We start from the raw sequence: 72,089 nt of genomic DNA, 5'->3' as shown, positions 1-72,089 counted from the left end.
AGCAGGAGATGCTTTCTCAAGCCGGTGCAATGCAGAAGGACCCCTGTCTCTCATGACTAATTGAGCTCTAATGATTTTCCTTTATCATCCAAAATGAAAACAAAGCATTTAATGGATGTTTTATTGCGGCGCTGTGGGTCTTTCTATTCATTTATTATTCCCCATGTTAAAAGCTGTGCTTTGCTTGTCCTTCTGAACCTGCTTCTCCCTGGTGTTGCTGCTGCTCTTGAAGTTCTATCCTTTTCCCTCTGAGGACTGAAAAACAAACACAGTGTGTCTGCTGCTCTTGCAGCCTCTGCCAGGAACAAAGGTGCCCAAACTGTCCCCATCAGCCACACCGTCGTTCAAAAACTTGTGGATTTGGGTATTTCAAACAGGGTGTGAATTCTGAGGGCCACACATGCACCAGGAGGGAGGTGTGGGAGCATGGCTGGTCCAAACACATGGGGAGAGCTCCCCACCAGCTTTCATGAGGTTGATGGAAACAGCAGAAAGGACCAAGGCAAATCTGGCAGAAATGATGCTTCATTCCTTACAGCCAGGGGCAAATATTTGGGATGAGCTGCTAGCTTGCCCTGCTTCCCTGGACGAAAAGCCCACTGACCCCGTCCCTCACACACTCATGCACCACCTGCAGGGTGCATATCTGACAGGGAGAAGAAAGGGAAGGCTTGTTTTTGCCAGGAAAACACCCAGAGTGTGCATCACATACACCTGCCCTTGTGCTGAGCCCAGAGTTTAAGCACAGGCGCTGATGTAAAGGAAAGACATCAGGAAAAGCACAGGACTGAAGAATCATTCTGCAAATGGCAATAGCTCAAACCACTGCACAGCTCTTTCTGGCCATTTGATGTAATTAAGGCTGGGCTCTAAAGTGCCATCTCCGCCCCACGACACATTTTCAAATTGCTGCTCCTCTGCAAAGCTGCCTCCAGAGTTGTCCTTGAGATGTCAGCACTGGGGTTAATTGGAATCGACAGGAAAATTGGCCTCTGAAGGAGAAACATGGATGCTGGCTGTGTGTGAGTAGTGGGAGCAGAGCCATGCTGCTGCCAGGGTCTCAGTGTCCCCCTGCAGGGTAGCAGTGGGTGCTGCCCTCCCGTGAGATGGGTGGCTCTATGCCCAGCCCAACCTTCACTCCAGATGCCTTTGCCCCAGATCCAGATGCAGCCAGACACCAGCATGGAAACCCCACAGGCATCAGTGCCACTGAGCCCACACAGTTCCCCCGTGCCCGTGGGCAAGGCTGAAGGTGGATTTGGACCTTCCAGCTGCCAGCTGTCCAGCTCTGGCACTGACACTGAGCTCAGTGCCAGGATGCTGGCAGGATCTCAATGGGAATAAAAGCCACCTCCCTCATCCTCAAGTAATGCATCAGCTCCATTGCAGGGTTGCAGACTCCTGTCATTTTTCTAAGTATTCCTCATCCCCTCCAATGCCATTAATCACACTATTTCAATTAACAGACCTGAACCATTGAACAGACCTGTCCTGCACTAATGTGTTATTAATTGGGTCAGGTTGGATGGCAGCAATATTGAGTGCCAGGAGGCTCTGAGCTTTCATCTTCTGGTCTGGGCTAGTTTCATTTATCTAATCGCCTTCCCAGTGCCACAGGGGCCCTTTCACTTTTCCCCTCACCTTAAAGGTACTCAGACACACTCCCTGCATTGTTTGGTATCAACAACACACTGAAGAGAGTCATACCTAATTCACAGTACTCTCCCGAGAAAAATCAATGATTGTTTACATTACTATCCTACAATCTCTATTTTAAAGTAATTCATGGCAGAGCCAGCACTATTAATTTTATTAAGCTGTTAATAGTGGGCAGATATTATTCTGCTCCATTGATCCTAAGTTGATGCAATTACCACTTACAAAACTTGCACTGTGTGGCTGAAAATTTCTATTCTCTGTGCAATCTGAAGCTGTACATTAAAAAGGTGCCAAAGCCAGAGGCTAGTAGTGGAAAATGGGGAAAGCTGATTCAAAACAAATAAGGAACTGCCCAAATTTTATAACTTCCACTCTTTTAAAGCTGAGATACATAAAACAGCCTGGAACTCAGTCATTCCCATATGCCCAATGTTAAAGGCAGAGACAGACACTCTTCAAACCTCCTGGGACCTAAGGTTCACAGAAAACTCATCATCGTGGATTATGAGTTAACTAAAACATCCTCTCATGTGAATGGGAAATTTTATAGGTGAAACTAAGCTTAGCTCTATCTGCACAGAAAACATGTCAAAAGCCAGGAAAAGCCCATGTCCATCTGAGTGTGCATTGCACTCTGTTTGCAGAGGATGAGTATCACTCAGAGTCCTCAGATCTTCTTTCTTCTTCTCTGTGTAAATAAAGAAATTAACAGCAGAGCAGTGTGGGGTAATGGAGAGAGAAAAAAATGGTGCAAATCACCCAGGTCTCGAACAGCTCCAGGAAACCCAACAGCACAGTGCAACCATCTGATCATGAGACATGTAAGGGATCCTGCATGTAAGCTGCATGTAGGAAGATGAAGAGATTCCCCAGTGGTGATGGCCACCCTGTTGTGGAGATGCCATGTGGGTGCCCAGTGTGGCTCACAAGGCACAAATCTCTCATTTTTGCCATCAGAAATTTAAAACTGTAGTTTAAATCAGAAGTGAGGGCTCACCCTTAAGCAGCTTGAAAAAAGATTAACTTAACCTCATCCTTTTGATCATGGGCACAAATTCCGTTTGTGTGTATTTGTGAGTCAGTAAAAACCTGCCACTCAAGGAACAGGATAAAAGAGAAAGAGGAAAGACACTCCCTGTCCCAGGATCTTGCACTCTAAATAGAAGAGGATGGATGGATGGATAGATGGATGGATGGATGGATGGATGGATGGATGGATGGATGGATGGATGGATGGTAATAGTGGAGAAGAGTGAACCAAGGAGGAGGCAGGAGCTATCCTATCAGCCTGCAGTGCCAGCAGCCTCATTGATGATAGTCAAAGGGTTTGGAGGAAAGCCATCAAATCTGCTAAGAGTCTCAGCAATGCAAAGAGGAAGGAATTGAGCCTCCAGGAGGCCTGGCTAACTGGGACCAGTAGCCTTTGGAGTACATACTACTGAACAAGGACCTCCTTTCTTCCACTGCTTCAGCCTGGACAAATTATGAAGTGACAAACACATTTGTTTGGGATATACAGTTTGACCTATGTGCTTTCTCTCAGTCAAATGTATTTTAAAACACCTTGAAACAACATACGAATTCTTCAGTGAAAACTAGGGCACCTGAGATTGTCAAACTTGTAAAAGCTCATCAGACAATGTAAATCACCTGGATTTGGAGAGTGATGCCAAGTTACACCAGCTGAGATTCTGGCCCAGAATCCACAGAGAGTAACATGGAAACATATCATAGAACTGCTGATTCCTGGGTCTGGTTAATGCTCTGGAGGGGGCAGTTGATTTATAGGACTGACTTCAGTCAGTTAGAATGATTGTTCCACATTATAAACCAGCAGCCTTGTCACCCATGCAAAGCAAGTAAATGAAGAAATAAATTCTCTCCACAGCTTAAACACGTTCTGCAGCTAGGAGGCTCCTCTATGGTCCTGCAGGAGGATGTGTGCCAGGGGCTCAGTGGGCTGGGATGCAGAAGCAGGATCCATGCCAAGGAGCTGGGACGCTCCTTGCTGCCCTTCTCCTGGTGCCAGCTGCAGCCAGGCCCAGACAGTGAGATTCTCTGTGGAGCATCCCTGAGCCTGTCTGGACCCTTCAGCCAGGGTTAAGTGGGGCACAAGCTGTGGGGACTGAGGAGCAGGCACACCAACCTCCCAAACCCAGTATTTCTTGCCTGGGTCATGAACAAAGCTGTTTCCAAGATGGTGCTGAAAGAAGAGTTCAGTTTCATGGGCATTTTTTGCTATTGAAAGAGTGATTTTTTGCTATTGAAAGGAGTAATTTTTCCCTTGTACTCTTTAAACCAGTTAAACCAGATGTTTTTGTGGGTTTTTTAACCCTTTTGGAGAGTAGAAGATCGGGCTTAAAGCTTCCCCTTCCTTCAGGGACTGGGCTGTGAGCAGCAGGAGCAGCACGACCTGTTTACCACAGAGGTGTTGGAAGCACAGAGCACAGGCCAAGCCTCCAAACAGCTCCCTCCAGGCAGACCAGATGCACATTAGCCTGAATGCCTTTCCCGGTGCTTAACACCCTTCACCAGGGGGTAAGTTCAAAGCAAATCCGTCCCCTGCTTCTCCATCCAGACAGCTCAGAGTCCCTTGGAAATTTGATAGAGCTTGGCTCATCAGCGTATCAGGATCTGTTTTATCTGTCTGCACAAGCCTGCATGCAGGGATAGATCAGATTAACATGACTGATGAAAAACATCCTCCTCTTTATCCCCTCTGACAGCAGCAACCCTTTATCAACAGTCTGAAGACAAAGTTTTCTCAGCCAGAAGTTTTCTGCCCTGAAGGTTTGTTGTTGTTGTTGTTTTTGTGGGTTTTTTTTGTTTGTTTGTTTGGGGGTTTTTTTGTTTTGTGTTTTTTTTTTTTTTTCCAGCAGAAGTTTATTTTTGCTTCAAGAAAAATCAAAACATTTTGATGGAAGATTTTTTTAGCCGTCCTTGTGCATTAGACGTGGTGGCAGACAGGCTTGGCACACCAACATCTGCTCCTTCTCACTGGATTGAATTTAATATCTCATGTATGAGCACTTACCCTCCCTCAGAGCTCAACATGACAGTTGGAGAGAAGAAAACAGCCTCTCTTCTGAGGGTTTCCAAACACTTTTCCACAGTGACCCTCTCATAATTTTATCCCCCTTTATTTAGCTAACTTCATAATGCCCTCCAGTGGGGTTTTGGGGAGGACAACGTTATAAATTGCAGCCCAGTGAATCTGCCACTCACTGCTGCTAATACACTGCATTTATCCTCACTGCCACAGAGGCCGTGGCAGCAAAAGCAGGAGAGAAGAGGAAAAGTAATTACTTCTTGCTCAGCTTGTCACCAAATCCTCTCATCAGGCCTCTCATGTATTTCTTGGCTGCCTCAGTGATTTGCCATGCTCTGCAGTGCCTGGCTGGATTCAGTGGTGCTGGTGTAATGGAGTGTGAGGATGGGGATTGAGTTGGGTACTGGGAGCCCCTCAGTGCCCAGCACACCCTGGGCTGTCCTGTTTGTGGGCACCAAGCCCCAAACAACTGATGTTTGAATGCTATTAGGAACTCCTAATCAAGATGTGGGTTTATTTCAGCCTGGAAGTCTTATCCCAAAAGCATCCCCAGTGAAGAGTGAGGGAGAAGAGGAGGGGTTTTCTCCAGGGGTGGTGTTTTAAAACACCTTTCAGAGGTTACAGATGTTGAAGAGCCCAATCTCCTGGAGAGGACTCAAACTCCATATCCCCATTCAGCAGTGGATCAGCCAGATGTTGTGTTAAAAGCAAAGATACTGAGTCACAAAACTAACTTAAAACTAGGCCAATTTGTTAGTTGATGCTGAGGTTCCCCAGGAGCAGCAGCATCTGCCTGAGACCTGAAATTAGGTAGGATATCAAAAGCCCTTATCTGGTGCATGTATTAAATTGAGCACAAATATTTTGATCAGCACCTAATGGGCCTGTTTTGTTTTGTTTTGTTTTGTTCAAGTCCTGCAAGATCAAATGAAAGACAAACAGCAAGAGCCATTTCCTTCTGAGGAGGTGGATGTGGGGGAACCACTGGTGATGCAGTCAAAACATCCCACTCAACTGTCCTGGTACGGCCACTCCTGGGGTGTCATGCACTGAAACCAATGTGCCATGTGATAAATTTGATGCACTTCACACTGAAATTGATGCATCACCCTTGGAACCAAATTTATCATCTCTTCCGTCACACTCCATATACTGGATCAGAGTCACCACCTACTGAATTAAAAACTTCATGTGCAGTTCACATCACACCATAAATCAGCCCAAAATGGAATTAAGTGCATTGTATGCTAAGAACTCATCCATCATGCCATAAATTAAACATGGAACAAGCTTCTTAGGCTGGATGTGTCCAGATATAGACTGCAGACTCCATGGGGAAAAACATGACACCACCGAAGTCACTGAGGGCTTGGTCATTAATTTCAGTTAACTTTTTAATCTACTGTGTACCAGATCTGTCTCTGTCCTGCACCAATCTGAACCTTGGGTACACAGAAAGTTTTCCTGTCAGTGGCTCTCCTATTGAGCCATGCACATACCCCACTTGGAGGTTTAGGCAGGAGCCTGGAGGAGAGATGCAAATCAGCCCCCTAGCTGGCTGCTCCTGCATGGGGAAAAGGCAGCAAAGGGCTGAGAGGGCTGTGCAGCCCTTGCTGGCAGCCAGCACACCCTGTGGGACACACACAGCACCTCTTTATTCAAAGGACCTGAATGAATGGCCAGGCTCAAAGTCCTTGGTGCTGGAGAGGAGCATCCTTCTCCTAAGCTCTCAGCAGAACTGCACAGGGCTGGGCCTGGCTATGGTGGCTGATGGATGCCTGACACACCTGTTGCGGTCTTTGGACTTCAAAGAAACAGGAGGGAAAAAATAAGAGAAAAAGAGTCCCAGGAATACATATTGTGTCAGAGCATCCCAGGGAGTTCAGCCCTCAGCAGGCGTTGTCAGTCCCATGTGACAAATGGGAACAGGAGCTCAGAGTGGATGGGTACCAGCTGCTCAAGGCCAAAGCTGGAGACTGGGGTAAATATAAGACTTCAGAAATTCTTATCTAAAACCAGGATACTATTTTCTCTTTTTTGTTATCTATGTTAGTTTTTGCTTTTCTGACAACACTTACAGCACAGGAGCCCCCTGTCCTTTTCCAGTTCCTCAGGGAAAGGTGGAACAAACTTCCAGATGAAGCACAATGCAGTCAGAGACATCCTTGGATCCAATCCATAGTCTTTCCTCTTATTTTCGTATTCATCTGGTCCTCTCAAAATCTGCTCAGGAGCAATTAAAGCCTGTCAGCTAGAAGCTGATGCAACTTCTATTTAATTAGCCCAGCAGCCAATAAAGATCTCATTTATCAAAATCTCATGGAAGGTATGGCTGTTGGGTGTGGGGAGGATAGATTTGTCACTTCTTCCCTAGATCCAGATGGCTGTGGAGCATCGATCAGTGATCTGATCACACACACGGACTCATGTGCACATCTGAGGAGACTGAGCAGCTGGGGCACATCTGTCCAGAAAGCAGCAATGGGTGAAAACAGTGCAGGACTGTCCCAGGTGCTGTGGTGGCAAATCCTTCTGGAAGCTCAGTCTTCAGATCATGACTAACCTGGGGCAGCAAGTGGCCCTGGTGGGATGAGAAGCTTTGAAGGGCTTTTCCTCTTCTGACCCACTGGCTGCCCTACCCAGCAGCAGGAAATGGCAGAGGTGTGTAAGGAAGGCTGAACACCAGCAGGATGAATTGGGAGTGGGCTGAAAAAACATGGGTTCTTCCCAGAACTGTTGCCTTTGCCCTGGGATTAAGAGTCCCTCTCACTGTGCTGCCACTCAGAACCTAAACACATTAGGGATGGCAAAGCAGAAAATAAATCAGTACCCATAGTGATGGATCCCAGCAAAGTTTTGGAGTACTCAGCATGCCAGAGAAAGTCTTTAGGGTTACATTCTTTTGGCCTGAAAGCTCTTTAAATTGGCTGTCAGGGTATCAAATAACCTGACCTTCTCCCACAGGGCTGAGCTTTTCCCAGAGAGTCTGCAGGGTGGCCAGGAGGATGGGCAAAGTGTAAATCTGTACCTGTGAGGTCACTGTGCTGGCTTTGTGTCACGAACAGGGTGAGGAGGTCACCAGCTCAGACCTGCAGGAGCAGATCCCTGTGGGAATCACTTGCCAACAATGTTTGCACCCTCATCATTAAAATTCACTGAACTGAAAGAAGTAAATCAGCTATCATAGGACAGTTCATACTTCACAAACATGAGTGATGGTATTTTTATAATTAATGGTTATGAGAAAGCACCTTAATAGTTTGGTTCCTTGTGAGTGGCTTGATTTGTAATACATGGCAGTTGACGTAAGCAAAGCAGGTAATAGGAGCCAGTTTACCCTTGGTGTGTCCAGCTGGTAGGTGCACTTCATAAACTTTCCTCAAAGCCTTAATAACCCCTGGGAAGAAAAAGGCTGCAGATGGAACCCCAGTGACAGGCATATTCCCAAACTGGGATGTGCCTGGGGCAGAATTATGGGCAGTTTCTTGTTGCTGTCCCACATATTTTGCAAGCTGCTGTTGTCAGTGAATCTTCCTTGGCATTTACAAGGAAAATGCTTGTGCTCAGCTCAGGGCCTTGAGCCACCCATCTCCTCAGGAGTTATTAACAGGAACATCATAGCTGGCATATTACTGTGATTGATGCTGTATCAATCAACTAGAAAAGTGTTAAGCAAGCCTTAAAAAGAAGTGAGGTGAAGGCTTAAATACCAGGCCAAGATGTCCATATTATGGGATTATTCCAGGGTTGAAAACACATGTGCAGAGATGCTGATATCCCCAGCTGTGCCCCTGTCCCTGTCCCTGCTGCTCCGTGCTGGCCACACTGGTTCCATGGGAAGTCAGTAATGACTGCTTTTAATGCAAACAACTGTATGCATTGTGAGTCTGTACTTTTATTGCTTATCAAATAAAATATAATAATAAGTACTCTCTATTAACACATTATTTCAAGCCAAGCATGTTTTTATTCCATTTCATCAAGTCTGATTTGATTTGGCCTATCTTTGTTTAAGATTGATGTGATAAACTACACTTGGGCCTGCCAACTTAAGTAATTTTTGCTAGCATGACATTTGGTATCTCAGAAGTCAGGTGGGAGGCCCCCTCTTTTAAGGAGAGTATCAGATTTTCTTGCATTAAAACAAAAAAAAAAAATTGTGGCCAGGTCAGTTGTGGAGAAATTTATGTGTGGCATTCAGTTTGTCATACCCAAAAGGCAAACAAACACCTTCCACAAGAACAAATCAAAACAAACAAACACAACAACAACAAAAGCTAAGCAAAAAAAACCCCAAAAAACAAAAAAGCAACACAAAACAAAACTAACCCTCAAATGTGTATCTTTAATCATCTGTGATTTTCAAACACTATGCCCTTGGGGAACCCAACTCACAGATTTTCTGCCCACAAAGAGTGATTTTCCTTGAGAACAAATTCACTTCTCATCTCCAAAGCCAGGCCCACACAGCAGTGAATTCCTGTATTGTGCATGCAAAGTCCAAGATGAGAAACCACAGGGCAGGGATGGCCCAGTGCCCAGGACGTGCTCTGAAGGGGGTGCTTCACACATTCTTTAGTCTCTATTCTGGTGCTGTGTTTTCTCCCAGAAGATGCCCCTGATTCCCCCGAGGATGCACCAGGCTTTTCCAGGAGGGTGTAGTACCTTCCTTGCTTCACTTGCAGCCATCTACAGCAGAAACAACCTTCCCAGGCAGATGTTGGCCATCAGCCCTTTCTGTGCCCTTCACCTCATGCTCAGACCTGCAGCAGGTGGGGAAGAAGCTGCTGCAAAGCGTGGATGTGTTTTACCACTCCCAGGACCTGGGTTGAATGTTTCTCAGTGCTGCCTCCAGCGCTTTACCAAATCCAGCTTGTCCTTCTGGGTCTCTCTTTTCCATGGCGTATCAAGGTGGTCTCTTTGCTCCCCTGGTTGTGCTCAGAAAGGACTTCAAAGCATTTACAGCCTGAATAGACCCAGCAAGCTCAGGGCTGGCAGAGAAAAAATATTCCTTTTGCCAGCCCTTCATGTTAAGTGTCTATATGTAAAATGACTACATAAACTAAAAAATTATTAAAAGGTCTAAGCACTTTACCAGGCAAATCCAATTTCTTTTTAGGAGAACTGGATGGAATAAAGCTAAAAAATTTGCTTTGAGGATGAGATTTAATTCAAAGTGTCAGTATTAGTTCTCCTACTGCACTTGTAGGTTTAGAGAATAAACCTGTTTGCTAGCAAACAATCGTCTTAAACAAGATCATCATTAATCCTGAATTCAGCTGTCAAAAGGACTGAGACTGCAAACTAAGAGGGAACAAGGAAAACCTGGTAATTTGTTTGTTAAATATTTGTAAACTGTCATGTCAGTAATGGATAATAAGAAAATTTTGAGCCTCCAGAGCTGATGCATAACACAAAGCTTTGCTGTATTGCACCTAAACTATTATCAATAGCACATTTATTATAATAATAGATGAAAAACAAGCTTCCTGGCTGAAAAACAAGATCAATTTGAGCTCAAGCTATTTGGACATGTTCTAAATGTTGTAATTAAAATGCAGCATGAATGTTCTTTTAAAACAAAACAAAACAAAAAACAAAACAAGACAAAAAAAAAAAAAAACCCAAAACACCACACCAACAAAACAAAAAAAGAGAGAGAAAAATAGCCTTGCTACGATTACATATGCCATCCAGCCATGGGTCAATATCCTGACCCTGAGAAAATAAAAGAACAGGCAAAATTATATTTGTGTCCAGTCAGACATTTCTCATCTCCAGGGCTTGCTGCAGAGCCTAAGCTGACATGACTTTTGCTGTTGGGTCAGGATCCAGCCCAGCCTTGAAGATCTGATGCAGGGAGTGAGCCCTGGTTGCACTGAGCTGTGCCCGTCAGGATTTGATCACAGTCCAGAAAAGAGCCCCAGCTGAGCTCTATCTTGCTGCAAAAGCAACTGCTGTCTGTGGTGAAAAAAAAAAAAAAAAAAAAAAAAAAAAAAAAAAAAAAAAAAAAAAAAAACCCCAAGCAACTGTAGAAAGAGATAAAGAAGCCACCTGCGTGGAAGGTTTCACTCCTGGACCAAGTGCTTTGGGGACAGAAATGGTTGGAGCGGCTTTCTCCCCAGCAGCCTCCCGCAGTGTCAGAGCACACATCAAAGCAGGCGCCCCGCCTCCCGCAGCAATTAGAGACTCACGGACACTTCCCAGGAGCTGCCTGTCGCTCTGGAGAATTGGACTCTTCTTTTGTTCTGATAAAGAAGTGGCTAGTGAGCTAAAGCAATCTCTCGGTAGCTCTCTAAATAATTGTGTTCTCTCATGTCTTTTAATCATAAGTCCCACGAGGCTCGTAATACCACGTGTGCACTCCAAATTGGCCCATCAGCTCAGTTTATCAAAGGGACTTAATTTAATCCTAGTCTTTGATGGAGACAGGAGCGGTCAAAGTCCGCCCTAATGATTTTCTAAGTTTACTTATCTTGCAGATTTGGGGCATGAAGGGCACTTGGACTCCAAGTACAGCATTGATAACAGGAAACCATAAGGAGGAAGACAAAATTGGCAAGAACTTGGCAGTCTAAATCAAGAGAAACCTCAGCAAAAACCTGGAAAAACAGTGGAGACTGAAAAGGCAAAATAGGTCCCATGATTGGTGTCACCACAAGTAACAACATGCGACTGGTAAAACAAATTGCTGGAGGAAATATCTACCTCTGATAAATATCACAGCTGTGAGAGACCTGCCAAAGAGAGGCCAGGAGCAGAAAAATCCAAGCCAGGAAATGCAGAGACAGAGGAAAGCAGGCACAAAATGCTGTGGATGGTGGAGCTGCTCTGACTTAGCAGCATCCCCTCCCAGAGCAGGATGCAGTAGGCATGAAGAACACACCTCTGCATGGAAAAGTGCCTGCTCTTCTCTAAAAAGCTGAAAAGAAGCTCAAAACTTTTAGAGTTGAGCAGGTTCCATCTAGGTACATCTTTTAAAACCACTGGAATGACTTCTCTGCTCATTTTCAGCCCAACAGGTCAGAAGACCCAGGAGGTATAATATAGTGACACCAGCTAAAAAATGCTGAGCAGACTGAAGCAAAAACTCTAAGAAAGGAATCAAAATCCCTGGCTTCAAGGGATACTGAACAATGAACATTAGGACCAAAGGCATCACACGTAAGGGTTTAATGAAAAAGATAAAAGCCCAGTCTTCTCCTGAGAGAGTTGACAGGAGAAGACTGGAGCAGTGTTTCACTCCTGAGCTGTAAGTGATGGATGTGAACACAGTGGGGAAAAAAAAAAAAAAAAAAAAAAAAAAAAAAAAAAAAAAAAAAAAAAAAAAAAGAACTTTACTAGACAAAACCCAGCTGGTTCTGAAGCTCTCAATGGCCTTTAATAGTTTTCAGCTCAAATGGGAGAGGGAACTCAGAGCCTGCATTACAGAAGCTTGAGAAGTGCTGCGGGCTGTGGGAAATGGAGCACAAGCCCTTTGGTTACAAGCAGCACATACAAAAGAAAGGTGCAAAGGAGGAACAAAGAACTCCTCCAGCAGGGATGTAAAGGACTGTGCTGGCACCATTAGTGCAGAGGGATTCTTCATGGCACTATCAAAGTTTTGGTGGAAGATTGATAAAAACATCTGCCTGCAAACAGTCAAGGCCATTTATTTATTTTACATAGAGAGTGCATGTGGTTCAGGACAATCTTTAGGGAGAAAATGTAAAGAAAAACAGTGGTATTAGCTCCAAAAATTAAATCCACAACCAGTAGACAGCAAAGGGTAAAGTGCAAACATCACCCAGGCTGGCTAATCCCCACAAAAGGACTGGTTAAAAACATGTCAAATCCTTGGTGTCATGAGGGAGATGCTCTCTGGAGAGGTGGAGGACTTGGATTTGAGGAGAGCTTCCAGGAAGGTGTTTGTGGGTGGGCAGAGTGAGAAAATCCAAACCTCCCCTTGCTCCAAGTGGAGAGATGGGGGATTGCACAGCTCCTTGGCCACCCCTGAAATAACAGGGCTGATGACACTGGCTGTGGTGAGAAAGGAGCAGGAGCACAGAAATTAAATACACTCTGTGGAAAGAGAGAACTGTCTTCTCATTGCTCTGCAGATTTTGGGCTCTGTAAAGTGTCAGGAAGCAAAGCTGGCACTGACAGCCCATGACTGGCACACAGATGGGCTGGCCAGTGCTGGACCTGGGAGCTGTCCCAGAGAGCCACTGGAGCATCCTCTGGCCCCTGCTGAACTCAGGACACAGCTGGAGCTGGACTGCATGGCCTCGCATGTGGAGAGCCACTGTGACTGGCAGCAGTTTTTCTTTTTGAAAGACGGCAGCTCCTGCTGCCTGGTGGATTCCTGCTGGCCTGTTTCACCTCTAACTTGGGCAGGAAAAATCCATATTAGTACAGTACTTCGCAGAAGTGCCTTTCTTTGGTGAGGACAGCATGAAGGCTGCTTGGAAAGTGTTTTGATGCACAGGTTAAACTGCGAAAGTGCCTCTCAAAGGCACTTTCTGAACAAAGGCTCCCAGCAGCTCCAAGCAGACTTGGGTAGAGTCAGAGCTCCGAGCAAATTCACTTCCATTTGAAGAAGCTTCATTTGTGAGTGGTACATAAACACAGCAAGGTCTGAGAGATGCCAGTTATTACCGAAGACCTGGTCATTGGGGATGGACAAGTAGACAAGAAGGAGCAGAAAGTGCCAGGATGCAGCTTGCTGCTCCTCGACCACAAGATTCAGAAGCTGAGCCTGGCAGCACATGGTAATACACAGTGATAACACTGGGTTCTCAGCAGAACACTGACACTGACTTTTAAAAGGCCAAGCCTGGAATGGCCACAGAGCCAGCCCCACTGACACCAGCTGGAACTGGTGACAGAGGAGCTGCCCCTTTCCACCAGCTGCTGTTTCCATGCTGATGGGAGGTCTGTGGTTGCAAAGGCAGGCACTGACCACACACCACTGCTGAGATGGACACAGTCTGTGTGGCTTTCTCTCACTTCTGTGCAAGAGAGAGACTCTCAAACTGGCTGGCATGGCAGGGCCATAAATAATGTGTTAAATAGGCTGGGGCCACAGGCAGCACCAATGGATGCTCCAGGGCTGGTGACAGCAGTGTGTCAGTCCAGAAGTCCCTGTGGCTTGACTTGGTACAACACAAGGGCTGACTATGGGCAGCTAACCAGGCACAGGATAGGGGGAAGGGAGATGCTGGATAACCCCTGTGCACTGAACTGATTTGCCTACAGAAGATGTGTCAGGGCATATGAGCTGTGACAAAAAGTCAGAGCCAAAGCAGCCAGGGTAGATGCTGTTACCACCCAGACATTTGGCTCTTCAGTGGGTCAGTAGCTTTTCTGGATGCAGGAAAGTGGGCAGCATTATCCAGGACAGTTCCCAAGCAAACACACTGTTGCTGCCAGCAAAGAGGCTGCATGAGTGGAGGAATAAGCAAGGTGCTGAGGTTTGGCAAAGTCATCAGTGAAAAGTGACTTGTGGGGAGGGAAGATCAGGATTTGGGGCTGAAGGGACTGACTGCCAGCAAAGGGAGTCATTTGGAGGTAACTTGGGAGTCTGCAACAAAAGGAAAACCAAGCTGCAGCTTGGAAAGGGTAGATGGCAAGTCAATTCAGCTTCTTTTCCTTACACACATGGGTAGGTCGAAGAGGACAGGCCAAGCAGACTGAACAATGTATGCGATGACAAAAAATAATCTAAAGAGGGATGTTTGCTTGATTTGTGGATCTTCATCTTGGTTGCCACTTGTCACATTGGTGGGTTCCAGCTACAGCTCCTCATTGCTCTGACTGAATCACTAAATTCAGGTTTACATTTTTACTTTCTGTAAGCATATCAAAATTTTAATTAAGCACTAAGTCAGTGGTTTAGCAGGTTTTTGAGACTTTAGCTATTTATCTTGTTGATTACAGTTCTCTCAGGTCCTTAGTTGTGGCCTAAATTTAGAGCAATTCTGACTGACTGAGCCCTGCAGGATAACTGCTACAACTATTCATTAAAAATGAAGAGATCAGAGTTGATCAGCTGACTGTGGGAGCCTGCTGTGTGGCTGCTCTTCATCCTGACAGTCTTCTGATCTACAGGTGCTAAAGCCAGGTTAATGCTGATCTGCTGGCAAAACACAGCATGAAAAGACTTCGAGAAGATGCAGCAGCTGCTTGATACAAAGCTCAGTAAGAGTTTCCTTCCTTGTTGTCCACCTGAGGTGGAGAGGAAGGAGGGATTTTAAGCAAAACAGTTATTTTCTTTCATGCAATTTGTATCAGGCAACATGAGCCCTTCTCAAGGCAAAATGTTTGTGTCCCCTATTTTTGTCTCTCTCGGGGGCACTTTGCAGGAGATGAATGAGGATCCCTGCTTTACAAAGCACATGGGAAGCTCCCTCGAGGAAGCAATGCCACAGTTCATATTTAGCCAGCTTCATGCAGAGCTTCAGGGCTTTTTTTCTAAGTTGCTGGAGAATTCTAAAGGCCCCACATCTACATGTACATGAGAAGTTTATCACAGACATTAACATGAAAGACTAGCTATCAACAGCTAGTGAATCCAGCTATCGACTTGCAAAACCCTGGCCAGATCTGTCAACATCTGGGACCAGACACATCTCTTAAATGCTGTTTTAAAATTCTATCACAATAACAAATGTATTGATAATGAGATGCAGAGTCTGGTACCATCCCAAATTCAGCAGCTGTGGTATCTGCCATGGCGCTGATCTCTGAAGCCTAAGCAGTTTGCATTAGAGAGTGGTTCTTGTAGCTCAGCAAAGAAGTTCAATGCAGAGAAAAAAGATGATTATTCTTCTGTGTATGACCCTGGCTAAAACTTGTTAACCACCCCTAACTGTAGCTCTCCCTCCTGTACTAATCACATCTGTAATACCATTCAGTTGTTTGTTCTCTCCCAACAGTTAAGCCAAGGTTGTGGCTCCCATGGATGGTGGGGACATTGCCAGGGTACAGCCACCTCCTCCTCCTCTGGTCAGTGCACACCCACCAGTGCTGGTTTTCATGCTGGTCTTTGCAGTACTCTGGAATGCCAAACCCATTTTCAAACTGTGGGTGACCATCTCCCCCAGTGACCCTTCAACACAAGTAGGAGAGTGCTCTTCTGAAAGACTTGAAGTCATCCACTGATTAATCATCTGAGCTTTCCTCTTCCCTCATCTTATATTCTCTGCAATTACTTCAATATAACTTCAAGTGTTCATGGATGAATTGGGAAGACCTTGACCAAACAGCCCTTTGTTTCTTCCTTGCCCAATCAGTCTGCAGTTCCCTTGCCTGAGGGCTCAGGCCAAAGTCAAGTACAGTGAAAACTTTACCTTTCACTCGCTTACATTTCACTTCCACAATAAAACTCACATCCACATCACTGCTCAGTAAGCCACAACTTCCACCAGGGCCAGCCCTGCCTCAGTCTACTTTGCCAGGCCCCATTTGGGTATCCAGAGAGGAACCAGCTCCTGACCTGGCCAGGCTCCTGTTTCTCAGCCAGTGGTGACAGCACACACCAGCTGCATCCAAGCCAGTCCCCTGCAGCCCTCCCGCAGCTCATCTTCTGGAATTCTGGGATTGTGGTCAAAGGAAGTTGGAAGAAAAGAGAGATGCAAGTCCCTTGAGCTGCACAGAGCAGCTTGCTACCTAAAGGCATCTGACTGCCTCAGAAAGAAGAGGTAAGTTTAAGGAACCAGAACCAACAGCCAAGGTGTTGTTTTGCTGAGTTTAAAATCTCATTTTTATGCTTATGCCATGCAAAACTGGAAATAACTCTGGTCACACAACCTGCTCAGGGGAAAAATAGCAACAGCCAGTGCAAATGAAGGGAAATTTTCTGCACACAAAAAAAAAAAAAATCTTTCACAGAAAGCACCCTTCAGAGAAACACAAACACACATCCTTGCAGAGCAAAGCCAAACCCCTGCAATCTCCATGGGGGTTTGTGCAGCAACACATCTACAATTCCCCACCACCTCTTCCCTGTCCATCTGCTGGAGAGGATAGTTCCTGTAGGTCAGTTGGTGTGAGCTTTTCCTAATCTGTTCCAGGGAAAGCTTCACCAACAGATGAGAGTCTTCAGTGACAGGTGAAGCTGGACAGGCAGCAGACTGCTATTTCTCTATAGAGGTCCATACAGCTTTACATGTACTATCACTACTGTGGATTCTCCCTGTGATCCTAAAGCAAAGAATTGTGAGGAATAAATAATATTTTTCTAAAATTGGGTATTAAGAGCTGAGCATGGCCCCATCTCTGAGGTGACCATATGGAAGAAAAACCCAGAGACCTCATTTCTCCATGGAATTAAGTCCCAAAGCTTTGATCCAATCTTGAGTCCATTTGAAAGTGATGTAAGGCCTCCAAGGATGGAGTTATGGCTCTAAAACTGGAGATGTGCTATGGTGAAAGTGCTATTTTTCCACCTTCTCCAGCTACAGAAAGGGCAGCTCATTGCTACAGCCCACAGCCCACTCCTGGCTGGTTGTGAGCATGCCAGTGGAAATCCCTCCAAACTGCTGGTGCATTCCAAATAAATGGGTCCAATTTAGCAAAGCTACAACAGCAGCTGAAGCAGTGGAAAAGGATCATACCAGCAACCAAGCAGGCAGATCAGAGAAGGGAAAAGCTTTCAATAAATGATGATGAGCAGGTGGGAAGAAGTAACTGGTTCATCTCTGAGAGAAATGTGAACAGAGCCTTACAGTCCCCTGAGCAATTCCTGGGAGGTGCTGCAGGAGCAGCCCCCAGCCTCATGTTAGCACTTTATTTATATATAGCATTGTCTTTCTGTTCATAATCTTCCCAACTGTGAATTGCAATTTTTCCTTCCCCTAGCATTATGGTGATGGTTTGGAACGTGGAGATACTTGGAACACGGAGATGTTTGGAAAGGGGCAATTTGGCATCAGGAGTCCAAGAAGCAGAGACAAATGACATCTTAAATGTATCTTTTATGAGTTTGGAACTATTCCTTTAAATTAAACTCAGAGTCTGTGACAGCTTCTGGTAGTGTCGCCAATGAGGAAATAAAACAAAACGAAAAAAAATAATCAAGAGGTTCTCAAGCAGACGTAGTCTTAGAGATCTGGATACCTTGTTTTCCTTCATGCAGCTATGAACTGCTTACCAAGTGCTTCCCAAGGAAAGTGTTTCAATAATTTTCATTTGTCTCTTCACCACATATGCCCTCGAAGCCAAACATACTTCCAAATTCAAGGCTTATAAAAAATTAAATGCTCCAATAATTCTAAATTGTGTTTGTTCAGTGTTACTGGAGCCTGGCCATTCCTTTAGTTTGGGGATTTTTGTTTTGTTTGCAGTGGGTGGAGGAAGAAATGCTTTCTATTAGTGCTTCAAGCTGGAAGCTGGTCAAACAGCATCACAGCAGAGTGATTCAGCAGCCTCTGAGCCGATTCACGGTGTGTCATAAAATGGGATTAGGAAAACAACAATGCTTGGAGGAGAAAGAACCCACACAAAGAATCACAGCAGGAGAACAATACCAGAAAGAACAGAGGGGAATAATCCTCACTTGGCTTCTGAGAAGCAGGTTGGATGACCTAATAGGTGGCTTTCAATGCCCTTCATTCCCCACTGAGTTGCAGGGTTCAGCTGCCCGGATCCAGCCACCACACAGCTTAATAAATGTCTCTGCAGGGACTGAACCACCCTGAGTGTTCCTGCGTGCACATCTGCAGCCTCTTCTTATTTATCTGATGAGACCATGGTCCCCCTCTGGCATAACCCCAGATGCTACTTCACAGCAGGCAGGAGCTTATGCAGAACTAGTGGTGAAAGTCCATGCCCATTTAGGACAGGGAGCAGAGGGAGCAATCTTAGGCTGTGAGTTAGAAACCAAAAAGCTGTGTTTTCTTAGTGTTACTCACAAAGATACAGACACACACTTGCAGCACATCAAAGGAACTGAGGCATCAAACTAAGCGTATTTCCTAGCACTGTCCTGAACAGGAATTAAATTAAACGTGTATTTTCTGATCTCCAAGTATCAGCAACCACCTATGGCCAATGCCAAGATGGAAGAGGGAAGCATAATTTAAAATCTATTCTCTGTGAACCTGAAGATCCTGTTGACAGCTGTGCTTTAAATTAGACCATACCTGTTACAACTGTGGCCTTGAAGTGACAGAGAAAGGCAGGGTCTCTCTCAGGAGTTTTACTAGACCAGCAGTGGTTGAATTACTCCTATGCAGAACATGAAATCACAGCTTCACGCAGTTGAGGAAAATCAGACAATTATATCACAATTCCAATAAAATTGCTATATCCAAAGTTTGGTAAAACAGAAAAACAAGGAGGAAAATCTCATATGCCATGGTCTCCTCTTGTAGACTGAAAAAATGATAAAGTGCATCCTTGTAAATAACTCACTGCAGGATGCCTGGAATTTTATAGAAACTACTGCAACTTGTCTCCCAGTGGGGAATAACTGAGGCATGAGATAAGAAATCAGCCATATCCTAACTTGCAGTGACAGGTGCTGTAAAAGAAAATGCCCAATAAAGGCTTAATGTATAGGAAGATGGCAAATAACTGTCTGGAATTCTGAAATAAGAAATCATAAACCAATTCTCTAATCATATCTAATCAAAGAACACCATCAGTTCCTAAAAACTTCTAGGGGAAAAAAATGGGTATTGGAGAGGTGGTAGCATGCCTGTCTTTGTCAGCAGTGTTTTGGGAATATTTTAGCCTGCAGAATTTAATTCCCTGTTATTACTTCTGAGCCTGAAGGTGAAAATCATAAATCAGACCCATTCATAACATGCAATAATGGGATGAAATACTCATAAGGAGAGTTACATGATGAAATCCTTTGGGACTGTGTGTAACCCTTACAGTCCTTGATGATAGCATTAAAAATCCTTCTGTCACTAATATCTATTCTTCCCTAATTCCTATACTAGCTTTTCCTCTTTCTTCTCTCATAACATCTCCAGATTTTTGTGTCATATAGCAGACCTTCCATCCTTCCTCCCTGCTGCCCTAAATATATGTTTAAGGCAAAATCATAGGAAAGCATTCCATGCTTAAAAAGATGGGCAGGTTGTAAACTACACTGTAATTACTAATAAGGGCTTTTAATACCTGAGGAGCTTTCCTAGGGAGTTTTGCTCTGATTTCAGGACCCCCATTGTTTTTATAGAGGGCTATTTGGTCCCATTTATAAGGTGGCTACATTTTGAGTAATAAAGACTGCAATGCTCTAAAAAAACCCACAAACACTGTCCCCACCCTTCTTTTACCTTCTCATAACTAAGTTTAAAAACAAAAAATTCCAACCCATGATGTGTTAGAGCTTTGTTTTCTGAGTAACAAGACCAATCATGTTTCCTCTGCTTGAGGTCTCTCTCTTCTCTTCCTTTTCTTCTAGGTCCTCTGGATCCACACTGACATAGAAATATCCCATGATGGAGAAAATAATGCACACAGCAAAGAGGAGAACAGTGAACAAGACAAATTCAGCCCACTAGGAAAAAAAAAAGAACAGCAGGTCAGGAGACCCCAGACTCTCAGTCCAGAGGATATCTCTGCACTTTCAAGTGCTTTTTTAAAGAGCTGGGTGAGAATTATTTTTCAGTTTCCAAACTGGCTCACAAGATAGAAACTTTCTCATCCTGTTTTCTGGTAAATGCTTGTAACACATAATGCAGTTACAAATATGTGATACCTCTTCAAACAAAACAGTTAGATTGAGTTGATTTCATTAAATCTTTTCTAAAAAATCTGACTGGAACATATCTACCTGGGCATTTTGCCTACAAGATCCTTTCAGGAGAGGCAGATTCATTCTGGCCAGAAATAAGCCCCAATTCACACCTTCATGGCATCATCCCTTAAATTTCACAGCCTGAATTAAACTACCTCTGCACCATGACCTCCCCCTTTAGCCTGACATCTCAGGGATGCCACAGGCAGCTGGCCTGGCAGGATTCCCCAAGCAAGACCCTTGAGGAAGAGCTGAGTGCCCACTGGTCTTGTTTCTGGTGAGCAACTCAACGTGTGGCTGCCACTGAGCCCAGGTCCAGACACAGCCAGCTTGCCTAGAGCTGAGCTCCAGCAGCATTACCAGTGCAGGGCAGGTATTTGCTGCCACTGGGAGGGTCAGGGAGGGCCAGTGCTCCCCAGGGGAGCACCACTGAGGGCCCCACAGAGCAGGGGCTGGGGGACAGCTCAGAGTGGGCTGCAGGAGCCTGGGGCTGGGCAGAGATGCTGTGCACCAGGACACGGCCATCCAGAAGCACCAGAAGCCTGTTGTAAAGCATGACCTCTGTTTTAAGAGCCAAACCATACCTGTGCCATTGGTGCAGCCTCAGCAACAATGAGCACAAAGGTATTCCCCACAGCCACCGTGAGCAGCCAGCCTGCCTGCAGCACCGACTTCATGCTGGCTGGAGACTGAAAAGAGGAGAAGGGCCTGATCAGTGGGAATCATGCTGTGCCCTTCAGCCCTGCGTCACCCTCTGGAGTCCTGCCCAGTGTAGGTGTCACTGGGCTCAGCCTAGGAGGAGATGGTGGAAATTCCTCTGTGTGGAGTGGTTAATCTGTGGTTAATCTCAACAGCTGCATACAAGGAGCTTTCAAAACAGGGAGAGGAGGACACATGAAGAGGCAGGAGGTGCTGTTGTTGCAGAGCTGATTCCAGGTCATCCCCAACCTGCATCATCTGAAATGGTATGATCAGGACATCCGAGGAGCCACACAAGCCCGGCAGTCTGGTGCCATATGGCTGTACACCTTTAGAAAAGAGACTGGATCTTGATGTTAAATTTCCTGCTGAGGACAAATTTTTCACATCCCATTACGGATCATCCCACTGTATTAATTATCCTCATTAATAAACATCTGCACCTCACTCCAGGGATAAATTTGAGTAGCTTCACTAGCTGTTTGACCATGTAACGTCTCAGTCCTCTCTTCTCATCAACCTCCCCAGACAACAATCAAATCATCCCTTGCATGCTCATTACCCCTTGCTCCTTTGCTACAACCTTGCATGTTTAGACCCCTTCATTCTCTCAGTTTAAAGGAGGTGCCAAGCCCTCATACCACCCTGTAGCCCTTGAGATACCTTTCCTATATACCTGTATACTGAAAAATACATAGTACAAAATACTTCACTAGGGGAAAACCCTGATATTAAAATATTCAGGGTTTTCTCATTAACTATCCGGTTCTGTTCTGTGTTCTCAGGTTTACCAGAAAAGGATATTTCCAAGAATCACTGAGAACAGGTATTTTCAGAATATGAATTAATTTAGCTTGAGGGCACCCAGGAAGCTGTGTTACAATCCCACTTTCAGCTGAAGGATAGATAACATTGTTAGTGTCTTGTCACAGGAGGTATGACAAGTTAATGACAGATGCAGAAATAAATCTTGTCTAATTGTAAGGCCCGTATCTTTAAGTGGAGTACCTGAGAATAGGAGAAGGCCAGACCTGTAATGGAGAACATCACCTCCCCAGCAGATATCAATAAATATTGTGGTAACTGCCAGGCCATATGCACGTTGTTGGCTTTGATGTCTTCTGACTTCCACGTCTCAACAGCACCTCCAGAAATCTAGCAAAAAAATAAAGGCACAATGATTAGTTGCTGAAAGATCACGTCTTTCTAAGCCTGGACAACAGCAGCAAATTTACAAACCAACATTTTAAGCAAACGTGGAAAAATGCTCTGCCTTTGAAGCAAACTATGGCTCTCAACCCTGCCATTTCCAGGCCTGTTGGGAATAGGATGACTCCTGCTGCACAGGGCAGAGAGAGCAGGATGGAAGCATTCCAGCTCATTCAGGTACCACAAGACTTCCCTAAATTATTACAAACCAACAAGCTGTCTTGTGTAGTGGGGCTGGGAAAAACCTGTGAGGTTCCAGTGCAGGACCTGTGACCTGCCGCTGTCCCCAAAGTCAAAAAAGGATGAGAAGGTAAGTGCTCAATGCACCCATGTGGTCACTGCTCCCATTTTATCAGCACTGTACAACTTCCCTATGATATCATTGATACCCAAACAAATTAAGCTCCAGAATGCCAAGAGTAGCAAAGACTGCTCCATATTAGATCTATTCAGATAGGTATGGTGGCTGTATTCCTAATTATTTTTGTTTCTTTTCTCAGGTGTAATTAATACTGCCTGTGATGCACAGAGGCTCAGAGGCTGAGAGAGATTTGACTAGAAGCCAGGAAAGCACTAGACTGAAATGACTTCAGGCAGAAAGCCCTGTGTTAAGGAGAGTACTTGGGAAAATACAAGGGATGTTTACGATATGTTCTTAATCACCAATCATTGCCAGGGAGACAAATCAAGAGACTGTATTTCAGCAGGCTAAAAGGGGTGAGAGGAGGGCTGTGCATTGCTCTTTAGCCCATAAAGAAATGTCACAAGCACCATGCTGTAACTGCACGCTGAGGAAGGCTGGGTAGAAGGCAGCATCCCCATGATTTAAGTTTCACAGTTCAGCTACATTAGCAGACTAATATATCGTATTCTTGGTTCTTCTATATGGCACTCCTGGCAGAGGAGCAGGGCTCAGTACAAATCACTGCAATAATTAAAAGTGATCTTGGCCTCAAGCAAACTAACTCTCTACAGAAGGCAGAAACCACAGAGAGAGAGATTGAAAAACAGAGGGTGAAAAATATTAAAGTACTAGCACAAGGTTCAGAAGGGCTGAGGCACAGAGCCACCCTGAGCAGCCAGGGCTATAGCAGCGACTTATGCAGATGGGACCAGCAACTGGAATACTTGGCATAGTGACATGGGACACATCTACTCAGCTGGCCCTGTTACCAGAGGCTCTTTTCTTAGCAATTTTCTTAGTGTTATAATTTTAATGCAACTTCTCTATCTGGTTTCTCATCTGGTGAAAGAGGCTTATAGCCATGGAAGAGGGGTCTGGCAAACATCACTTCAAGTGTGTGTGTTTTATGTATATAAATCTCTGCACTCACAGATGGCAGCATCTGCTTGTTCCCTCCAGGGCTGTACATCCCACTTCAGCTACTGGAATTGGAAAAAAAAGAAATGCCAGGTGCTTTACAGCTATATTTTTCCCCCGACGTATTTGGACTCTGCAGTCATGAGCAGCTCCCATTAATTGCCCAACAGGGAGATGCTACTGCCAGGGAGTAGCTGACAACACTTTGCTCTGCTCATCACAATACAGCAGCCAAAGTCTCAGAGGGCAGCTTAGCAGTGTGTCCTGTCAGACCCAGTTTGTCTGTGTGCCTTTGTGGTGGAAAGGTTAAAATGGAAACTAAGCTGATCACGTTCATCTCCATGGCTCCAGCCAGCTGGACCAGGGTTTGAAGCAGTGTGTCTGAGAGGTTGGCAGGCAAGGAAAGGAACCCGCTCTCTCAGCAGTGCTCAGACCCCATCAGGGCTAGGCTGTTCAGAAAACCATGCCTTGACTTTACACTAGGCTCCAAATTAGCTGTACAGACAGTGAGAGGAGGAAACAGATGTACAACCTCACCAACCTCCTCTCCCAAGACTTTATCCCTCTTCCTCTTATGCATAATCTACAAAATCTTGGAAGATCAGTAAGCTAAATGTGAGGATAGAGCAGACTGTTTCTGCAGTTTTTTTGGTGTGAGGCACCATCAGGTACAGTATTTTAAAGACCACAAGCAGAGTCAGCTCTTGGCAGATGGTAATAACTCTTTGCAGTGCTCTGGGTCAATATTAACTGCTCAAGGATGGCATGAGACCAGCATAAACCACAGATCACATGATTTTATGTGGAGGATTTCTATCAAGGAGAAGATTTTACTTCTTTTTAACCCATGCAATCTGACATGATCACAGTGTAAGGTGGAACAAATACACACCCACCTTGCTCGTGCAGGTATCAAAATAGTTTACTATCCCTTTCATAATGGACTGCCTTCAGATGGCTACTGCCCAGGGATCAGAGAGTGGACAAAGCAACTCCAGCAACAAAGAGAGTCACCAACATAGGAACAAAAGCACTACCAGAGAGTAGAAAAGATGTTACCATCACAGGAATTATCACTTTCACTTACACAGGAATTATCACACCATCACTTACATTAGTTATCACAATGGTGTATGAGGCACCAAAGTCAAGCAGCCCCAGCTCCAGGGGGAACTCTCCTGTTTCAGTTATGCATTTTCCATTATTATATCTAGATAAAAGGATGAAGGACAATATTTCCCAGTTAGTTCCACAAACAAAGAACACAGAGCAGAGCTATCAAACATGCTCCTGAAATGTAGCACGGAAGATGCAAGCTGTAAAGATGCAGTAGTGTTTACATCACTGGAGTTCTTGCTATCTTGTCCTCCCAGAAGCACTTAGACACTGACTGGAATGCATCTAATGACCCAGGCCATTGCTAACATTTTTAATGGTTTCTGCTTCTTCTGAGTGCTGATGTAATTTTTTAATATTTTCCCCCTCAGGTTTATTTTCCTCCTAAATTTTGTTGCATTTCTTCAGTATATGTAGGCCAGACAAGTAATCAACAGGACTTCAGAGATGTAGACCCAGAAGCAGCTTTGTTTCCTTTCAACAGAGCAAATTAGCCTTCATATTTGTTCTTCTGATTTTGGATATGTGAGATGGCACAGAGGCTCAGCAGCATTGCCACAATGGCTGCTGCGTCCTACTAAATTGCAGCAATAAATATTTTGGATGGAGCTGAGGCAGAGAAAAGCCATGAAGCTTGTTTTGAAACATTGGAAATGCTAGAAAAACCCTACAAGAGCCAACTCCAATGCTGCCAAATCAAGGCCATATGGAGCCCCTGTCTAACAAGCCCAGCCTTCAAAGCCATGTAATGCTACTTGATGTTACCAACCCACCCACATTCTAACACTTTGTAGCATGGAATATGAACTGGCCTTTCCCTGAGAGCACCCTAAGAGCAGGTGTTTTGGCCTGGGAGAATAACAAAATAAAGCAGGCACTAAACAGCAGAGGAGACTTTACCATGTCCTACCTTACTCCACTGACAGATGCACAGGAATGGCCAGTCTCTTCCCTCCAGGCCCCCACATAATGTGAATAAAAACTTCTGCACACACACGACTAGCTTGGAGTACCTGCTCTGCCCTGAGATGGTAATCCTGTTTTTTACAAACATCCACCCCCACAACCACATGCCAAGACAATAGCAATGCAGGTTTTGCTGTTAGGCTGAGAAAAGTCTCTTTGTACCCAAGGAAATGCCTCAGCAAGGACGTTCAGCTCAGGAAGGGAGACTTACGTGTCCCTCTCCAGCAGCGAATACTCAGAAGCACTGTAGTTTTTCTGAACAGCAAGGAACTTTTTGCTATCGATGGTGAGGTTGACATCTTGGCTCAAACCATTAATGAATCTGCAAAGAAACCGTATTTCATTGACCTGGTAGACAGGGCAGAAGAAGCATAATAGCAGACACTTTAGAAGTCTGCATACTCTCAACAAAGCATTCTGTAATTCTATAAGGTTATGAGAGTCTCTTTTGCAAGTTACCAAAATATTTGTCTGATTCATTGCCTAGTTTTTCAATACAAGATTCGTTTCCCTATTGCAGAATTTTACCCTCTTACTCTCTCTTCTATGAAAAGTGACCCTCACTTTTTGTGGCCTAGAACCTCCAGGCAATCCCATCTCAGAGACCAGCTAAGATTGCAGCAAATTCTGAGGAGGCCACAAAAAGGATCAGAGGGCTGAGGCACCTCTCCTGTGAAGACAGGGTGACAGAGTTGGGGCTGTTCAGCCTGGAGAAGAGAAAGCTCCAGGGAGACCTTAGAGCACCTTCCAGCACCTGAAGGGGTCCTGCAAGAGATCTGGAGAGGGACTTCTTACAAGGGTATAGTGTGACAGGACAAGGGGGAATGGCTTTAAACTGAAAGAGGGTAGGATTAGATTATGTTAGATTTTAGGAAGAATCTCTTCATTATGAAGGTGGTGAGACACTGAACAGGTTGCCTAACAAAGTTGTGGATGCCTCATCCCTGGAAATGTTCAAGGCCAGACTGGATTGGGCTTTGAGCAATCTGGTCTAGTGGGAGTTGCCCCTGTCCATGGCAGGGGTGTTGGCACAAGGTGATCTCAAGGTCCCTTCCAACCCAGATCATTCTGTGGCACTATGGTGACTGTTCCATGACTGTGAGAGGAGACAGAATCTCAGCTTACCACAGGAAACTCCAAAGTTGTGCATCCTGATGAGCAGGTGCACCATGCTGGCAAACAGTTTCTACCAGTGACAAGGAATTTTCTAGCATAATAAGATATCTTCATCAAAACTAAAACTTATATGGGAACAGTTTGTTTGGTGTTTTTTCATAGCCAAAAAAAAAATTTCCTTTGGCAATTCAAAAATTGTTAGTAAAACCAAACGTTTTTTATTTGATCTATATTTTAAGATATTTTGGTTTTCAGTTCTTCAAATGGGGCTGAAATCCCTGGAGTTAGTCAAGTGCTTAACAGAAGTAGATCTTTAGTGAAAAAATAGTTTCTTCCTAGTGAAACTTCTTTACTAATTGCTAAAGTGAAAGTCTGGGGATTTTGTCAAAAATTTTTACAAGAAAATATAAAAAAATTCTGACTGAATCAAGTCTTCAGGATGTTTAGTCAGTAGAAACCTGCACAAGCACAGGGCTATGAAGAGATACTGCTCTCCTATTTTGCCTTTACAGGCTTTCAGATAAAGGGGTTAGACATTGTTTCCAAGGTTTGTTTTGTTTGGTTGTTTTTTTGTTTTGCTTTAGTGGTGGATTCATTTTGTTGTTTTGGGTTTTTTTTTAATTTCACCTTGCCCAAATCCTCTAGAAAGTCCAGCTGGAATCCTTTTTTGTTGGGGTTATTTGTTTGGTTTGAGGGGTTGGGGTTTTTTTATTTGTTGTGGTTTTTAATTTGGGGTTTTTTGTTGGGGTTTTTCGGGTATGGTTGTTTTGGGTTTGTTTTTTGGGAGGGTTTGTTTTTTTTTTTGGCAAATTCCCCTCTTCTGCACCTCAGCAGCCAGCACAAACCAGCACAGGAGTGTTCATGGACTAAATGGAGTAGCTCAAATTAGGATGAGTGGACTAAGCAGAGCCCAATGCCCAGCTGAATTGTTTTTGAGGATGTAAAATTGTTGCTGTATCCAATTTAGTAGACACTTGTGCATGAGTTCAGGTGAACATCATGGGTTGGCAAATTTGCCAAGGACATAGCAACAGCTCCTATCCAAATTGCTGCTTCCCTTCCATCACTAATATGAATTTGCGACTTTTCCAAGGAAGGAGTTCTTTTATGTTGCCATGTCAGCCCAGACTATCCTAGGCAGTGAGCAGCGATAGTTCTCAGCTCTGCATGGCATATGTGGGAGGTGACACTGTGTCAAACCTCCAGAGCTGACACCCAAGTCTTGCAGGAGAAGTGTGGACTAGATTCCAACCCAAGAACATCTGGGCTATATTACATACAGATGCATTAGACAAAAGCACTTTCCCTCACCCAACCACCGCCAAATCCTCAAAAAAAGCCATTCCTACCTAACAGCTGCCAAACCATTTTCTGGCTTTGCTTCCAAGTCTGTAATCTAAAGGGAGGAAGAAAAAAAAAATCAAACATATTTAATAATGCTGCCTTACAATGTGTGGCAGACAATAGTGGTGTCTGTAGAGTTACATATGTGCTGCAAAGCCTGTGGAAATCAGCTGGACTCTCACATAAGCTTTACATCAGGCCACAGTTGGGGAGCCCTGGTACAATGAAGCCAATGGCAAAATTTCGTCTCCTCTAAGGTCTTCAGATGAGATCATCCCTTTTCGCCTCATCTCTTCTGTAACAAAGGCTACTGAGTTTCAGCCAGTCACCCTTCTACTGAGGCATGTAACACCCTCCCAAAAAAGTATTTTTCTTGATCTTTAGATAGCAAGAGAGCATTATCCACATTAGCATCTTTCAGTGACTAGTTACAATTAACCTTGAGTGCCTTAGTCCTACAAAATCTGCAAATGCCTAATTTTCAAACCCTGATTCTTGTCATAGTCATAGTCATAGACTTCACAAAAGTCTAAAGCTGAGAGAAGCTGCTAGTGTACTGTACTGATCATCATGCATCACTCAAGCTCTCCCTTATCCTTGATACTCAAGGGATTAAACTGTTGTAATGTGCAGGCAGAGAGCAGGAGAAACCAAGATGCACTGAGCTTGTTTGTGCTCACAGATACGTGTGGACAGACCCCTGAAATGGCCATCTGGATGGGCACACTGCGGAGTGAGAGTCTCTCTCCTGGAGACGACAGCTAGAGCAGCAGCTAGATAGTTAATTAACATTCATTTGGAGAAACCTATTCGGTGTACAGTGCTGAAAAAACACAGTTAAGACACAGCCCTGCCCTGGAGTTGTATGTCACAAAAAATAACACAAAACAAAGTTCTTGGCTGGTAGAAATCCAGAGCTGTGCCATGTCCACTGAAGATGGCTGGACAATTTTAATTTGCACTGCCCACAGATGGAGCTCAGGCAAGCCAAAAGGGGCTTTCAGAAACTGGCTCTCTCTCAAAATTTTCTGGCCCTTTCTCCACACCTTTTTTCCTGTTGTGAAACCCTGAGTTTCTCAGACCAAGGATACAGAATTTCATTATATCTATAAAATGTCTATTGTACTTCAGAGTAATATGCTACCCACAAATAACATATGCCCTAAATAATAAATAGCCACAGTGAATAATAAATATCAGAGCAATAAATAATAAACAGCAACATTTTTTTTTTCCGTCAGAGACACATGGGGACAAATACTCTAGTTCGTTGCAGACAGACCAGTCAAATTATGACTCATTTTCACTGATGATCCCCAGAGCTCTCAAATTCATTTCCTGCCTACTCAACAGCCCACAAAGGAGAAGAAACCAATTTCAGATAGGATCCTTCCAGGAAAGCATTCCCACCTGAGTGAGTGGGCCAAACCCAGCACTGAAGGAGGTTATTCGAGGGTGAGCCCTGCAACACAGCAGTGATGCTGTCATTGCTTTCCTTGTGCTGCAATGCTGGAAAAGTATCATTTACCACGCTGTCTTCCACATCTTCCTTATCTACAGCTGTGAATGACAGGTCAATAGCATCACCCAACAGCACAGCTATTTCCCAGCACATGAGAGCCTGTCTGTGCCAGGGTGGGCATTAATTTAAGCACAGTCTAGACAGCTGGGGCAGCATAGATGTACTGGAGCTCTGAGATTGTTATGCTCCAAGCCTGTTGCAGGATTTTGATTCTTTTGATTCATACATTTTTGTATGAAAATCACTAGTATCTATTTCTTAAGGAAACAGCACACAGCTTTCAGGGTCACAAGGAAACTTAACTTTGTGTGGTACTGAGTCCCAGACTCCAAACCATAAAGTCTGATCATCAGAAAAACAATAATAATAATAATAAAACCCTTGATGCTATGACAAAATAAAATCTTCAGTTAATTTCAAAAAACAGTTATATGATTTCTACTATATAATATTGAACTCTTGCTGTGGCTACCCTGCAAGGTAGAAGACTCAAGAACTGCAAAGAGAATGGATATTTTAGCAGGAGGACAGATTCTGCTGGCATTTACACACCTGCCACAATGTGCAATAACACCATGAATTTCAAGAGAGCTTCTTCAGATACAGCTACACATAAAAGATGTCAGAATCTGCCCTACACATCCTACATGCCCCTCTCTGATTGTTGCAGAAATACATAAAAGTCCAAATACAGCCAGCTCTGCTGCAGAGCTTGAAATAAGCTTAATCATTTATTCTGTTCAGCAAAACAAATGGGCCTTCTGTGCTTTTTCACTAAACACTTGCAATAACTAATCCCAGAATCATTCCTCTGATGCTTTTATTCCACGGCCAGCCCTAGAGCCTCTTTAACATCTTTGCTTTATAGAAGTATCTTTGGGGGAAAATCTCTGGCTCTGTTTCCCCAGTTTTCTCCAGCTCTGCTGCCTAGCAGGCATGACTCTGCTCTCCCACTGCAGCATTCAGTGGATTAAAGTGTGCCCAGAAACTCTCAGATGCCACAACGCCTCTATTAATCAACCAGCAGAAATGTGTACAGATCCAGTGCCTCTAGCTAACAAGTGAGGTTTAGAGCATCTGAGAGCAATCAGACAGACATTGCAACTGAGCAAATGAATTAATGAGCCTATTACCCCATTGTAGCATCACAGATATTGAATTAATACTGTATTTACACTTCACTCCCACACTCACTAAGCGGCTTGATAGGCTTCCTTCTGCCTCAAAAAAAATTAAGCTGTATACTGATTTTTCCTTCACGGTGTAGTTAAAAGCAAGAGTCAATCCTTGATGTTGCAGTGCGAAGTGAAGGCTCTGTTGCTCTCCATTCAATATTAATTTTGAGTACTCAGCTGGGTTCTGTGGAAGAAAATAAACTTGGTTACACTTTCGTTAGATAAGAAAGGATCTGTCTTTTCCTTCCAAGAGCAACACTATCCCCTCTTTAAGGAAGACTGTAATCCTGTTATCCTTTACTCCTAATTACAGGTGACTGTTAGGTGTATCCTTTGCCAGCAAAATTTTTCTCCAAATGTTCAATTTCTGTTTCATATAACAGAGATATTATGCTTCATTTGAAAAGCTATTCCCATGCACTTCTAAGGCAATGGAGCAGAACAAGCTTTTGCATCTGTGCGCTTTATTAGAATACGCCTGAAAAAAAGCCCATCCTTTCTTCAATGACATGCAAGTCAGGCCTTTCAGTCCCAAATATATGCTTACCTGAAAAGATTCCACGGGCTGCTGAAATAGGTCCTCGTCTTGGATTGTCACTTGAACAGGGTTCTTTGCCAAATTCAGGACTCGAATTAAACTTTCTTTTGGGACAAGTCGAGGCATATCAGTTTCCTAATTAAAGTAAAAGGCTTTAAGTGCCCATCTGTATGCTTTATTAGCACTTTAATATCTCCATTTTTAGTTATAATGGTCTTCCTCTCTGTAATGACACTTTTCCATCCCTTCCTCAATTGAAGTTGCACTCAGAGAAAACTGAACATAAATCTATTTTTAGGGAGGTTTCCTCATAGTAGCTCAATGGCCAACTCATCATTCCTCCCAAAAATTGTTCTTCACTAAGTGTACAGACTACACACCTACTGAGGAGGTAGAACAATGCCACAGCTTTCACTATACAGCTCCCTTGTGCCTGGATTTAACCAACTGCCACATCAGCATGGAAAAATTTGTGCTTAGCTTTCAAAAGCAGGGAGCAGAATAATTTATTTATTATTTCCCACTACAGTCAGTGACTGGGAAAAGAATCAGACCACAAGTTAAGTAGTTTTGAAAATCCCAGTCCAGCTTAGTGTCTGTGATCAATGCTTTTGCATTACTGGACACCTTGTTATCTATACAGCCGACTATAGATTTTATTCCTTGTTTTCTGAGAGAGGTAAGCTGATGCCTCCAGCACTGAGGTATCTCCTTCTGTCAGGAATCATTTCCTAGAAAGAGTACATCAATCAGTGTCAGCCTTGTACTACCTGCAGAGCTAATTTTTTTTAACTTCTCTTTTTTATCTCATTTTATTTTCAAGTAGCTGCCAGCTATACTGCAGAGCTATTTATTTTTCTTCTATCTTATCTGATAATTTGGGTATTGCTAGCAGGGCATTTTGAACCTAACTTGGTGGGGAAGCACACTGCCACAGAAGACAGAACCAGCTGATTTCCCTGTATCCATATGCTGCTCTGGACTATCATTACAATATTATCCAGCAAATTCCATTACTGTAGCTTTTCTCTTCTGCTACTCACAGTCAAGTGAAGGTGGACCTCCTCTTTGCTACATCTTAAAATGGTGTTTAGGATAAAATTTTCATGCACAGGCACGGAGGGGACCTCTAACTCACCTTGCCTCTATCCAGAGGAGCCACCCACAGCCAGAGCAAACTTTGGTGCTTGGCCAGAGATTCTGGTGGTGGCAATGAGAGCATTTCTTTGCTCACATAAAGAGATCAGAAAAAAGACCTGAACCCACACAGTCTCATTTCAGTGGGAGGCCTGTTAGGGGATTCACCTGAGAAACCAACAGATGTTAATCCAGGGCTGTGAGCCAGCCACTCTAACAGAATGTTTTAAGTATACATAGAAGCTTTAAAAATTAATCCTATAGTAACTTTTGTGAGACAAAGGTCAGCCAAAGTCTACACAATGCTGGTCATGTGCCAGAAACAAACACTACAAATCTGCAGGAGCTAATGTGGAATTTATAAGAGATGTGCTGCCATCCTTTCTGGGGATGCCTGGCAGTCCCTGATGCCTGTGACAGCATTCACCTGCCTCCCCAGAGAAACAATTTGGCTTGCAAAAAAAGCCAGCCCCACCCTAAAGCAGGAAAGTAATTAAATAAAAAATATTTAAAACAACTGAATAAAAAACCAAAACCACCACACACACACACAAAAGACCCCAAAGAGAAAAGTATAGGCAAGCTACAGCAAGAAATAGGAGAGAGAACAGACTACCTTTTGGAAATTAATCACTAGCATTAACTAGATGTCTGTCAAGCACTTTGACGATGGAAATCTAGAATATAGACCAATACAGATGACCAGCACAGCAAAACTGCAAAGACTAGAAAGAAAGACATAGAGACAAAGAGAGGGAAAAGTAGACAAGGTAAGAATTATCATTAGCAACTGGATCAGTATGCTCAGTTGTAAAGAAAACATTAAAAATTTTGATCAAGGAGCAAAATGGCTTAAAGGATTATCTACCAGACATCAATAAAAACACCCCACAGAAAGAATTTCTGAGGAATGCCTTGTGCTTTACTTACATTTATTTTGACTTCTATAACAGCTGCAAGTCCAAACGCCAGCCCTGCAAGGATCATACCTGTTGCCATTTTCCTAATAGGTCTATGGAGCAAATGAAAGAGGTGCCATTAAGGAAGAAAAAGTACTTTAAACTATAGAATACCATTCCTCAGAGCCAAAGATGTGCCAAAACCATGTAATAAACTGTCCAACAGGTGGCACTCAGGATGACAGGCTGTTTAAATTGCTGATCTCTTAACTTAAAACTGTTTTATTATTCTGTATGAGGCCAGCACTGAGGCCAATTAAAACTGATACACTGTGAAAAGAAGTTCCTTCCTTGCAAGTTTCATATTATCTTTTTCCCAGCTCTTCTAGAGGGAATAGCTCATGACATTATGTTAATCCGTGATGTTGGAAGGAGCACCAGAAATTATGTATCTTCAAATCCCTTTTGGGAAAGGCAAAAGAAAAGTAACATTCTATTTAGCAATGGGAATGAGGAGCAGAAAAAAGTGTAGTTTGTGTCATCAATGTTTCTGACCATCTGGGGAATCATTCTGGGTTATTTCTCATGCCAATACATTTACATTTCTAGAAAATAAAGAGCTTGCTTCTAAACTCAAGGCAAAGCTAGTGCAACTTTACCAGAGTTAAATAAGAAAATCTGATATAAATCAGAATAATACATGTCCAGAACAGCAGATTCAAACTGAGTATTGAGTTGTTGAGGTTTGAGACAAATCTGGTTCTAGATTCAGTGATCTCCACTCTTTGTAAACGGCCTTTAGTCCTGGCATTCAGTCCTGGTTGGTGCTTGAGTTTGTGCTGCTGGATGAACTACTCTGTGAGTTGATCATCAGGCAGGAAGTTTTCTGCCAAGTCAACGCACAGTCCAGGCCATGGACTCACAATGGTATCAGGGAGAAGAACAGCCTCTGACGTGTATCCTCCAAAAGGGGCACCATTGCAGGGCTGGACAACAGTTTTGATATGTCTTCAGGCACAAGTGATTCAGCACGGTGGGAAATGACCATCAGGATGAAGGGGAAGGCTTCTTAGGCACCTGCCAACCCCATTTTATGTGGTTTTGTCTGTCCAGCATTTTAGTTGGGATTAGAAACATGCTTTTTATGCCAATCACCCCGTTCATTACCCTTTCCCATGCTATGGTTCACACCACAGAAGTGGTGCTGGAGCAGAGAAACTTGGCTCTTTTCAGTTGAAATTACACTGACAAAGGCACTCCAAGAGTGCACATAATGTACTTCCACTGCTACAGGGCATCAGTCCACAGAGGCAGAATACAGACACTCTGAAGTTAATTCACACAAAATGCATAAAATGGGTCTCATAAACAATCTGAGTTCTGCTCCTATTATACTGCACTTCTTGCTAACATAGACTAAAGATAAAATGCTTGGCTCGTATGGAAATCCCCTTTTGCACTCACTAGTTCAGATCCTAGCCAGCATGGGACCATGAATTTGGTCCAACAAGGACTTTCCAGGGAGAGAATTATTTACATGTGACAGGAGAAACAAGGTGGAGAACATGTTGATCAAATTCAAAGTGAGACTATTCGTATCTGCTTCTGGAAAAATCTGTACAGAGTAGAATCCAACATCACTGAGTTTTACCCTCTGGTATTTCCATGGTTTGTGGAAGAGGGTGATGCTGTCTCTTTGGACTGAAGTATACTCAAGTATTGGGAAAGGTGAATGGAAATTTGTGTTTCTCTTCTTTAAAAGGTATTCTGCACACTCACAGCAAAAGAAAAAGCACAGATGCATCTGCATTGTCCCCAAGTACTTACGTGAAATTCAATTTGCACATGTTTATCAGGGGGTAGAGCCCAAGGTCAAAAATTGGGATGAAGACAAGAATAAGAAGTGGATTTAAGAACTGCAATACAAAAGAATGGGAGTTCAGTGGCTAGAAAGCAACTTTCAGTAATTAAACCCATAAAGCACTGTCCTCCAGAAATAATTCCATTACAGAAGGGACATGGATAAACACTTAAAATCTCCTTTTAAAATATAATCATAGTTCGCACTTAACAGTTTCTGCTATTTAGTTTTCACAGGCATGAATACATTTTGTTCGTATCCTCCCCTCCAAGAGTCAAGCAAGCATCACTGGCCCAGTTTCCCTGGAGAGAGAAGTGAAACATGATGTTTTTAAAGAGTACGAATCCCCCTGACAATAGAGACAGCTGACCTTCGGTGCTGTGGTGGGACATCACAACAAATCAGCAACAATGGAAACATCTTGAGACTCCAGCAAAATCCCAGAGGAACAGGCACTATTCTGTGAGATTGGCAATTTCTTGCACTTCAACACAACTGAGCATTTCCCCAGAAACAAAATTTCTCTTGGGAGGGGCACAGCTTGTCTGCCAGCCAGCAGTGGCAGCGCAAGGAAATAGAGAGTGGTGAAGAACAAGCAGAGAGAAGTGTTGTTTCAGTTCCAAAGGAAGATTTTGGGGAACAGAATAGCTTTGAATTTGTCCAGAGCTGTTCACCATAAGAATTGTAATCAACTGTGACAACACAGCACCATCTAGGAGCTTTCATGTTTCCATCTACCCTGCAGAAAAGGGAGGAACCAAACATATTTCAAGAACAATGTCCATCCCAGGACTGTTAAAGGAGGTACAGATTGTATTCTCCACATGCCAGCACTAGTTCAAGAACTATTATGGTGGTGTGTTACCCCACACCTCTGCACTGTTCCATAAGAGTCAACATCTGCATTAGGACATCCTCAGGGTCTTCTGAACCCCAAGCTTGCAAAACAGCCTGTGAACAATAAGGCAGAGGCCACACCACAGCAACCAGCAGGAGCACTGCTATTACCTTGAAAAGGAGCAGAGAATGGCCACTGGTCCCATGAGAAAAATATAAATGAGAGAAAAGAAGATATGTTCTAAGGGTTATTTCCTACCCTGTAATATCTTTTACCTGCATTTGGTCAGGCTGAAGGACATATATTCCCTGAAACAAAAAGATATTTCAAGTGATTCATAAACACTATAACATATCAGTGCATATGGCAAATAAGTGATCGGTCCCAGAGAGGTCTTTGCAGCCAAGGTGATTTCCTCAAATGCTTTATGTTGGCTTTAGCAACTGATATTGTGCTCTTGACACTTGTTGTCTAAGGACACAGTGTTTAATAAGATCATTTTGCAGAAGGAAGCTGCACTCAGTCCTTGATATTTGGCAGCTGTGACACAGCTCATGACAGGTACTGAGGCCCATCTTTCAGGCTGGCTGAGCCATGAACTAAGTGAGTGGAGAAGAATGGGGATGTTAGTGTCCAAGCTGGGAGGCAGGCTTAGAGCTTCTTCCCTCCCTGCTTCTACAATGTGAAAAGACCCAATCCTATGAGTGAGCGTTCCCAAGCTTCAGGACCCTGTGAGCTCTGTTGGCATTTCTCTCCCAAGTTCCCAAAAGGATAATAGAAGACCATCCTGGAGCCAATGGGCTGCACAAACACCTCTTTCATCCCTTCATCTGCATCTAATAGGCTTTGGACAACTGCAGGTTCTTGGTTTGACCCAAGAGTCCTCAAGGCTCTAAGAGGTGCCTCACACTTGCATCACTATCCCAGCCCCCAGAAAGGGCAAGGCCAACAGGAATGGATGGAGGAATTCCAGACTCCAAATGGAACCATGGACAGGTCTCCAGGAAGGGACTGGTGGTTTTTTTGAACTCCATAAAATGCTTTTCATTTGAAATTAAGATGAAGGGGAAGGGAGGGGAGGAGGGGTGCAGGAGGGAATAAATTAGGAAGGAAATAAGGTATTTCCAAGAAATTTCTGTGGGGCTTGTCTCCTGTCTGCCAGTCCTGTCCTGAGCTAAGTCTAAACTGGCTGCCTATCTCTGCCCACAGCTGCCTTCTGGGAGAGTGGAAAAATACCAGGCAAATACCCCCTTCTTGCTACTCTGCACACACTATAGAAATGTGCCATTAGGAAATGAGTCTGCAAATATTTCATCTGACACTAAATCATTCCCTGTTTGACTCCAGACTTCCTAGCTGAGCCCTTGTCTGATGAACCAAAAGTCACAGAGTATTACAAACATGAACTCCAACAAGCCTAACGGTGGGATGGACTCTGATATTGCAGGTAATTTTCACCTTCTTGAGGTGGGGCAGCTCATGAGGGGACAGCAGAGGAGCCTGAAACAAAAGCCAAGGAGCTATCCAAGTTGGTGTGACAAAAAAAAAGCCTTGAATCTATCTTTCCTCACCTGGGAGAGTCCAGTAGTGACACTTGGTGATACTTAGCTCCCCTGCTAATGGATCACTAAGTGCATGTGAGCGAAACACCAGAAAACAAATGGCTTAAATATACATCACATAGACTGCATGGACTTTGTTCTGTCTTTCTGAGGTGGATAAATATTACCCAAGGTGTAGTCTTTTTCATGCCTCATTTGAACTAATTAAGCCTAATGAGTATCACATATTGAGAGCCCAATTTTTAACAGGAGTGACATAGAAGGTCTCAAATTTGTGGCTTTAAGTAATTTTTGAACTGGAAAATGGACACTTACAATCCCAGATTTTGATGTGAGCATCTGCAGGCAAGATCTAGATGGTATGTTAAAACATATATGTCTGCAAAACAGCCCTGTGTGGGGACATCTTTGGGCAGATAGCTGATCTACATTTATCTGCTATGCAGCCTGCTCCATTTGCCATTCACACCTTTGAAGAACTTTATGGAAACCAGCTAATTAATCCCTATCGTATCTTTATTCTATACACAAGATTCCTGCTGGTTTTAAGAGGCTGATTAATGTATCACCAAGTGATCCAGTGAAGAAATGTGTAACTACAACAGCTCTTGTCATGCCTTAAAAGAGCTGAGTGGCCTGTTTGCCTTCCATGGGGGCAGCAGACTGAAAATCCTACCTGCTCTAGGTCACAGGGCCACTGGCTGCCAGTAGGTCAGCATCCCTGACCTTGCAGGCTGCTGATGGCTCCCCAGCCCTCACTTCCAGCTGAGATGAGCAGTGATGAACTCAACATGGCTGCATGATAGAGCCTCTGGCTTCTAATCACCAAAAGTGAAACTCACCCAGATTCACCAAGCAGACGCTCTTAGTACTGCAAGGCTCCGGTTAATAAGCAAGAGCAGGGATGTTACTACTAGTCTTACCAGCCCTGGTGACATTTAGTACTTACAAAATCAGCATTCATTTTTGTGGCTTGCAAAGTCCACCTGGATCCCTAAGGAGAAAACAGACAGCTGTGAAGCCTTCAAGATGTTCTATGGGGACAGAGAAGATGACAGTAATGGAGGTCTTATTTCCCACCCCTTATTTCCCTTCCTTCTTTGTAACACCTGTCATTAGGCAGGGCACATTCTCCCCTCTCATTCTCCTGTGCCAGGCACCTGGCAGGACTCTGAAGGGCTGACCAGCAGTGATGGTGGAAGGCCTGGGACACTTGGTAGGAGTGTGGCCCAGTGTGTCCCCAGGATGCTTTGGCATGACCCCAAAAGGACAGAGGTGGCCCACAGAACTGTACAACACTGTACCGTACCTGCTGATCAAACAGGGCCCAGAACATTGGCAGTGGTATGAAGAGAAAGAGAACACGAGTCACCATTTTAACCTCCCCAATCAGCTGTTTCTAAAAGAGAACAGGCAAAAAGGTAAGGTAGGGGTGTAAAGCCAAAGGTAATTCAAGCCACAAAGTGTAACTTCTATTTATTTCTTCTTGACAGTTCTTTATTGCACTTACTTGTGATATTGAATATGTTTGCATTTCTACATTTCAGTGCAGCACCTAAACTGTCCATTAAGGGTCAGGAGAGTACAGATGTGGGAAGGGACAGGAAAATGCATGCAAGGAATGGTGTGGCCAAGCCAGTCTTACTGTCTCTCCTGTCTGTCTGTCCATCTCCCCCTTCCCACTCCAGACCTACCAGGTAGAGCATCACACATACCGAGTATTTTTCTGATGCCCAGTCCAGCCAGTGATCTCTCTTTGGAATCTCACGGGAGCGGTTTTTCAGCCGGTTTTTAATAGCAAACTATGGAAAAAACAGGTGAGTAACTCACTCATGCCATACCTGCCCTTGTCACATTCCCAACTCAAGGCTACCTTCCCCATCTCCAAATGTAAGTAGTGTCAGAACACTGGATTGGATGCTTTATGATGGACTGGCTGCAGGGAATTTTCTATTACACCAGTTGATTACAGGTATGATGGGGGAATGAATCATAGAATCATTGGATCTTAGAATATCCTGAGTTGGAAGGGATCCACAAGGGGCACTGAAGTCCAGCTCCTGGCGTGTTTATGCTGTGTGCTCCAGTCACTGAACACACCGAGCCACACTGGCAAAAAATGTGGGAGACCTCACTTAGAAATCCTGTCTTTAAGATCCTGCCTGTTTCCCCAAGGTAAATTTGGCACTAGGATTGACCTAGATAAAAAGAAAACATCTGCTGTTAGCAACAGCTTCCTGAAATAGAAACATCATTATCCACCTAATAATAAGAGAGTATTTTTTCACATACTGTATTCAGCGCACACACCATGAAAAACAATTTATAGGCTTTAATGCAACTTCAGCAAGTGTCTCTTGCATTTACATGAACATGCTGAATGTCCATAATATGAATGTGTGCTATTACTGTCTGCTGAACTGATAAAGTTCAGAAAAATTATTCAACTGAAAAAAAAAGTCATATATCTGAAACTCTCTGAATTTCTGAATTTTCCTTTCAGTTCAGTTCAGTTTCCACCAGCATCTGCCACTCGTGGTTCTACTGACATCAACTGAACAGTTCATGGAGCTAAGGGAAAACAACTGAAATGCTGAAAGAATAAACTAGGATATAAATGTGTTTCTTATTCCTCACAGCTCATCGAAGCAGCATAGATAGAACTCCAAAAGTCACCTCCCCTTTCCTTTGCACCTTTTTGTCCTGCAACCTCAGAGTCATGCGTGAAAAAGAAACTGATACACACTTACACCGATGCATTTGCACACTTCCAGCAAGACGTTTCCTTGTGGTGGTGTTTTTCTGTACAGTCCACTTCCAGCAATGAACACAACTGAAAAAATATTATAATCCAAATGGGGATTCACATGGCTGAACCTCAATCCTGCACTGGCTTCTGGGAAGGATCCCCCATCCCTGTATTCAACAGAAATGCTCTGCCCTCGGGGCACACAGGATTGTACTTCTGACTAAATAAATATACAGGAGTCCTTTAATTCCTACAAATGGAAGAAAATGCAACATCCTACAAGAGGCAGTATGATTCCTAGAAAGTCATCATTGTCTTAATATCTGTTCTGGCACAACAGGCACCTCCACATCTGATTCATGCTGGGAACCAAAACTTTGAAAAATCACTTTTTCTACTCTTTTTGTAAACTAAACTTAAAGTACAAGCCACATTGAATTGCTGCACCTATACAATTTAAGATATTGTTTTATCTTGGTTTTCTCCCTCAAAGCACAAAGAATATCAGAATGAGACTTCAAAGTCCTGTCAGAGATGGAGTTATCTGATTGCGTATCACTTATCCTGCTCTATGAGAATCTTTGAGCACATCAGAATTCCAAATAAATTAGTAGGGACAAGCACCTTAAAACTGAGCATGAAAACTACATAATAAACTAACTGGAACTTTTAAAAGTAACCCAATTGTCTGGGTCAGTCCACAGGCAGTGAAGAATACCTCTGTCCTAACACAGGAGGCCTGAGACACTGCAGGGAACTCACCTTTCTTCTTATCTGACTGTGAAGACCTTTAGCATCCAGGTTCTTCTTGCAGAACTTGAGAGACCTCTGAAGTCAGTTTAGGTGAGTAGCACTTGGCATTTGTGCAAAGTCACCCAGAGTGGGTAGCTGCACTACCTAATTTTTAGCATCTCCCTGTGAAGATGTTTTTGCTTTTAAAAACATGATCCATTAAGTTTGCTGAAATACCTTCTGGCAATGCCATTGACTCCTTTGGGAGCTGATGTTCCTGCATTAGGTTTAGCATTTGGAATTAAATGGTGTCGATCTACCCCATCCTTCAGGAACCATAGCAGCCCAGAAAATCTCACTCTGAATGTGCCTCTAAACCTATCCTAGCCTTCCATCAACACAGGGAGAGGGCCAGTCAGGGCTGAGAGGGTATTTTCTCCAGTCCTGCATGCTGCTCACATAGTCAAATATATCACTTGCCAGAGCATTTTACCATGTTACAAAAGAACAGAGAGCTGCTTTGCCAGGCAGGACGTGGAATCTGGCAACAGGACACTAGCTAAAAAAAACATTTCCACCGATGCCCTCAGTGAAACTGCAATATTTACACATTCATTCTCCCTTGGGCAACTACTGCTCTGCTAGAAACATTCATCACAGCATGGTGCACAGAGGAGTGAGTCTGTGTGGCCCTAAACTGATAGGAACAGGCCACAGGGGAAAATAGAACCTTCTCAGGCCTGTGACCAAGCACTTTTTTGAAAATAATTGCTGCAATGTTCGCTGTGGCCTGATGACATTTCTTCAGTTTCCTGATTCTTCTCCCTGATGGAAATTTGAGTGGAGACAGGAACATTCACATTCTCTGGGGGACAAACTTTTCAAATCCCAGATGCTGCAGTGAAATCACACAACTGCTTGGTCTCTCAGTGAAGATAACAAGCTGAATGAGAAGTCGACCCATGCTGTGTCAAAAGCTCACACATCCAGGGTAACAAGGAAACTGCTCTTCTCAGCAGTTTGCAGCTGTGAAATGAAAGCTAGTGGGGTGTCCTCTGTACTGGCTACCAAGGAAGTAACATGCCATGGAGTAAAAATGGGGAGATTGCTGAATGCTTTATAAAAGTTGGAGAAGAAATCTTTACAAGTACATTAATGGGGCTAAGATGCAATCATTAAGAAGCATTGGGATTGTGGCTGTCTCCTGACACTTGGATAATAAGGATTTTTTTATTGCAACATAATAATAAGTTGTCACTGTATTTGTGAGAATTATTTCAGTCAAGCAAAGTAAGACAGCTCAGAACAAACTAACATATTATTTAGCTCCTTCTGCAGCACACAGATTCAGCAGCAGAAGTCTGAGCCATTAAAGATGGCCCTGAGCTGCAAGAAGCCTGTGGAAAGGTTAGAAGTGGCATGTTAAGCTTCTCTTCTAGAAGTTGGGGGTCTCTGGGGACTGCTCAGATAGCAGTTCAAAGGCCATACCTACTCATAGGCAAAGCTGCAAGCCAGGAGAATCATTTTGGTGCCACCCTTTGCATTAGAGCAAAGCAATTATACTGTGAAACATCCATCAGGTCACCCCCTTAACAATATCGTGGTAAAAGACTGCAGTAAAACCATGGTCTGCCCACCATCAATGAACTACTGATATTTATTGCTGTTCTGAACTAGGGAACTGTAAGGTGATCTTGAACCCTTTCATCTCCCACTACAGTATCCATCCAGAATCAGTGAATTTGTGCATTTTCTCATCTATCCATGGACTCAAAAATGGTAACTCCTATTACAGGCATCACAGTCTCTACTCACCAAGTGCCAACACCATCAGTGCTGCTGGGACGCCAAAAGCTAGTGCATAACAATCCTCTCCAAAACATTTCACATCCCCTGAAAAAGAAGTCAGAAATAAAAGCAGCTCATTACATCTAGACATATGTTACTGGGGCTCTTGATTTGATTCCCTAAATCAGTCACTTCCCCTGGTTTTAAATCTTCACTGGTGCTTGACACTGTGAATTGAATCTCCTTGAAACAGTTGTCCTCCCCTGATGAACACAATTTGGAAGCAGGGTAGTGTCTGCCAGCAAAAGCAGCTGATAATGGGATATTGATGCAAATAGTAGAAGAGAGGGTGCAGACAAATAGGTATAAAGAATACTAGGGACTGTAATTGGGAAAAAGGGTACAACATTTAAAATAACCTGAAACCATTCTGTATTTGACTAGATCTAAATAACCAATACTGTGTTGTATCAGTCTTGAGTGAAAAACTTGAATCTGATTTCATAGCGACCTACAGTGGACAAAGTGGAAGCCAATGCCTGCACTGTGTATAAGTGGGAGCCCAGGATAAGCCTTAGAACTCCAGTTCCTTCTCTCACCACCACAAATCGCACTAGGGGCAGTCTGCTCCAAATGTCAGGTCTTGCATTAGGAATCCAGGTGTGTTACATCATTGGTTGCATGAATCTGAGCTGTGGATCACTGAAACCCTGTGCCTCTTGGACCAGGCCAGTTCTTGCACCGTGCTCCAGCTGTGAACAGCAAGCCAGCAGTGGGCTCTGTGTTTGAATGCCAGGGGCTAGACATTACTGCACTGACAAAATGGCTAAAGTAAGCCAACAGAGTTAACAGGAGACCAATCCATGAAGCCCTCAGCTGTTCCTGCTTGTTGTAACTGGAAAGCCATAACTGCACAGCTGTGCACATGCATAGCATTATTTACTTATTTTCATCGAATTAGCTAAAATGTAACAAAGCTGAGATCATGGGGTTGCTGGGCATGCTGAACTTTTAACATGCTAAATGAGTTGGACTCATCTACGTAAAAGAGGTGCTCATATTTGTACCAAATGTCTATAAACTGCATTTCCCACTCTTCCAAGAAAATATTTCACACTTAGCAAAAATATTACTCTTTCCCCATCCTCTCCACTTCTGTTCAATGTTGCAACTAGTTTATACTAGCATGTTTTGATGCTTCAAGGGACTGGATTTTCATCTGCCCACTGGCTGCTTTAAGCAAAAGCCCTTCCCAACTGAATGCTGACCCAGAGACACCAGAGAATGAACAAGTAAGAGATACAGCATTTGTCTTTGTCCCTGTGCCTGGCATAAACATGAGACAAGAGCCTGTTAAAATAACACTCCAAACAAACAGAGCTTTCTGGAAGCCATGGAATGGAATGAAAAAAATGGCAGCTAAATGTGAAGACTACCTTGTCCCTGTCCCCATCACCTATGGCCTGGTGCTCTGCCTCTGTGCCTGTATTTAATGTGTGCCAATCCCTTTGGCTTCGAAGGGGTGCGATACAATGAAGTAAGTGCAGCAAGGCTCAGGGACTAAAAAGGGTTTTGCAAGCAGGCTGGAATATAAAGTAGGTCTTAAATGGGGCATAGGCCTGTGCTTTGTCTTCAAGGCTAGTTGCTCAGGGCAGCAATCTTGCAAGCAGACCCACACAGACAAGCTTGAGTGCCAGGACAGAGCCCTCCAGAAGTCAAGCAGCACCCCGTGGGAGGGAGAAGGTGGGACTTTAAAACCAGCCCCACGTTTTTTAGCCCTGATACTGCACAGGACAGCAGAACTTGTTTCCCATCCATAGTTTACCCGAAGGCAAGTCCTTCACTGGGAGTGAGGATTACATGACTGTATAGGTCCTTCCACCTTTCATGTTTTAATTCCACAGTTCAGGCTGGGTTTGAAATACAACCAGGAATATAATTTCTGTGAGTTGTCTGCCTGTATTATAAATCTGTTATGTTGCTACTGCAGGATTAATAAGGTGTAAATGCAATACTCTGACCACACAACAGGTAATATAATTTCTGCCATTCTGTTGTCATGAGAGTCTAACTATGCACAGCAGAGTAGTTAGAGGGCAGCTAATTTATTGTTTTATTCTAAATCCACACTGACCTCTTAATACAGGAGTTACAAACGTGGAGATCAAACTTCCAGCATTAATGGATAAATAGAAGATGGAAAAAAACTTGCTTCTCTCCGAGGTCTAAAACAAGAGAAGACAATGTCAATGTCATGGCTAACGCACAGCATTGGGCTTGCAAACTGAACACTATCAATTCTCTCGTTAGGAAGGCTGGGTAAATATTGACACAAAGTGCATAAAATGTTAAGCAAACAAGCTTGTCTTCAGGTGATGGTAAATGCTCACACAAATCAGCTCATGTTACTCGAGAAGTGCTTTGGAGCTTTTTGGCATTTCAGAAGAAAAGCTGCTGCTTTGAGAGTGTTGTGAGATTGGAAGGAAGGGAAAGCATTTACTTATTCAGAACAAGTAGCATGATTCAGATCCTTTGTCACCTAATTCAATCCAATTTGGCATGGTTTGACAAGCTCATAATTTCTTCCCATGTCTGAGCTCTTTTTTTTTCCCTCCTCTCCCGTGTAGTAATAGAAAAAGAAACCTGTATATTTTAAGGAACTAGTAATCACAGCATGGACGAAAGAGTGCCAGCAAGTGAGAAGTATCCATCAAAGAGGATACCACCAAGGTGAGGCAAATCAACCTCAAACTAATAGGGTAAATTAAATCTAGGGGAGCAAATTCAAGAGCCTGGTGGACGGATGAACTCTAAGAGAAAGAGTTCTGAATTTAACCTAAGCTGTAACATATTGTAGTTGACAGAGTCAAAGGATTCCTGCTGATCTTCTTTCTTCCCACACAATTCATAATTTGGAAGGAATCAAGAGTTTGGTCCTTTGTGCTGGAGCAATGTGTGTGCGCAGTCTCTCCTCGCTTGTGGGAGGGACATGAATGCACAGTCACACGTGTGCTGTATACAGTGTTAACTCCTCCCTGTACCTGAGAGGCACACCAGAGAGGAGAAACAAAAGCAGGCTACCTGACCCACCCGTGCTCTTGTGCATCAGCACCTCTGGGACACCTGAGTTGAATTTGCATCAGACATGGCATGGTGCCTGGCAGAGAGCCTCTTAGGGCACCTTGAGCCTCCTCTCTATGACCTGAGCATCATTTGAATGCAAAGCTTTAACTTAGCTGAGTGCTAGAAAACTCCTCAGGGACTGTTGTTCTGTCTCCTTTCCTTCTAATGTGTCCTGCTTCCGTCTGCTCTCTGAGACAACAATATTCACAAGGCCGGAAAACTGGAGAAAATGTGAAGAATTGCAGGCAGCTAAAATAGGACAGCTGTAAAGTAATGAATCCTGAGCTCCAAAAACGTAACAAAACTTCCTGTAACTGATGGTGCAGCCAACAGGAAATATTGCTACTTGGAATGGCAAGAAGCCTCTTATCACAAGGGATTACTGCAGGGAAGAGGGGGAAGTGGGAGAGTACAGGAGGGCTTCTCTTTATGTCCCTATGTAAAGTGGGTAGTGAGAAGGTAAGAGTGAGAACCCCATCACCTCCCACTGCCACCCACCAAGGAGTCTGGGGGTCTACTTACTTGGATTAAGGGCTTTCTGCCTTGACCCAGTACAGTTAGGATGACCCCATCAACTTGAGCTTTTGGCATTTACACACTTTTATTTCCTAGAGTGTTCAAGGCTGACCTATACGTTCCTCACAAATTATTTATCCTGGACTAAAGGATTTGAAAGCCTTATAAAAACCATCTCAATGGCATGTTCTCATGGTTAATAGAAAACAGCAGTGGGTCTTACTATCTGTTATATTCCATTCCTTGCTGGTGGATTTGATAACCCAGAACTTTCTATTGCTAAACTAGTAAAATTATATTTTATTTTTCGTTCTACCTTTGTGACTAGTTATTTGTCATTATAGAGAAAACTAGAGAAATGAGCAGCCCCAGCAATGTTCCCCATTCCTGGATAGCCCTCCCATGACTTGTCGAGCGTGGTGCAGTAGAGCCCTCACAGTCCTGCCCTCTTCTCGCCAAATTGTCATGTGTGGCATGTCCCTAATCCTTCATATCTGAGCAAATCAGAATTTCTGAGAGCTGTGATAAACTCATGCATGCAGCTCTTGACATGATAAAGTCTAGAGCAACAATTACCAAGGAGAAGTTGGTAGTAAGAGAAGAGGATAGGGATGCATAAAGAATTTGGTGCATCTTATTTCACATACTTTCAGAGTTTAGTGATGGAAATAAAAATGATCAGAGAAAAGCTGAAATAACTACAAAAATAATGACCCAGCAGCTTGAGAATTATACTAATTGGAATAAAGAATTTCCTCCCTATTGTCTTAATCTTTAGAGTAGACGTACATTAACAACATGGTTTGGATTAGCTAATTTGAGAAAAGGTACTGTACATGATAATCCTGATCTCCTTGGCAACCAGAAAATAAAGAAACAAAGGAAAGCTATTTAGCACCTTAAACACCATACTGCACTGTTTGAAAGCAGCTTTGGTCCCTAATTAATATGAGCAGCAGCTTCACATTCATATAACATATTGTAAATATAATTTGTTCAGGCATTTTTAACTTGGATTTCTAATCCCATAGACAAAGGCATTTGGAAATCTCCTGCAGATAAATCTGTTTTCCCTATTTGACCTCCCACCAAATCAGTCCCCATCACTGTCTACAGTAGCACCATTCTCAAAGTGGCAGATCCAAGACTATTATGCTCCTGAAGTACTTAAAAGAGGATCAGATTGATGTTGTATATTTACCTCAAAACATAAACTTGTCTCTAGGAATAGCAGGAGCAATTTAGTTGTTTATATTACCTCATCCCAAGTTTTCAGATGAAACAACTAAACCTGTACACTTAAGGACTCGGATGAAGTTTATTGGTGTCCTGAAAATTAAGGGGGAATCAAATACTTCATTTCATAGAGAATTTCAAAACTTATTTCAGCCTACCTGGAGTGGAAGAAAATAAAACATAAGGCCCCTCAAACACCACTCCAGAGGAAAGAAATATCCTGGCTAGCCTCCAACCTTTCATTCCTTTCATTCCAAATCAAAACTTTTCCTTCCAATTCTGATGATTTAAACTTCCTATCACATAGCATAAAACATTTGTTTCTTCTGAAAGGCTAAGTCATTTCAAAATGGTAAAATAGAAAACTTTCTATTTTGAAAAGAATGTTTGAAAAAGAACGAATAGAGTAGAACACATTGTTCTTATCAGAATGCTTTTTATAGTTTTCTTTCTCTAAATTAGTTTTTCTTGAAGGTAGCAGACAGGTGAATGTTTGAGCCTTTGTATTTGATAAATTTGTGGGAGACATGTAGTCTGAATGCTGGAGAATGGGTACAGGCCCACACAACCACAAGCAGTTCAGGTTTTCTCTCTGTAACGCAGCTGTAGTCATAAATCTGGAATAATAATATGTATGTGCCTGAGAGGGGTGCTGAGATTCATTAGCTGAAGTCTATAAAACACTCCGAAGATAAGTGTTACATATTATCATACTGTAATTAGGTGGTAATTGAAAGATGCTGGATAAACACTATTAATCATTAATATTCATAGAAGTAGCACTTGTGTAAATGCTGCTGTTGGACCTCTTAGAATTCTTTTGGGACAACTATTGGTGCAGCAAGCCAGGATGCCTATGCACTGGGTGAGATGCATGCAGCTATCCCAGGGCACATGTGCTGTGCTGCCAGCCTACTTTTGGTCAGAGTTGTGCCAACTGAGGAGGCTGGGGACCACTAGAGCATTACTGATCCCCCTTCTGCAGCATCCCCTAAAGCACCAGGTGCAGCTGACAGCATGCAGACATGCCTGCAGGAGGATTTGCTTTGGACAAGTGACCACAGAACATCCCATGTTTTGTTACTTCTTAGTAATCATAAGCTTCATCACTTCACCATCACTCAGTTCATGTGCAGAAAGCACAACTCTTCCCAAAATTTTAAATTTAGTCTACATTATTTCATTACATGTTGAATTCATTCTGGGACATTGCAAAAGACAAAGAAGAAAACTGCCCTACTGGGCTCCTTGTCCAAGAAGACAACTCTTATCCAACTTTACCAGTACTTTTCTTGACACACTATTAGTCTAATATCCTTCTTTAATGCCTCCATTGATGGGAATTTCCATCTCCCAAAGACCATAGTATTGTCCAGTATTTCTCTAGATCTATTTCTGGAAAAAAAAATTCACACTGTCAGTCCTAAATAATCCTCCTTGAGTTTAAGCCTATTCACCACAGACCACAGTATTTATTTTGTTTTTTTTGCAGCAGTGGCTTTCTACATATTTGAGGACTTCTGCCATGCACACAGCTTGCTGATTTGGATACTTGTCATCAAGAAAATTGAAATTTTTATTTGTGTATTAGGTCAACATAAATCTATTTAATTTGAAGTTCAACTGAAAAATTTAGCATTTTGCCTAAGGATTAGCACTTCCTGACCTGCTTTGCTTCCTTAAGCACTACCTTATCCCCAGCTGAGCCCCTGTGCTGAATAATGGGAGTTTGAGATTAGTGCAGATGAGGGGCTAAGCACTCATGACAGAGAATGAGGACACAAAGCACCTGGACTACAACTTGCAGGATACACAGCACAAACACAGCTAAACAGAAACATTTTCTCAACTCTTCAGAACTTTCCATTCTGGAATATCCAGAAAACATTCTGGCATTACTTGCTAAAGACTAGAATTTTGTACAGTTCTTTCTGAACAACACCTGAGACACAGACTATGACAGATTTGAGGAAAAAAAAATCCCCCAGAAGCATAGGCCAGTGATACAGTCTTTTCTTTCATATTCCACTGCAGTGCATTATAATCACCCCTGTTAAGTTGATCAATTATATATACAGTTCCATGATATGCAAGACAGGATTTTTCAGCTACTCTGATGTCCAATTAACATTTATATGATTTGATGCAATTATGACCTACCCTTTCCAGTATCAGTCTTGTTCTGCTGTCATTTTGCCTTCCTGAAGCATCTAGATTCTCTCAAGTCTTATGCAAACCTACCTCATGCCTTACTACGTCTTTTCCAGCAAACTGGCCCTTAATCTGGCATAACAGGACTTTGATCACATAAACATCCTCACAAAGTAAGCAGACACTGCAGATTTTAGGAAAGAAAAGAAGTCTTACATGTTCCTCTTCAAACTGGTCCCCACCAAATGCAGAGACACAGGGCTTGATACCTCCCGTTCCAAGGGCGATCAAAAACAGACCAACCATAGACAGGACCCTTCATGCAAGAACAAAGATATCACCATTGCAAAACCTTTCCAGAACTTATGAGAGCATTTTAGTGTCATCCAACTATGATTCCTCTGATAATGTTGTCTTTTGCACATGGGTAATGATGATGAGCCAGATAAATAAACAAATTAAATATCCAAATAATTAGAAAAACAAATTAATTATCCTAATTTTTACATTCCATACCAGTCAATCAACCAAACTGTTTTTGTCAGTTTCTTGCTGTTCTGAGGTCCAGTGGACATATAGGAGATCAAAGATCTGTGGAATTATTTTTTATTTATATGACAACAAAAGCTGTCAAGATCAACTGAGAAAAAAAAAGAAAAAAGGGTGTACTTTCTGCAGCCTTGTGGCTTGGGTATAAGCAGACAAACCATTTGAATTAGGCTCATTCTTGTGTGCTTTCTACTTCTCAGTGGTTTTCAAAATATCATTGTTGGGCTGACAGATTGTGTCTCTAGGGAACAAGAGCATCAGAACTGGCCAGGTTTGGGACAAAAGAAAACTTTCTGTAAACAACATGTGCTCCTGCCTGCATGCACGTATTTTTTTAAGCCATAATCACACAGACAAAACCAGCTTGGAGGCTTCAGAAACACTACTCTGACAAGCCTATCTGTTCAGAGTCTAGAGGGTGTATCCTGTGGAAGAAACAGACCCTTCCCCTGTCATCAGAAATTGATTTTGATTTCCCCTGTCAACAGAAAAGTTTTGTGTTCCCATGCACATGGGGGAGCCTTGCTGAGCTGGGCAGCTGTGCTGATGAAATGAGGGAGGAAGGAGCCTGGTACAGGCAGTTGGATGGAGGACAGCACACCAGTAACATGATATAGCAGAGAGGGGTGTTAAAGGGGTTAGAGTCTGTGTGGTGATTTCCAACTCCATCCAGCATGTTCACACACTAGATCCACCCTTCTGCTCTTACTCAGACATTCCTAACCCTTCCCTGATGAAAGCAATTCGTGCACAGCCCCCAAAATGCTGGCCTGATGGAGATGAAACAAATTACAGACTTGGGTAAACTAACTACCATCACAACCTGCTACAGCACTGTGGCTTCAAGGGCTACTTACACATGAACTGCCTGGTTGCCTAGGGATGGAATGGCACCGACTGACTTTATCAGATGGCCAACAACATACACAATGGAGAGGTAGATGATCGTCCTGTGAGGAAAGCAAATAGCAGTGACTGAAGGTGCTGGGTGATGTACAATCTGAAAACAGAGTGTGCCCATGCGCCCTGATATGGCAGCTCTACTTGGCAGACACACAAGGAATTGGTTTGTTCTACCAGTGGTACAGCAGGCAGCTATAATTCCTTTGTGTCAACACTGAGTTGAAGGAAGGAATAGATATGCAAATGGGTTTCGATTAAGGAGGGATAGCCCCTGCTTTATTTGTAGACATTACTGAGCAGAATAAATGAAAAGTATTCCAGTCTTGTCATGCATGGAAGACTGCAAAGAGAAGAGCACTGTTCAGGTCCAACTATGTTTCCCGATTACTAATAACTGGCATTTTGTAGGACGCGCATAAGTGAGTCCCTTGACTGGAAGGGATGTCTAGAGACTGTTGCCCACATTCAACCCACCTAACCAACAAACCTGAATTAGGAGTGTGGTTTCCTCATTGTAAGTCTGTTTTGGGCCCCAAGTATCTCTGAAAGACTGAGCTCATCTATCTGCTTCCCATGCATTGGTGAGGGAGAAGAAGAAATATGAGAAGGATGATCAAACTCTTGACTGTATTCTATTCCTTCACCACCTTCTAGATTAAGAGAAATCTATGTATTCATGCACTGAAGATATGTGCAGAGGGAATCAAAGGCCTTGTAAGGACAGAAAAACTAGAAGTCCTATGAGCTTTGAGCATTGGAGAGAACCCTGATGCAACAGCTAATTTAGCATCACATCAGATCATTCCTTAAAGCTTCTCTAACCTGTTATATTGGCCAAGGTCCAGCTACTACAGCAAAAGCCACTTGCCTAACACACGAGCATCTGTATAAGGATTTATGCTCTCACAACATCATACTGCAAGATAGACATCCTAAAATACCAATGAAGTTGGCTAGGTGATCTTAAATAATTAATTTAATAAAGCCCCACTGTTATTTTTTTTTCATTTAAAGGGACAAGAAAATTACTGAAACTGAGCAAAGAGAAAAAAGGACACTGACAGCTCCTTAAGAACTTTCTTTTGGATAGGCATATGGCAGCTGTTTACTTGCTATTGAGACTCTTCTGCCAGATGGGCTTAGTCCTAGAAAGAAGAGTTCAGCTGCACTCCATGTGACAGCCAAGACTCCTCAGAAAATGAAAAAACAGTGCCAAACAAAGTCCTGTATCCAGCTGCTCATCACTGCTCTGGGGCAGATGTTGGTTCCACAACTTATCATCAGAAGGGAAGACTGCCTAAGGAATCTTATGAAGAGTTTATCTGGTTATGTGCTGCTGGAGATGATTTGAGAGAACAAAGGTTTTTTGGGCACTAACAGTACGTTACAGTTTCATCTGAATCTGTGGGATCTATATGATGACATTGCTTCCTCACTATCTTTGAATCCTTCTCAGAAGCAAACTGTAGCAAACTGAGGGTTAATTGCCCTACACCTCAGCTTCCTGAAGTCAGGTAGGGAAGGACAATGACGGGAAAGGGTTATTGGAACATTTAATTTGTCCCAACTTTGTTGCCTATTGCCCTTTGGGTGTTAGACAAGCACAGAAAAGCATGAGCAAACAGATCAGCTCTGATAACAGAGAGGAGCTGACCTTCATGAGTGTGTCTTTGCTGCACTCTGAGCTAGCTCAAAACTGGTAGCACACACAGCACTGTCCTTGCACAGGCTGCATAGTGTCAGTGCATGCTGACTAAATCAGAGAGATGCCTTCACTTACTTGTACTTCCCCAGCCATGAGTCTGCCATGATGGCTCCAATGACAGGTGTGAAATAACACAGTGCAGAAAAGGCATGGTACACAGCAGTAGAGAGATTCTCATCCCAGTGGAAGAAGCTTAAGAAATACAGTGTCAGGACAGCTAAAAGGAAACAAACAAAAAAAATCGTATCAGATAATTAATGTGTGCATCTGCAGGTAACCAGGATCATGGTGGCAAGGAAACTACTGATTCATCAAGGAACTGAGCAGTGCTGTAGAAAGATTTGTGCTTCCAGACCTGTTCCTCACAATCTCTGACACAGGAGAAGCTAAAATGAGATATATGAGTATCTGACATCCTTTGCTCATAAACATTTATGTTTAGCTGAAAAACGTATTTTCTAGCTTATCTTACCCTAACCTGTAGTTCTGTTTATGCACATTTTCTGTTTGCAGATTAGGTGCCTGCAAGATTCAATTCCCAAACACACTGATTGCACATCAACTATGAAAGACATCACACAGTAGAAAATCCCATTTGATATAGAGAATTGTATAATAATTTAGACTGGAAGGAGTATTTGGAGCCCTCTAGTCCCAACTTCTTCTCATTGTAGGTACAGCAACAAGTTAGGGTACACTGTTTATATATGCATCCTAAAATATCAATTAACTTTGAAAGACAGCTGATACTACACACAGCACAGTTCAGAAACACCAATGCAGTTTGTGTAAAGACCTCAGGAAGGGAAAGTCACTCCCCAGACACAGGCCACATACCTCGCATGCCATAGTAGGAGAAGCGCTCGCAGAACTCGTTCACCACAATGAAGGCAATGCTCAGGGGGTAGTTGGAGCCACAGAGTTTCTGTGGGAGACAAACAAGAACACATCAACTGTCAAAGCCTTCACCCCAGCAACAGATTTCCACAATGTCTGGGTGGTGGAGAGGAGTCCAGTCCAAGAACCAAGTGCACACAGCTGCTTGACTGACCTGTGAGCTGGACTCAAAGGAGACCTCACACTACTCTTGCTTTGATTAAGGCTCCCCAGTGAATCAGCTTGGCTGACATGGACCCAGTAAGGACTGCCATTGGGATTTGTGGGCTGTCAGCAGCCCACCATGCTTGTAGCTCCTGGAACTCCACTGGAAGGGTGCTACTAACTCTCCACTGCAATGCTAAAAAGTCACTGAGACCAAAAAAATCACCTTTGGATGCCTTTTCTTCTGCACTTCATGTAAAGCTCCTACCCTGCCCCAAAACTGCTCCCTCCTCTAGTGCCAGACCTTGCCTCAGAAACTGGGAGACTCCAGGGATCTGCTGTCTGCCTCTGTGTGTGAAGCTGCTACCTCTCTCAATCTCTGCTCCTCACTTGTGCTGAGCTGTGCCACCACTCACTGAAGCAGAGCATCAGCCCTCTGTCCAGCACTCCCTCAGGCATGGCATTCACTTCATATTCCAAGATTGCTGGCATAGCTATGGAAAATTCAATTTATTAATCACAGCCTAAAAAAAATCCAGCGATGGGACTGTCAAACCTGTCTAAGGGTGGCCACACTTTCCCCGAGCCTCACTTTACTCCAGATAACATCAGCACTTCCCAAGTGAAATACAAGGCACTAAACAGATGAGTCTTGGCACAACCTTCTGTGGGCCTCTATCCCTCTTGCTACCCCACAGTGGTCTGAGCTAAGCAGCTTTCAGCTTCCAGCTGCTTAGTAGCTCCATTGCCTCGCAACAGGAGAGCAGGTTTTCCAGCACTGCCCAGCCTCTGCCAATTAGCGGGAGAGAGGGGCTGGCCATGGATTTGGTGAGGAATTTGGGGGGAGTGTGATATTAACAGATGCAGCTATACTTATAGATTTAAACCACCATGGTATGGGACAGTGAAGTGAGATGAACTCTCCACATTCATTTCTGTGCCTCATGTCAAAAATAATGAATTCCTGTATTTCTTCCCAGAGTCCCAAATGCAAATACAGTACCAAAATGGATATGTTTATTCAGGTTTATTTCACCACCAAGAGACCTAAGCTTATGTGGATTCAAGTTTAGAAGAGTCTAGCTTAATGACGCTGTCTTCCTCAACATTAGGAAAGAGCAACAAAACAGACTGATTGTAAAAAATCAAAATGCCACAACTCCCATCTCCCACCTACTTTCCATTACTTAATCCTCTAAAGACAAATATTTTTTGTCCATTTTTATATATAATATACATATATCTATTTTTCTCACTATCTATGGGCTGCCTTTTTATAAGAAACCCTTGACTTTTTTGCTTTACTAGAGTAAATACATAATTATACATTTCATTTATGATTTACTCTGAAACCATTGTGCTCAGCAGTATGCCTTGTAAGAAAGAGTGGGATCCCTTGGAAACTGTACTGGGGCCTCCTGCTTTTAGACTAGCCTAAAAATGGTGGCACGTATAAGCTGTAAATGCACAAACACACAACCATATGCACACACAGAATATTTTTTCTCCAAAAAGTTTTTCATAATAAAATAAGAAAATCCATAAGAGGCAGATTATGTTTTGGAGGGTGCTGGGAGGCATTTTATGAAATTGGAAGAAAAATTGTAAAAAAGGGTTTTTTTCCCTTCCTCTCCTTCCCAGACCTCACTATACATACTCATGGCATTTACTAACATTTGGTGGAGGTGCTAAGAGTGACTATCCAAACCAAGTGGACAGGTGGCAGGAGTGCTGCTGCCTGAACTCACCCCTCCACACCCAGTGCACAAGTCCCAGTGGATTTATTACCAGTTTAAGATGCAGTGACTCATTTCAGCCACTCCTGCTCTGGAATGGGCACCTCCTACAGACGAGCAGGGGCAAGGAGGGAAAGGAGAGCAGGAGGCAGTGACTTCCCAGCTAAACCTTCCCAAGTGCCTGAGCCACAACCCTGAGTAAGTGCTTACAAACACAGAGCAACGACTTACAAGCAAGGGTACTTCCATCTGGCTTGTGTGTCATGAGGTGGCATCAGCACATGAAGAAACCCTCATGTATTCTCTCCACTGTATCACTGACCTGCCTGTGGCCTGCCTGGACATCCAAAAGTGGGAAGCTTTCATCCATGTGGAGAGCCAGATGCAGTTTGCTCACTTTTGCGGAGGAGGACCGTGCTCAGCAGAGAGCCCCAGCAAAAGCAAAGAGGTTAAGCCTGGATTCATGAACACACAGATAGTCTGCAGTGCTTAGCTACCACAGCAAGCCTGGGATCTGTGGGATTATGGATGTCTTAAAGATACTGTGGAAGTTGATAGACTGTGTTTTTGGAAAAAAAGAAAGTTAATTTAAAGTACTCACTAGAGGAGATGTTTGTTTTCAGCTCTCCTTCTTGCTGACTAATGGCAAAAGGGGATAAAGATTAATATTTCTCAGGAGCTCTGGATATCCAATAGTTAATGTCTGCACTGTAATTAAAATTGAGTTAAACAGTTGGTTTGCTAATGACATGGCTCTGAGTTTTAAGACCAAGTATTACATATTATCCTGCAAGTCAAAGCAGTTGCAATATAAGCCAAATTCTTCCTGAATCCTATGCAGTGAACCGTTTTTAGGGGTCAAGCACTCAACAAGAATTAGCCTGAAAACCTGCACAAACATCAAAGCTGCAAGGCAGCATCACATTCACCTGAATCAGGCTTTAAAACAGAGCCAAAAATGTAAACTCAAGGCTCTGGCACTACAGCTGGACTCTGTAACACTCACCAGCAGCCTGTCCTCAATCCCTGTCCTTCCTTGTGCTTTTCAGCATCTGGGTACCCTTTCCTGGTGGGTTTCATTGAACTAAACAGAGTTCAGCTTCCTCCCTCCTGTGCAAAACAGCCCCATCCACTTCAGAGATCTAAGTTCTTTCCCACAAGGAAAGTAGTGTTCAGGAAAAAGGCAGTAAAAAACTCTCACCTTTTTCCCCAAACATTCAGACAGTTTGTGTTTTCCCTTTAAGCTGCACTTTCTTAACTTAATCAGGTTAGTGGAGGGATTTTTGCCTTGAGTTGTTAAGGCTTATTACAACCCTCTGCAAGAAAGGGTGTTTGTCTCTAGCCAGAGCACAACAGAGGAGAGAACAGAGAGATCTTGCAATGTTTAAAACAAGCTGAGCAGAAAGCAAAGCAAAGGAAACCAGCAGTAACACTTACCGGGGATTTTTTCTGTAGAGGGAAATCTCCTTTGGGGGGATCATCTCCTGCAGAAATAAAAGTGAACAAAGTTTCCTTGGATTCGTTTCTCTGAAAAGCGTTCATCTCCCCTCTCGCCTTGTCTCCCACCATGCTATGTGGCTGTGGTGAGTTGACTGGGAAGATTTCCAACCTCAGGCACGAAGTTTGATTCAGTTTGAGTTAACCCTAATTGAGCACATTTGTGCAGCCAGGACAGAAAGGGGAGGGAGATGCTACCAGGAAAGACAACTCCAAGTTCAAGAGGAGTCAGAGAACACAGCCTAAATCAGTCACAGGTTGGGGCTGTCAGCACTTTGTGGCACAGACCTCCCTGTTGTTTGGCATGCCCCCAGCTATTGTACGTGCACCAGCCCAGCACGGTGCTGGATTCTGCACAGATGTGAGCTGAATAAAAAATCCCAGGTCCCGTATACACCTACAGCCTGAGGATTTAGGAGCAGAGCAGGCATCTCCCTCCCAGTGTGGTAATGACACGTTTACTCTGCAGGGATCCCATTTCACTGGAAAGCCACACATTCCAAGACATAACTACTAAAATCATCACACCAAACCCTTGGACACTGGATGTCACAGATGCCTGCACTGTGTTAAATAATTTCTTTACTACTGCAGGAGTGAACTGACCCAGGGTTCATTTCCACACCAATTCCCTAGAATGACCTTGCCTTTTCCCATGGGACAGTTTAATCAAGGGGGCACAGCCAGCAGCCAGAAACAGCCCCAACCCCTCTCTCTACATTCGATTATCCAGAAGACCACTTTGGGGCTACATATGTGACAAATACAGCCTATCTGTGCTGGGAGTCCCTGGATTCCCCCTGCAGTTACGTGGGATCAGCTCCCTGCAGGCACACTGTTGTCCCTCCTTCCATGCCCTTCCCATGGCAATAGTGGAGCTCTTAATCAGTATTCTTCCAGTGCCAGTTGCAATTGCAGAGCAAAACTCACAACCTTCCCATAAACTATCCTCAGTGCTTGTGGCTCTGCTGTATCCTCAGCGCAGTGCAGAGGTTTTTTCTTCCTCTCACACTTGGCATCTTTCTTTAAAAGGCAAATGTTCAAAGAATTTTCCCAAATATTTCTCCTTTCTCTTATCAGTAATGCAAAGACCACACCTGAAATCCACAGCTGGTACAAGGAGTCTGCATAAACTCATCTTTAGTGCAAGTACTTAGTTGCTGATAGTGCTTGGCTATCACAAGAACCAGGTTTGCAGCTGATGAACCAGGAATGAGGCCTTTGGCCACACCACAGATCCTTAACCTGGCTTCAGTTATTGCTAACAAGACATGGAGAACACTTACACAATAGAATCAGATATGATGGACTGCACAGAAGAAGTATAACTAACATCCACATTCTACCATGTGCTCTGGCATTGCCTCCTCTGAAAATCCCCAGAGAGTCTGTTTCATTCCTGGTAACTGGGCAGCTAAACATGGGGTCAGCTGGGCAGCTGACCTGAAGGCCAAACTTCAGATGGTGCCAGAAAGTTCTTCCTTGTTCCTTTTTTTCTTCTACAGCAGTGGCAAAACAACAGTTTGGTACCTCCTCTGTACTGCCACAAATTAGCTCCTTGTCTTCAGCCCTCCCAATGACCTGCAAACAGGCACAGCCTTGCTTTTCACCTGGTTGCAGCCTCCAGGGAGCTCATGTTCATCAAGTCCTTTTTATGGGCACGAGTGCTCAAAAGCAGACCCAGTGTTGGAGGCAGAACAGGTCTTGTTCACATGGGTCCTATCCCTACACACTAGACTGGCATGTGCTCATATCCTGCAAGTCTGACACCTTCCAAGAGGCAGCAAAAATATTTCTGAGCCCTCTGCTGGCATCTCATGCCCCAGGTATTTCTCTACAGCTCCCAGAAGAAACCTGCTGTATTCTAACACACACAGGCAAGCAGAGAAAACACAGCAGCAGAGTTATTAAAGGAATAATACAAAAGGAAGACAGGAAAGGTTTCACCATCCCTTGCACAGCGCTCCCACGCTGCTGCAGTGTGATGCCTTAATATTTTCAGCCTCCTGCAGCTATATTTCCTCTGTGTATACAGCCCTGTGCGTCACATAAGCTAAACGATTATTTTTTTAATACTAGCATGAAAAACCCTATCAGTCAGTAGGATTAACATACTACTTGGCTAATACACTGCAGAGCTGTTTAGGCCATTAGCTGCCAGAAGGTCTTTTCAGACAAAAAGAAAGAAAAGGAATTCAAATGTCTGGCAATAAATGGTAACTTGTAGCAAACAGCAAAAACAAATTTAGGAGAATAAATTTGCAAGCACCTCAGACACAAATACAGAATAATACTTGATAGAAGGCGACCTGTGCGTCTGGACTGAAAATCAGGAAGGAATTGTACCACAAATGGAAATAAGGTGGCATTTCTGAAGACAAGTATAGACAAACAGATCAAACACAGAGCAGTAGAGGTGTGCCTGCAAAGCTAAGGCACAAAATGAACTACAACTAGCAAGGGGACATAAAAGGCAACAAGAAAAGGTGTTAGAAATATTGTCGATATTGGAGAAAGAGGAATGAACATGAAAAGCTGTTATTTAAACCAGAAAACAAGCAAACAAAAGCTCATCCAGAGAAGCCAAGAAACTTGTGTCCTTTTTGTTATTTTCAATAAAAAAATAAATTGCAACAAGGTATGCAACAGCTTTGAAATGAACCAGCAGGAATATGTGTGAAATGAGACAAAAACTGCTTAAATAATATTTGGATATCTCAAATGTGCTCAGATCATCAGAGCCTGATGATATTCACCTTCAAGTGCTGAATACCATATTGAGCCACTTCCCTTGTGAAGGGCAAAAGCAGAACAAGCATCACCACTGCCTTTAAAAAAGCAGTTTGTTCCTCCAGGAGTGTTCCTCTGTAGTGAGAGAGATACTTGATCAGATAATCCCTTCTAAGCACTAAAAGGAGAATAAGGATTACAAAACAGCCATTTCAGATTGGAAAAAATGCTCTCAAACCAGACTGTTTTATTCTTTGATAAGTGGAGTAACAGCTAGAGGAGCTCTGTATGAGATATATCCTAACTCCAGTGTCTCTAATCTCTGACAAGGAAACAGGGTCCATATGAAATGCCCATAATAGTGGACAACTGGGAAATCCCCCTAAGAGTATCAATGATTTTCCATCAGATTAGGAAAGCAAGAAACATGCAGGTCCTCAGCTTTTCCATGAGCAAATGGAAAAGCCAGCATGGTGCTCTTGTTTGTGCTCAAAACCAGGGTCAAGAAGCCTGAGGGACAACTGGGTATGAATCCAAAATGGGATTGCATAATGGGAGAAACCATTTTACAAGTCTGGAATGAAAATGATGAAATTTGGGGAAGAAGAACGCGAAATACAACTTCTTTCCATTGGTAGGAGAAACAGTCAGAGAGATGAACTATAATCCATTTTTGTTGAGGATGATAGAAATAACTTAATTTTTTTCAGTAAAGAATATTTGGGGCTCCTTTTTCCAATTTCCCATTTAGTGAGGACAGATGAGCATTGGAACAGAGATGGTGTGGCTCAGCCTGCAGGGTTCAGACAACCCATGATGTCTGTTATATAAGAATACATTAGGGACTACATAAATATCAGGTCTTGTCCCAGAGCAGGCATATGGATGAGGTGCCCTCCTGAGTTTCTGTGAAAATCTTGTGCCAAACAACTTCACTTGGTAAGCATGAAAGCTTACAGCTTTCTGTAAGATTTCCTCTTTTCCAAATTATCCTTTATGCAACTGGGGAGTCTGTAGGATGATTCATGCTTAAATGTTATATTCAGCTACCAGATGCCTTGTATAGCCAGAAGTTCCCATGAATACATTTTGCTATTACTTTCAGTTCATAATTTAATTTTTTCTGGTTCCCAAATACTCAGAAATAGAATCTGCATTTTCATGTTACTTTTACAATCCTCACATTCTCACCACTCCCTGCTGCAGCACTGTGCATCTTAATCTGTTTATACTCAACTAATCTCTTCATTTTTACCTGCATTCATCTAGTGGTACAATCCCTTCCTAATTTTCAGCTCAGCCACACTTGTCTTTTAATAATGAGCCTTAGTTTTAATTCATATACACTGGCCATACTTTTATAGCCCTTTTACCATATATGTATTTCTCTCCTCTCTCTGTTTCTGAGATAAGGTTTTAAGAAACCAGATGAATGTGTGGCAGCACCACTTTGGGCTTAATGACCAGACCCTGGAAGGACATGATAACCTCTGGAGGTCTCTCCTGGCTCATTTTCTCCACTTCTTTGATCACAAGAAAGAGCAGGGCTTAACTGATTTATACAGATCAAGAGTGGTTTCCATTGCCTGCAGACTTCTCCCAAACTTCAAAGTAATTTAAGAAAATGATGTATCAAATCATTTGAACAACCAAGAAAATATGCCAGAAGCCTTCAAACCCACGTCTCTCCTCTATTCACCAGCCATTACAGACCCCAAATTGTGAATGTATTTAGATCAATACCACTAACAATATCAAGTACCTAATCTGTATTTAAGGGCCTGTCAGCTGGTCACAAGTCAACCTGTAACAATCAGAAAGAACTTCTCATCCCACCTCGTGCCTTTACGCCTTCAGTCTCTCCTACTATCAGCAAGAAGAAATCTTTAAAAACTTCCTCACCGGCTTGGGTTTCCTTAGCAGGCTGTGGTGTGCTGTCCCCTTCTGCCATTCCAGCCGTTTCCCGTGCCTTGGATGACCCCAGCTCTGTTGTGCCTGAAGATGAACCTCGTTGAGCAATCCCGGCTCTCTTTCACCCTGCTGTTAATATTTCACTTCTCAACAGCAGTCCTTTGGCAACCAATAAAATAGTTAAACTTCCATTTATTTCTGATCTGAAGTCATCTCTGCTCAGTTCTCAAATGTCATAGGGAATCTGCCTTTCTTGAATACAGCCTCTGAGGCTGCATGGCACCTTTCATGGATGTTCACGATCAATCACTTCACACTGCAGCTACACTATATTTCAATAAAATTACTACTTCTGGTTGAGGATAGGGACTGGCTCTGTGACTAGACAGGATCTACACCTAGCCATAAATCCAAATTTTTGACACTGTATACCAGCTACAGAGCTGGTCTTAACTATAGCTGTCTTTCATTATCATAGAATCACAGAACAGTTTGGGCTGGAGGGGAGCTTCAAAGTCCATCCATTCCAACTCGACTGCAATAAGCAGGGACATCTTCAAATAGATCAGGTTGCTCAGAACCCTGTCAAACTTGATTGTGAATGTTTTACAAGGGTAGGGCACCTGGTGTTTAAGGTTGTGAGAAGACATAGGGTTTGAAAGGCTGGCTTCAGTTTCCAGTTCTTCACATATCACACAGGAAAGCAGATATAACATTGACAAGCTGTTCCCCCAGACCCTTTTTCACCTTCAAGGCAGGAGCTGCCTGAAGGAGAATCAACAATTTTTCTCCTGCACTTCCACTGTTTACTCCTTTCTGCTTTCCCCCATAACCTCCTGTAAACTGCTGTGACTTTCTTTCTGAGAGGCTTTAGGGAAACTCTTCTGCAGGGGAAAACCCCAAATATTTTCTGCAGACACAGAAGTAGTTTAGAGTGAGTTCAGCAGTAGAATAAAATGGGGTCTCCATCACCCAACATCATGGCCCTGAAGCCATCTGCATCTTTCACCCTTTTATTGCACTCAAGTCCCACCTGCTTCAAGGCCCCATATCTATCATCACCTCAAGATAAAGTCAAGGCAGGCTACAAACAGGCAGTCAGTTCCTGATGCACTCTGCTATTAGCTGGACATAGGATGATCCAGTGGAATTGGGCAGGAGGACTAGAAAGATGCACTAGGGAAATACCAAGAGACATTTGAATTTAAGATTGAACAGAAGCAGGCAAGAGTAGCTACAATGTGCAATAGTGAGAAGCCTAAGCTGATCAAACTCCAAAACAAAATGAGGAATAAATTCCTACATATGATGATTCATTTGATAGAGCAACAAGGGATGCAAAGCCTGAGGTGAAAGACAAAGAACAGCATGAACAACTCATGAAAAGATGATGGCAGATTGAGAGGAGCTTGTGAAAGGAGGATTGAAGCAAAACTTTAATAATGGCTACAAAAGAGCAGGCAGTGCACAGAAGAGATATTAAAGAAAAGATAGATGGTAAGAAGAATTTAAATCTATAATGTAGGAAGTATGGCCAGGATCCAAGAGGTGTTATTCATATTATAAGAAGATATAGCATAGATAAGTACAAAGCACAGCATGGCAAAGCCAGCAGCATGAGACTCTGGGCAAGCACTGTGAAAAACAAGCAGAAAAGACATATGAGCACTACAGGCCAGACAATGCAACAGAGAAGAAAAGCTGGAGGGTGAATAGTGGTTGGGAAAAATAAAAAGCTTCACTTGGTAATGCTTGTGACTTATATTAGAAGATTGGGGCAGGGAGAGACAGGGAACACAAGAGGAAGAGCTTTTATTCCTGAACAATTATTTAAGAGGCCATCATAGCAAGGAAAAATTAGGATTTTTCCCTTCATTAAAGGGAATGTTCAAGCAAAACACAGGGCATGAGAGAGCTGAGGCAGGAAATGAAGAAAACGCAGCACAAACAAAATACAACCATGAATTTAAATTACTTTCTAGGCTCTCAAGATGAGAGTATCACAAAACCACTGAAAAGAAAAATGGAAACTGGTTCCAGAATACGACTTGTGATCTTTCAGAACAGACTACTGATTAGCAGCAAGCGAATACCAAGAAAAGCTATATATTGCATAGAAAATCAGGAATAATTTAACAATTCAGGCTGTCAGTAAGGAGATGGGCTAAGGGACCTCTTGAATAACTTTCCAGCTATTTTCCCCTCCACTGCTAAGATGTACTTGTTGCTATGGTATAAGGTACCATGCACCGAGCGGTAGCACTGGTTTCAATAAGTTCAACACATAAAGAAAATGTACATAGAGGTGCTCCAGGCAATGAGAACATGTCCAGTTCTTGGGATGTTTCTATGGTCTGCCCTTCATGATAGTCCTTTGTTCCTCCTTTATAGAAATTTAAGGCATTTTAGGAATGCTGACACTGCTTAGAGACTGTTCCTAGTTGAAACAATAGCTATTTTTACTGTTCACATAGGTATGTAAAGTTAGCAACAGAGAGAGTGCTCTGAACAAAAACAAATGCAGAAAAGGAGAGCCAAGATAGGTGTGCCAATGCATGTGAGCTCAGTTTCTACCTCATTGCTGTTTGTTTCTCTCGGTTGCAAGTGATCAATTCTGACTGTCACAAGGAGTGCTGGTCCCTCAGGCACCCAGTGCCACACCTGTTGATACTGAGATACCTGTCTGGCTCAGGCTCAACTCAGGCTCTCTGTTCAAAATTTCTATCAGAGAGAGCCTGGAAACGGAAAAATCTAAATATTTACCCAGTCCACTTGCCTGAAGTTGAGGCTGGGTCGTCCCCTTCTTGGTGTGAGAAGGTGGGAGGTGCTTCCCTGCAGCTGGAAGAAAGATGTATGTGGTGAGGCAGAACTTTGGAAAAACACTTGAGGATCATTTGGTGTCCCAAGAACATTTTCTCCCTGATGGTTTCAGAAGCAGGATCTCACATAGTGCCTTTCAGCAGCAGGTCTCAGGGCATCTCACTGAGCAGATACCAGTACCTCCATTTCAAAAAGGAGCAAAAGAAAGAAGAAACATCCTTATGAAGGTAGACTCCGCTGAAACCTCTTGCGTCCAGCCCAGCAGCGTCTCTGTTAAGCTGCCCTGCCTGCAGTTTTATCAGAGCAAGTGAGAAACAGCTACTGATTTATTGTGCCACAGGCTCTGAGGGACAGCTCAGCTGCTGAAGACATCACAGCCTGCAGCAGCCTGGGTCTGGAGGAATGCTGAAAGACAGTTGTATCCAGTGTCTCACCCACCCCGTGGGTGCATTGCCCTACTCTCCGTGCTCACTTCCAGCCTGTGCGACAGACACTGCCTCGGGAATTTCTCTTTCTGCACTGATCTCTCAGCTGACCAGTAGCTCTCTTCTGGCGGTGTGTCCCGCTCCCTCTCCCACCCTGCTCCTGAGTAAAATGCTGTTATTTACTGGCTTCAGTGAGGCAGTTGGTACTGAGAAACCAGAAATTGTGTAACTACTCTATTCCTCACAGCCAGCTCACAGCAATGCCTGGAACGGGGTGGGGGGGTCTGTTGGGCAGTGAAGGAGGGGCTATAGGATGCGACAGCAGGACTCTGGGGTTTGGTTCTACTACATTCCTTATCAGGGCCTTGAGCACTTATTTCTAGTTCCCTAACCTTAGCTGCACTGCCCATAAGAAAAAGCACCAAGCAGCATAATCTCCTATACATCTGGGGCAAGTCGTTTCATTCATTAATCTGGCTACTGGACTAAGAAAAATCTCAGAGAAGGCATGAATTCCAATTTTTCCTTTTTTTCCCCATACAACCACAGTAAACAGCCTGTTTGTTGTTCTCTGCAAGTTTTCCTGTGTCAGGAGACATAATGCACTGCATGATTTCAAATCTTTGCCATCACAGAGAGGATATTCTCACCATAACCCAGCATACAGCAGATTCTTTGACTATGGTTTAAGTCAGATTGCAATTGTGTAATCGGTATTTCATCAAGGCAAGCTGCCAGGGACAGAGAACATGTAAATCCCAAAAATACCTCTGTTCTGATGAAAAAAAACCTTCCAATTCTAATCCACAGAGATCTCAGCTCTCCGACAGTGGCCCCTCCCAGATGCAAGCACTGACAGATATGATAGGACCTTCTGCATCCTAATGTCTGTCATTTCCACTGAGATGTTAATCAGATCCTCCCCACCCAGCTTCCTCTACCACCACACCAAGGGCCAGGCAGATTAGAGGCTCGTCCAAGATTCATTAACTCTGGTTCCCTGCATTTTCATAACAAGCTTGCAGTGCCATCCATTCTTTTCAGCCTCCCCCCGCAGTGACCATGGGGATCAATTTGCTAACACAGTGAGTGGGAGCAGCTCTCACCAGCTCCAGGGGGAAGTGCAGTCATGTGGGTTTTCCCTGCATCAGGTCTCAGAAGAACTTGCACAAAATTAGAGATATTTTTGCATTTTTAATGTTGATCTAACCATACAGAGTTTGGGTCTCCAGGGACCCTAATACTTTGTAGCACAATTCTTTTTGTTCTGGCCATCCTGTGCCCAGGGCAGTCTGCTCTCCAATGGCACTCACTACAAAGCCCCTCAGAGTTCAGCAGGGATGAGGTTTATATTCTCATAGAAAGCAGAATTCATCTGTGACTCTTCATCATTATGCTAACTCCCCCCAAAAAAGGGTTTGTTTTTTTTCCTAGGAGATGAGTGGCATCTGATCGACCTGACATCAGTGGGATTAGGAGTGCTCAGCCTTCCCTTGATGCTACCCAACAGCACATGTTGTCTTCCTCCTGCTCAACCACCTTTCTCCCAGACCTCCAGTCTCATTACCCTAACCGGAGCACATCTTCTGGCTGTGATTGAATACTGAACTAGGCATTTGCTTTAATCCTCCTCCTCCTCTACCCCCAGCCTGTCTCCTTCCTCCTGGGATCTTGCATGTGGTTCTACCCACCACACAACAGCTGAGTTCTGCATCTCATACCTGCAAACACTCTGTGTGTTTCTCTTGTGCAAACAACAACCCTGAAAAAAGAAATACTTTTTCCTGGGGCACACAAAAACCACTCTGGTGTTCTCCAGCTTGTGGCCACCCAGAAGCCATAGAGCAGTGCTGAATGTGCTGGGCAGCAGCATGGCACATACCCAAGCAGCAGGCAGTGGTGTATATTAACACATGCACTGCAGTCTCATCTGTGGTGGGTGACACACAGGGATGGTGTTTCCACCCCAGCTCGTGCATAGTGGTGCTGGGGATACATTGGTACAGGTTTTCCACCACTCTTTCCACCTCCAGTGCCCACAGCTGTCTTTGCTGTCTGGCACTGAGTCTTCACATGTCTCCAAGTACTCCTTAGTAAACAGAGGAGACCACACTGTCAGAGAAATGCATTAGTGACAACATTTAATAACTTTGATAAATCTACGACAAAAAATGCAAACACCTTTTCCACAACCTCCAGCTATGCCTATGCTACATCAGAAGATCTAGCCATGCCAGTCCTTTAAGATGTAGACAGCTACTTGAGTGAATTGAATACATTCAATTGACTTCAAAGAACCTTTGAGTGCTCAGCAACTTGCAAGAGATTTGTTTATAGAAATAATCACTTTCAGAAGAAAAGTGTACACGGCACTTTTTTTCTCTATCTCCCAGTCAGTTTTACCTCTAATAATAAATCAGAAGAGACTCAACATGGAATGGCTTGCCATTGTATTCATCTAGAAATATTTCTTTCCTGTATGAACTCAGATTAATATTAATTCTCTCCAAGATAAAGGCAGCTAGAAATAATTTGAGGGCATAAAACCAGTTTTCAGCATTCCTGACACTTCCCATTGTTAACAAACAGATGATCTTATAATGGTAAAGTCAGAGGAATAATTCCTCTCTTATACGAGGTCTGATTGACTAGACATGACAGATGGTGTTTTTATTACTTTCTATTCTAAAAGAGGCCTCATCTAATGCAGTCCAAGCTGTGTTAACCTCTCAGATAAGCAAACCCTGTTTCATCAGGTTAATGCATCCTTACTTGAGTCAGGAAGACAATTTTCCTTAAAGTTATTCTAATCAAGTACTCAGAGCCCAATTGTCCTGCCTGATTGACTGCCAGCAATGGATAAATCTCTCTATGAAGAACCATATTTATTTTCAAAGAGGGAAAGCAAGTTATTATTATTATTACAGAACCAATTCTATCCTGTATTCAAGGGCTTCTCCTAAACTGGCTTTTACTGCAGTTGCAGAATTAAAGACAAAAGTATAGTTAATGGAGCCTTTCTCTCAATAGTTTTGTTAAATAACAGGCAGGAAAGGAAAATTAGAGAGGTGGCCTGCCGTCTATTGATACCCCCTCAATTAATTGCCCCTATGGCAATAACATCTGACCCTAATCAGCACAGAACTCTTCAAGCAGACTCACTCCAACCTGTCTTCCTGCATCAGCCCCCAAATTGAGGGCCGCCAGCCCCAGTAGCTTTGCCACTAGGCTGAGAAGTGACAGAGGACTATCTACTTTCTAAAAGAAAAGCTGTGAAGGAAAACCAGTGCCTGAAGGATGCTCCGTGTAAGTCCCATCTCCTGCTGGCATTTGGCTCCACAGGCAGTGAGGTGGTACAGCTCCATGGGAGCACAGTCACAGCTCATATGGAGATAAGGATCACAGTGCCCTGCTGCCTCAGCTCTCTGCTGACTCTGGTCACTCTGGGCAGAAGCCCTGCCAGCCGTGGGGCTGTCCAGGCTGCTTAAAGAAGCAGATGGAAGGCCTGACCTCTCCTGCTCCCTTCCACCTACTGCAAGACTGGTCTAGCTACTGAGCCCATGGGAGGACAAGGAGAAGAGCAACCACCTCAAGGCTCTGCAGAAAACACAGAACACATTGAATTCTTGCATGGAAACAAGAACTGAGTCCGCAACTGAAAGATCCGTCAGTAAATGCTTTTACTTCTCAACACACGTTTGAGCTTTTCACGCAGCCTCACAAGCAGAATTGGTAGCCCTGATGCTCCATCAGATACACAGTATTGCATTTCCACCTCAGAAAATCTGACCCCCGGGAGCCTTAGCTGGAGTTTGCACAGCAGGAAAAGTGAGCTTCATAACCAAAAACGTTCCTTTGCAATTTTCAGGGAAGCTGAGCTGTTCTCCTTACAGCTCTGCTGAAGTTAATGATACTTCAAGAGAAAGAATCATTCTCAATAATTTTTATTTACCAGCCACCAGATTTTTAGGATTTTTTCGTGCAGAGAATTGCATTGTTATATCAAGGCAGGCATCTTAAAAACAGTGATTATTCTGCAGGAATGATAAAGCTATGGATAGCTGGTGAAAATGGTGTGTTTGAATCAGAGGCTCCCAAGCCAAAAAGTCTGGAAGTATGGCTTTGCCTCAAGCTCAAGAATCAGAAGTTCCCAAGCTTCCTCAAATGTCTCTGTTTCAGGTCCTGTCATGTAGCCTGTCACATTTAAAACACACTGCACACTTCAGGAGAGGCAACCTTTTAAAATAGTGCTCTCCTTGAATATCATTGTGGGGTTGATTGCAGACACCTTTGGACTGGCTAATTGTTCAGATGGGGGATCAATAGAGAGGCATGACTTAAAAACCTGTTACTTGTGGAGACAGCCTCAGGGGACAGCCTGGGAACTGTCCCCACACTTAAACAATCCCAGAAGAAGTAGGCATCCATTCCTGTTAATTACTGATGGGAAATAAGGCATCAGAGCAGGAGGAGGAAAAGATTAGAGCTTGACTACTAGGTCTCATCTGCCATACCAGTTTCGTAAATGAGCAGTGTATGGTGTAGAGAACATGTCCCTGGGCCTGATGCAAACCCTCATAAATGAGGTGAATAGACCATAAGCAAATTTCCCTCCCATCCAGTTTCCAGTGTATAGGAATAGCTGACTCCAGCTGCTTTGGAACTGCAAAGTGGCTCCACAGCTATTGGATAAGCTGCCCCAGTAGGTTTCTCATTGCCTTTATTGAGTGTTGGGTCAGACACCATACACAGAAGTGTCTGTGATCAATGAACCCATGCTTTGCTAGTTCCCTGCACAAGAACTTATTCACAGTTAATCCAAACCAACTTCATTCATGAAACTGGCTGGAAATCTCATTAGAAGAGGCTTTGCAGAGAGATTTCTGACACTTTTGCTTCAAGCACTAGCTGAAAATAGAGCAAAAAGAGACTCTAACTTTCTCTGAGTATTTTGTCAGATCTGAAGATGGGTGACTAATTCATAAAAATAATAGCACCTTGCTCATTTTCTACCTTTTGCTTTTTCCCCCCCTATGAACAGGGGTGTCTTTTCCTTAGGCTGCAGATTTGCACAACTCTCATTCTGAAGCTCTTGCATGGATATTTTGGACAGTTGCCTCAGAACAGTCCACTCCCACCAACATTCCGCACACGACGTCTGTCTGCTCGAGCACACCCAGCCAGAGAACATGGAAAGAATAGGAACACAATCCAAGCACACTACTTACGGAAATCTCTGCTCAGAGTCTCAAACAAAGGTGTCGGCACAGTGTCCCCAGATGGAGGGATTTCCATGGAGAAAGCAATTAAATCATCCAGTGCAAAAGAAGAGCACTATGACCTGTTCAAACTTCAGGATGTGTCCGAGATAAATGCAGGGTATGAAGTTATTTCTTCTTGAACCCACAGCAGCACTTGTATTTCATGGTAACGTACAGAGAGAACAAATGGCAAAACAAACTCTTGGCCTCACACGAACATTGTTCTGTTTGTTGTCCCTAGTGACTTCCATTCAATCTTCATCTGTGGGTTTGGCCAGAGAAATGTACTGGCAAACCTCCCCTCTCTGAAGCAAACTTAAAGCTTCTTGAGGATACACTAACTCTTTACTTCAGCATTTCATGTATTTCAGGGTAGTCTTTCATATTTTCTGTGCCATTCAGTGGCTTTGTAAGTGCAGAGTTATTGGTGAGGTCCCTTCCCAACTTGCACATCTTCCAGAGCAGGGCTCAAGAATAAACAGCAGGTCATACAGAAAGGGTAGACAGCTAAACAGGTACATTGGACCTAGCTTGGCCAGACCTGGTCTCTCTCAGTCCTGGAGTTTCCCCCTTTTCTCACATTCCCTGCTGGGGAATGGAAAGAAATTCAAAGGATTTTACCATATCAAGCCAACTTATCAAAACTGATCAGTAAGCAGAATTGATGCCATATGTTTTCCAAGAGCTCATATTCAGCTTAATGCCTAAAATTAGATTTAGGCTTTGGTGATTGACAAGCAACTTCTCAAAAAAGCCAGTCCTCCTGTGAGTGCTGAATATTTCCCAGGCACCCCCAATTTCTACTCCTGCAAGGATCACTTTGCCATTCAAGTCCAGGTTGCAGTGAAATAGGAGCAAGCCAGGCAGCTAGACCTATGTTCCTAAGGCAAAGTAACCTTGAGTGTTTTAAGTGAGAAAGAAAAGAAGTTTTGCTTCAGTCTTGCCTTCATTATCTACTGCAAAGCTGAAATTTGCTGCTCCTGAGAGTTAGCATGCAGAAGGACAGACCCTGACTCAGATGGCTGGTCAGCCATCTACCAAAGCACCCCATGACCCACCTCTACAGCACCCAAACATCTCAAATGCACCAGCAGCTTCCCTCTGCTTCAGACACAGAGCTCCAGAAAATACAGTAATTTCAATTCAAATGCTCAGGTTGCTGAACCACCTGTGGCATGTTAGTTGTGAAAGAATGATGACTGATGAGCAGTGTATGGATCATTTTAGAGGAGATAAACCAGACATTCAAGATGCTTGTGGCAGAATAGTTCAGAGGACATGATAAAATGCCATTGCACCCCTTGAGATTAAAAGCCTGGTTCTCCTCTCACCTAGGGTCTGCATTGCCTCTGAAGGCAAACCTGTAGTCAAATGGCTTGATAGGAAGAATCTCCTCCTTGGATGGTGGCAGGACTGCACTGGAATGAGGATCTCTGGGTTGCAGACCTCAGTAGCCTCTGGCTGCCCAGGGA

At 43.5% G+C, this 72,089-nt stretch overlaps 1 protein-coding gene across 1 annotated transcript; it reads right to left on the bottom strand.

Moving 5' to 3' along the window:
• Positions 1-19,300: 19,300 nt before the first annotated feature.
• SLC15A2 (solute carrier family 15 member 2) lies at positions 19,301-57,635 on the bottom strand. Its single transcript, XM_066323068.1, has 22 exons — positions 57,411-57,635; positions 54,034-54,121; positions 53,272-53,413; positions 51,446-51,538; positions 50,256-50,355; positions 45,148-45,238; positions 43,041-43,118; positions 40,495-40,577; positions 39,460-39,546; positions 39,054-39,143; positions 38,694-38,738; positions 36,458-36,490; positions 35,311-35,399; positions 33,515-33,596; positions 31,457-31,582; positions 30,929-31,093; positions 28,218-28,264; positions 25,964-26,074; positions 24,784-24,880; positions 22,149-22,295; positions 21,026-21,130; positions 19,301-20,201 (listed from the first exon to the last, which is right to left on the bottom strand). Exons 1-22 carry the CDS (start codon positions 57,540-57,542, stop codon positions 20,025-20,027), a joined length of 2,208 nt encoding a protein of 735 aa, XP_066179165.1. The 5' UTR covers positions 57,543-57,635; the 3' UTR covers positions 19,301-20,024.
• Positions 57,636-72,089: the final 14,454 nt, after the last annotated feature.

This window comes from Sylvia atricapilla, chromosome 7 (assembly GCF_009819655.1).
Source record: "Sylvia atricapilla isolate bSylAtr1 chromosome 7, bSylAtr1.pri, whole genome shotgun sequence".
In the NCBI taxonomy this organism is placed as follows: Eukaryota; Metazoa; Chordata; class Aves; order Passeriformes; family Sylviidae; genus Sylvia; species Sylvia atricapilla.
The sequence above is the reverse complement of the archived record's forward strand: the minus strand, read 5'-3'. Positions and strand labels throughout refer to the sequence as shown.

What these genes read in the sequence shown, in the direction of transcription:
- SLC15A2 (XM_066323068.1), bottom strand. Translation starts at nt 57,542, where the DNA reads ATGGTGGGAGACAAGGCGAGAGGGGAGATGAACGCTTTTCAGAGAAAC. An exon ending in CTCTACAGAAAAAATCCCCG is followed by an intron (nt 54,122 to 57,410) that starts GTAAGTGTTACT and finishes TGTCTCCCACAG; the next exon opens with AAACTCTGTGGCTCCAACTA. An exon ending in TCGCTGCTGGAGAGGGACAC is followed by an intron (nt 24,881 to 25,963) that starts GTAAGTCTCCCT and finishes CCTTTTATCTAG; the next exon opens with ATATAATAATGGAAAATGCA.